At 39.1% G+C, this 70482-nt stretch overlaps 4 protein-coding genes across 8 annotated transcripts in view; 3 read left to right on the top strand and 1 right to left on the bottom strand.

Annotated features, from left to right (window-relative positions):
- The first annotated feature begins 11333 nt into the window (after positions 1-11333).
- PLK4 (polo like kinase 4) lies at positions 11334-26523 on the top strand. The gene is made up of 16 exons (XM_082759351.1): positions 11334-11470; positions 11821-11916; positions 12704-12799; positions 12892-13006; positions 14943-15975; positions 17101-17201; positions 18820-19193; positions 20121-20225; positions 20598-20700; positions 21523-21672; positions 22557-22687; positions 23413-23504; positions 23885-24023; positions 25081-25221; positions 25983-26089; positions 26403-26523. The coding sequence occupies exons 1-16, from the start codon at positions 11441-11443 to the stop codon at positions 26500-26502; spliced, it is 2913 nt and encodes a 970-aa protein (XP_082615477.1). The 5' UTR covers positions 11334-11440; the 3' UTR covers positions 26503-26523.
- Positions 15427-37073, bottom strand: MFSD8 (major facilitator superfamily domain containing 8). 3 transcript variants are annotated; one of them, XM_082759354.1, is made up of 15 exons: positions 36882-37073; positions 36348-36433; positions 35301-35344; positions 34214-34454; positions 33814-33927; positions 33181-33325; positions 32509-32567; positions 31846-31954; positions 30738-30872; positions 30247-30350; positions 29895-30151; positions 29667-29729; positions 26395-26498; positions 24174-24318; positions 15427-15519 (listed from the first exon to the last, which is right to left on the bottom strand). In XM_082759354.1, exons 1-13 carry the CDS (start codon positions 36971-36973, stop codon positions 26496-26498), a joined length of 1452 nt encoding a protein of 483 aa, XP_082615480.1. In that variant the 5' UTR covers positions 36974-37073; the 3' UTR covers positions 15427-15519; positions 24174-24318; positions 26395-26495. The 3 variants fall into 3 exon arrangements, with proteins under 3 accessions (XP_082615480.1, XP_082615479.1, XP_082615478.1); XM_082759353.1 differs by having other exon boundaries at positions 15428-15519; positions 29093-29729; XM_082759352.1 differs by lacking the exons at positions 15427-15519; positions 24174-24318; positions 26395-26498 and having other exon boundaries at positions 28337-29729.
- Positions 37074-37185: 112 nt separating this feature from the next.
- ABHD18 (abhydrolase domain containing 18) lies at positions 37186-60921 on the top strand. Of its 2 annotated transcripts, none has more exons than XM_082758881.1 (14): positions 37186-37220; positions 40693-40820; positions 41543-41650; positions 44829-44913; positions 45493-45593; positions 47509-47587; positions 47677-47763; positions 48554-48579; positions 50422-50560; positions 52556-52645; positions 53280-53381; positions 54723-55101; positions 56935-57097; positions 58098-60921. In XM_082758881.1, the coding sequence occupies exons 3-14, from the start codon at positions 41559-41561 to the stop codon at positions 58147-58149; spliced, it is 1395 nt and encodes a 464-aa protein (XP_082615007.1). In that variant the 5' UTR covers positions 37186-37220; positions 40693-40820; positions 41543-41558; the 3' UTR covers positions 58150-60921. The 2 variants fall into 2 exon arrangements, with proteins under 2 accessions (XP_082615007.1, XP_082615006.1); XM_082758880.1 differs by lacking the exon at positions 37186-37220 and adding an exon at positions 37277-38293.
- Positions 60922-63889: 2968 nt separating this feature from the next.
- Positions 63890-70482, top strand: part of LARP1B (La ribonucleoprotein 1B) — a 33629-nt gene continuing 27036 nt past the window's right edge. Inside the window, exon 1 of one of the 2 annotated variants that reach the window (XM_082759704.1) lies at positions 63890-64366. In XM_082759704.1, the coding sequence (XP_082615830.1) occupies positions 64096-64366 (271 nt within the window). In that variant the 5' untranslated portion in view covers positions 63890-64095. The remainder of the gene's footprint in view (positions 64367-70482) is intronic. The other variant, XM_082759703.1, reaches the window with a different exon arrangement.

Here is a 70482-nt window from a genome sequence, read left to right as displayed (position 1 = left end):
TGGACCTGCATCTCCAGCATACCAAGGCACTCAGCTGTCAAGAGAAAAGAGAAAGAAATGCAAGAGGAAAAGGTTTACAGAGCTGAAGACAAAGAGCTGAAGTTCCACCTGCATCTCGGCTGCAGGCTAGTGTCACTTTTGGTCATTGGGATGCTCAAGAACCCAAGACAAAGAAATTGGGAGACCGAAGCCTTTCCAAGAATAAAATGCATTTGTAACAAAATGACGCTGCAGTGTTCCTCCCCGGGCATTTTGGCACGCTGAATTAAGCACAGAGAAATCTGAGGTGGAATGAGGTGATGACCATACCCTTGTATAAGCCAAAAATTAAAAGGTTGGGTTTTTGTTTTCTTTGTGTGGTGTTTTGGTTGCTTTTGTTTTCCAGATTATCTTCTGAGTCATAGGAAAACACTTCAGATTTTCTGGACAGTTTATAATTTAGAAAACAAAACAAATTTATGGACACTGAAGGCATGGATAATAACCATAAGGTCATACGCTCTGAATCACACATAGAAAACAAAAATTTCAATGAGATTTGCTCCAGCATAATGGAGATACAGAGGTTTTGTTCTCACAAGTTTTGGCCTGGTGCCTTCTAAGATAAATCACGACAAAAAAACAATACTTTCTTATGCTGATCCGTGAGATGTTGCTATTGCAGCTCTTACATTAACGTGTTTAACACAAGAAGCACAATGTGAAGACTGCAGACCACTGTGCACAGCCAACGTCCAGCAAGTATGTTCCATAATTAATGATCACACTGTTGAAATGCAAGACTCAAACAACCACGCATTAATGAAATGTTACTGACAGAAATTTTGCTTTTCACCGCTCAAGTTTTCATCAGACAGACGATTCTCAGCAAGAGAAGGGTTTCTCATCTCTGAAAGCAAAGCTCAGTTCTCTTATTGAAAGGTTAACTCTGAAAGCATTTGTGTGGGTGGGCAGTGAAACAGAAGAAAATTTGCATTTGATAAAATTTGATATGTTTTGGGGTAACTCATAACTCTCTTCAGTGAAACAGAGAGGAGCATCCAAATCTCCATGATCACATATTTTTCCCCAAATAAAATAAATGAATAAAAATGCACAACAAAAAGCATTACAATCCTAAATCGGATTTGATTCACTTCTAATTTTCTGGTAAACCAGTCCTTTCCTTCCAGCATTATCATCTAGAGGGGAGGATATGGGAGAACAACTGCCTGTGTGGTGTCACTGAGGCAGCAACTGGACTCTTGTTTCATAGGGCAGTCATGCTAAATACGAAAACAAAATATGCCTTCCAGTGCTATTATACTGCTAAATACCCCACTATGGTTCTGTGTCCATACAACTACAAGCTTCAGATTTTAAGAATAAGTCCCTCTTCTTGACACTTGTGACTTGGTTCCTAGTGAAGAAGTCTCGCAGAACTGCATTGCCTTTATCACGCTGCTAATGCTCGCAGGCAGACTTGTAGGACAGGCCCCGGTGCCTGCATCGCCTCGCTTGCCCTTCTTGGCTTCAGCAGCTCGCAGAGCAACGTGCTCCTGCACAAGCATGCTGCCCATGAGCTCACTCGCTGGCAGCTCACCGCAATCTCTTGTGCATATGCCTGTGAAGCTGAGGCATAATTCACTCTGACATTCAGAATATAAAGTTAACACTTCAAAGCAGGATGTGACAGGGATCCTTTCAACATTTTCCTGTGCCACACCTTAAATTGTCTTAAGAGAGCAAATGATGCATTATGTGGTTTGTTTCCTTTCCTTTTTCCCTTCACCTGAGAACATGTTATTTCTAGCATTCTTGCATACTAAAGCAGTCATAAATGAGAGAAGTTATGCAAACTTTAAAAAATTAAATCTGAAGTTAACGAAGAACTCATCAAACTTTGCCATGTGGTCTAAACAAGCTTTCTTCAAAAGCACAGACACCTGCCCCAATCTTCAAGGTGTGAGGGAAGGTGCCCCTGAGTCATCCTCCAAACGATTTGAGCCTTCTTGGGTGAGAGAATAATAGCTAGGAAAATACTGTTAATAGACAGTAAACATCGCCGAAATACAAAGGGTCAGCTTGACCATCTCTATATTACACCAGAAGAATAAAGCTTTTTAGAGTAATCTTCGTCTATAGCACCACTAACTAAACACAAGAGTACCAGAAAGGAACAGCTTCAAAAGAGAACAACTCACCAATGTAGAGTGCAAAGTTTCTATGAACAAACAGATCTTCTGCAGTTTCTAATCATTTTACTGATGTGTCTTTCTTAGTTGGACAAGAAAGAGCATGAAACACAACTGACCTGTACAGATTTATTTAAACATGGACAGGTTTTAGGCTAACCCTAGTCACAACCCAGACTGAAAAGAATTACAAATGGCAGGCAGTGTATTTGTTTCAGTGTGGAAATATCTGTCCATTGTTACTAAAACTAAGCATCTCTTTTGGCTCCAGACTTAAAGCAGAGAAAAACAAAGAACAAAGACTGGCACTTCTCTGAGGCAATAAAACGGAGAGGGAAAAAAATCAGAGGTTACTCTCTAAATGACTCCACCTCTCTGTTTTGTTTTGTTTTTGTTATTTTTTTTTTTCAAATAGAGATTATTGAAGCAGTTATCTAAGCTGCTGAAACTTGAGGAAGCCTCAAAAAAACTACTAAAAAATAATATTGCAATGCTATTTTTAAAGAGTTAATGGGATGACCTGAGATACGGATGGATTAATACGATGTCAGCGCAGACCAAAATAGAAGACATGAAAGAGACAAAGGGTACTGGCACAACCAACTGCAGCCGCACAGGGTCACACAAACGGCACCAGACGCACCAGGCGTGCTTGGGCAGAAGTTCCAAAATGCAAACCAAACACAACACCACATCCTTACACTTCTGAAAGGCAGAGGACCTAGCACCACCTGGCATTTTTGTTAAAACACAATGGTAGTGAGTTTTGTTTTAGCAGAAGTGAAACACAGAACAAAATGGCTTGAAGCCAAAATTAGGTATGCTCACTCCAGCACAAATGCACACATTTAAAGTGGGGGTAATTAACTACTGAGACAACTTAGCTAAAGGCAAGGCAGAGTCATTGTCACTTGACGTGTTTGACATGGAAATGGGATCCCTGGAGATGGAACTGCAGAGCTGTGGGCCTCTCAGTCAAACACACCACCGGTACTCTTCCTTCTCTGCTGTGTAGAAAATGATGTAGTTTGAGTACTTCTCGTGGCAGCTGCAGCAGAGCAGCAGGGAGAGGTTTCTCTCTTAAACAAATTGGCTCGAACATATTTTACAGTACCATATGTCCAGCAAAAGGCTGGTATAATCTTTGAATCCCAAAGGACAGCTATCATGTAATCATTAATCCAGAAACCCTAACCCAATTAATTTTGTTTTCAAGTCTACAAAGCATGATGATGACCACATCAATCAGAAGTGCCATGGATAAAACAAGGTCACACAATAAGTCTGAGGGGAACTCCAAACTGGGATTCAGATGTGCCACTGGGGTAGGGAAAAAGTCCCCAAGAGACAGAATTGGATTTAGAAACAATTAGTGTTCTTCTGTGACCAGAAGGAGAAATTTTGCAGTGTAGTGTCAGCACAAAAAAAATCAGCAGAGGAAAGGAAACTGCAGATGAATCAAAGCCTCTGCCATTCATAAACAGAGCCCGAGAGTGCTCAGAAGACAAACCTTTGGAGATGCAGCCTGCACACAGCTGAGTCTCTCTGGGCACCGGTCTCTCACACCACATCTTTTAGAGCACCCATGACCACGTGAAAGATGCCATTAGGCGTTCAGGTCGTGCAGGAGAAGCATGCAGGTGAGCTCGCACCAAAGGCTGAGGGATGGATACTTCTCCAATCTGGGCCCAAGCCAGGTAATTGGTACCCAGGCCACCACCGCCCTGACAGGGCAGTGAGAGGCAGAGCGCATTTACGCAGAGGATGCAGGCTGTGACACACCATTCAGACGAGGACCTGAGAGAGGTCTGGGACCCTTTCAATTTTCTAGCATACACACATCCAGCAGGCACAGAGAAGAGATAAAGAAGCCACAGTATGCCTGGGCAAGAACAAGTATGCTTAAGATGACTACGTATATATATACATAGATAGAGAAGGATATTTAAACCTTTCAGAACGGTAAGTTCTGAAGGAGCCTTTCCAACAACTGCAAGATCTTGTATTTTTAAGACAAAGCACGGACAGTTTCTGAAATATGCCAGAATGGCCTGCAACAGTAAATTGTATGATACTGGAGTCTCATTGCAGCCCAATGCATAAACATAATTAATAAAAAACAATGAATAGGAGGAGTTGTTTTCGTTTAACAATTTCCATGGTGCTCAAATTACAAAGACACATGCAAAGCAGCCTTAAAATTAATTTGCTTGGCTAAAGAAATCAAGTCTTGGCAGCAGCATTGCAAGGGTGGTGACGGCAAGGAGAAAGAATACATGTGAAGCCATTGGCTCCCTCATTCAAACTTCACCTCTTGGAGCAAGAAAGAAGCCTTTGAAACATCACTATTTTTTTTTTTTTTTTTAATTTCTCCAACTACCCTTCACTTTTGGTTCCTGTCACAAAAATTAACCCATTGCGTTTAAGGTACAGTGGGATATGATTTGCTGGAGCTATGTTCTGTAGAAAACAATGAGCCAAATTCAACTTGGAAATAACACTTGAAAGGCAAAAGTATAAAACAAGTGGTTGTTTGTGTGTGTTTTTGTTTGTTTTAGTCCTGGCTGGAAAATACAAGCCGCAGTGGATGGATCATTACATGCTTACAGTTCATCATTTACCCAGGGTATACAAGGAATGCTGCTGAACAGAGAGCCGACTATTATTAGGTACCACACTAGCAGATGCATCTGACAACCCTTCCCTGCATCTGTCAAAAGCAGCAAAGAAATAAATATGGACATGTCTCAGATTTGTGAAACTACCAGTGTCATGGAGCCTGCTGCCAAGGCGCAAGCAAAGCTGCAGGACAGCTAAGGATGACAGATTGTCACTTGTCAACTCTATGCCCTGTGGTCAAGCACTCCAAGAGTGCTCCCAGTGTTGCTGTATAAACATGTTTATTTTGCAAACACACACTGTGACCTGTATGAACCCCATGACTGTATCCATATATCTTTTAACACTGCTTTACAAATCTACTGACTGCTTCCAGGCTTAGAAGTAACTCTTTCCTATTTAAATGGCTTGTTAAAATTAAGAGCTACAACCAAAAACCAAAGGCTGTTTTTTTTTTTTTAATCAAGAAAACTGCAGTGAAAAAGGTCTTCTAAAATAAAACGTTTGCTCTTGTTCTGATCCAGAAAAGTCTTGTGTATTCTTCATGTCAGAAATAAATAAGAAAACAGGCTCAATTTGACCATCCTCACTTCTGACTTTCCCCACAGGAAAGGTCTAATTGCTAGCTGCTTACAGCCTCCACCAGCAGGCAGAAATACAACTGCACAACGCACACACTATTGGTTATGGACGAGTACTGGAACCAGCGGCCAGCCCAACATAAAAAGTGACCTTGGATCATGCAGTTTGCATGACATATGAAGCCTTTTGCATAGACCTGATTACACATCAGTGGAAAACAAAGCAGGCCTGAGCCACTGAGCCCTTTTTGTCTTCTTTGTCCTGTCTTTGTTTCATGGCAAGGAGATGGCACAAAGAAACCCATCTAGAGACTTCACATAAGAGCAAGACAAGGACTACTGAGAATACTGTTCTCCCGTCAGCCTGCAGAACACTCGCCAGCCACATGGAGACTTGTGTAACCTACTGACACTGCACCTCTGCCATTTTGCTCAAGGACGAAGTTGATTTGCATCATTTGTGATTCACCCAGATGAATTTCAATAGCAAAGGCAATTATCTGTGCTCGTAAAATTAGCCCACGTAGCCAAAAGACCTCAGGTTGAAAATACCCATTTTCCCTGCCTGGTGCCGTACACAGGGGACAGTGCCCCAAGCCCCACGCAGTGCTCCAAACACGGGCTAAACCATCATCAGGGCTGCAGCTGCGGGAGCGCTCATGACAGTTCTTGTTTGCCTTCCACCCAAAATCTCTTGGTGCTCCCTTACCTACCCTCCTGGGGAAGGCTGGGAGAGCTCCAGTGGCTTTGGAAGGTTACAGGGACACCTGCATGAAGCTGAATGCCTAGAAAGGAGAAATACTTCCCTTCTTTCTGCAACTTTCTGTGTTCTGAGTACTCTGGTTGTGCTTTTGATCATCCTTCTTGCTCAGTTCCTCTTCTCACTCTTGTTGCTGAACAGAGCTCTCCCCTGACAGAGAGCCCTCAAACTCTTTCCTTTCTGTTCATGCAGCAATGTTGAAAGAAGGCCTGCATGCCCCATTTAAAGGGAGTTCTATTACTGTGCTAACGCTATTTTAAAGAGACCTTATGTTAGCATTCTTTTCAACACTTGAGGATGGAGAACAAGATTAGATATGCATTTGTTCCCTGATAAAAAGAGTTAGCGAGGCATTTGTTACATCACTAGCATTTCCTGCAAGCTCAGCTTACAGCAGATGCTGACCCCTGTGGTCCAAAATTCAACTCACCAGCAGAATAGCAATTCAAGTTCTTTCTTAGTCAGGCAGAGCAAAGTATCATTTCACTGGCTTGGTGCCGGCTCGACAATTACTGGCGGAGCAGTTACCCACTCGCTGGAAGTCCAAAGACTCTCTGGCTCCCCTTTTAATGGGGACTACATGACATGAAAGAGAAAGAAGCCAAACCAAACAATGACTTTGTCCTCCCGATCTTATGCAAGAAACACGATAACCTTCAGAAGACTTCCTACTTACAACCTCCTAACTACCAGGCAACCCCAGCTACACACTGTGCAGCAGAACTTCACAGAAACCAGAGCCTGTGCCCTACAGCACGTACACTTTTCCAGCCACAGTGGCTAACATTACAAGTTACTACCTCTACCTACAAATTTTGTCTTCTGTATCGTCATGCAGCATATCTCGAACGCTGCTCATTAGCTGTGTAGTTTGCCCCGACATCAGTGTGTATCAGTCATATTTTTGACACATGAATTCTCTCTCACAACTTTTCTCATCACTGTTCAGATTAAAAATCTAGCAATGAAATTAAACTGAAAGTCTTATTTTTGCTGATCTTCCAGCCTAATTACTCAAACCACTGATGACTGCTAATGTTGCACAGCTCCACAAACCAGACCTATTTAATCAGTCACACGGCTTCCTTTTTTACATTTAAGGATTCTCAACAATTGACACAGGCACTTATCTGTAATTATCAGGGACCCATTTTACATCCATTAAGAAGTGGATGACTCCCTGCAACTTCCAGAGCGGCCTCCTTTTCTGAACTGGAAAGTGCAGCTTGATTATAAGCCACCTCCGTATTTTATTCCATCAAGGAAAGCTGGCAGGCAGTGGGGGAACTGTTAAGGTTTACAGCCAACAAGCTTACAAACACTGGCGAAGGTGAAGTGCCAAACCAGTGCATTTGCTTGCAGCTCGGATGCTGGCCTGCCCTAGCCAGAGTAAATCTCTGGGAGTGCTCACTGTGCACCCAGTGAAGTCATTCAAGGGGTGGAGTCATTCAGAGGGCAGGCTAATCCACAACAACAAAAAAAAAGCTTTTTTCCAGCCAAAACCCATTCCTAGCTCTGCTTCACTGGGCAGCCACATGCACAGTCCTGCCACTGAACTGATGAAGAAACAGAGGCTGGAAACAAATTGTCACGTCTGCTTCAGCCCGCTTAAGCAGTGCTGCATCTGAGTGTCAGCAACTGAAGTACCATTTGGAAAATAAGAAACAGAGGAGCAAAGAGCTTCTCCAAAACTGGGGAAAACTTATTCCGTGCAAGGCACCTGCACCAGATCACAACACTGCTTAAGTCTGAATATTGTCTGAAGGCACGCTTTCCCAAAGATGAATTTAATTTTAATAGAGTAGCTAGGAATAGAAAAAGGAATAGAAATAATGAGGATGTAAACCAACTGCTCAGGTAATAGGGCCTGAAGATGCTTCCTCACATTTTAAGTTCATCTTAAAGAAAGAAAATTCATCAGTCATACCTGCAACAGGTAAAAGCAACTAGTCCGCAAACACAAATTTATTGTAAGAAGCTTGTTCTGTTTTATGTTAGACATTGAAGTGCTGTTGACCAGATCTGATTGCCACTTTGACATAATAAACAAAAGCTAAATGCAGGAGCCAAAGGACACAGGCAATATGAGAATCTTTCTATCTGCATAGCTAGAGGATTTTACCTTATATCCTACATAAAGCACAACAGAGCAAGGGCAGTCAGTAGTTTTCAATTCCCATGTGAAAACAGCACTTACCAGCCAACTCTCCAGCACAAACAAAAGGAAAGAGCACAGGGGCTCTTCTCCCAGTTTATCCTCATCTCACCCCCTTCTCACAGAGGGTGCAATTCCACAGCAACATCTGCACATCCCAGACAGCTGCTGCTGTCCCACCTTCCCTCTTGCTCCCATTTTGCACTCCTGCCCCCTCCAAGGCGCTGGCACTACTGCTTGCACAAACACACTGAACAAATTCAGAAAAACCTAACCCTGCTGAACGAGAACCATTTTTTTGCTGCTTCAGCTTCTTGGAACAGCTTGACAGCCAGCTAAAAAAACATCATAGCCAGCAGAGGAGAGAAGATGGGAGACAATGGCAGCCCTGAATAAACTCAAGCCAAGCTAACATGAACCAGCAGCCTTAGAAAGGATGAGTTTGTCATTAAGATGTAGGTTTGGAGGTCTGCCAACAGCTGTGACACTTGGGGCTCTGCCCAATAATGCATTCTTGCCTCAGGTTAAAAAAAGATTTATGTCAAGAAAGAAGAGCTTGCTAAGCACAGGTGATGGAATGAGATTCACATCCTATTTTCTTGACCCTTTTTTTTTTTTTTTAAGCTCCAATCAAACTCACCTTTCTGAAGTTATTTTGGCAGAAATGCAGTTGGAAATAGTATTTTTGGAAAATAAGCCAATGTAGCTAGGAATTAAACCCACAAATGGATTAACCCAGCTGCTCTGTCTTTGCCTCTCAGTTCTGCCTGTACTCAACACTCATCACTTTCTTCCCTCACCTCTTCTTGTTTTGGTAGAAGACAACTCAAACAAAAGCTGTGATATATTCTAGTAAGAATTAGAAGAAAAACAAACAAACAAACAAACAAAACACCACGGTAAGGTTGGCATAATTCCTATCAGAGGAACAGACTAACAGAAGCAGGATTTACAATACTTTTGAATAAGGTTAAAACAAGAGGAATTTGGTTGTAAAAGTCTGGCTTGAAGCTGCAGGCAGCACTGAGAGATTAGAAATAAACTGAGAACAAAGATGCTGGCAGAATAGTTATGGAATCAGTGAGCAGTCCCAGATCTACCTTAAGCACTTTCATCCTAAGTAAAAGAAACCAAAATATGAAGAGAAATCTGACAGCAAGTAAAACAACTGAAACTAAATAATGAAACAAGACTGCTCTCCCTTCTGTGCCATTCCCTTTCTGAATGAATGTTTCCAAAAATGTTGACTACCCATCCGTAGCTTAGATTCTACAGCATTAAAGGTAATTTAAAATCTCTCTGGCTCTACTTTCAAAACCCTGTGACCCCGACAATTTTATAACCAAGCTGTAACCCAGCAAGAATTTAAAATTTGATTATGTAAACAAAGATGTGTAATGATCAGAGAGCAATATTTTGTCACACTAAGTGTGACAAGTGTGACAAAAAGAAACAAACATATTGCTATTCCAGTTACGTATCTCATAAATCAAAGGCTAGAAAAACAGTAAGGTCTTTGGAAGAAAGAAGCTACAGACAATTAAAGGAAAGAGGTATGTCTCTTAAAGGACATCATAACAAAGTGACAAAACCTGCTGTTTTAAGGGAAGCAGTCACTTATTAAAGAATTACGATCAGTTCAAATGTGAGAATGCTGACCTGGTCCCTTGGTAGAAAAGATTGTCTCAGAGAGTTCTTACTGCTAAACGTTTCACTACACAAGATGATTGCGCATCCAAGCACCCTACTTCCACTCCCAGACCGTGAGAAAAGCACTTTTCATTGACTCCTGCTAAGAGCAAAGCAAGAAGCCCTCCTCTCCCTCGCTGGGAAGTTTACTTCCGTGCAGTCCCTTCTTCTCTGCCTGGTGCGTTGACAGCTCCCCCTCCTGTTCTGATCTACTTTTACTATCTTTCAAAGTATGTGCACGCTTCCCATCAGTCAGAAACTGCTGTCTCTGTTGAGAAAGGCCAATCTATATTGTAAGCCTTCGTATACGCAGGTCAAAATGCCATATACACATTCTATAAGAGAAATACAACCTGCTGATGGACAGTGGTGTTTCAATATAAAAGTACCTCCTCTTTGCCTTTATTAATGTCCATATTTAAGTTTGCTTTCAATAATGTCTATATTCTATATGATGCAGGATAGAAACCACCCAAGGGGCAGATTTTAGTCAGAGGGAATCACCACTGTCAGCTCAGTGCTGCATGCTGCCTTGGTTACAAACTAGTTACCATCTTACAGTGTGTTTATGTCGAAGCTATGCCACCATCCCAGTAGGTTATTTTGGCACTACAGCCCCTAGATCGGGGGATCATACATGGGGTTTTACAAACACAAAACAAAACTCAGCGCAGACCTTTTAACTGCTCAGCATGCGCTCCGACAGCTCGCTGCCTGCAGTGCTACCGGCACGCCTGGCAGCCTGCAGAACCTCAGCGGCCCGAGGTTTTCCAGCTATTTCGAGCACGGGGACAGGCTGCCCAGGCTGCTCCAACTGATGGCGTTGGAGCAGCGCTAGGACACCGCTCTCAGCCATGGGGGCCGATTTTAGGGCGGTCCTGTGTGGAGCCAGGAGTTGGACTCTGATCCTTGTGGGTCCCTTCCAACTCAGGATATTCGGTGGCTCTGCAAAAAAAAACAAAACAAAAAAACAAAACAAACAAAAAAAACCGAGCAGGGCAGCTCGGTGTGAGGGGCGAGCAGGAGCCGAGGGCTCCCCGCAGGGCCGCTCAAAGCCGCTCAGGCAGCGCCTCCCCGCCCGCTCCCTCAGGGCGCTCCTGAGGTAACTCCAACGGCCGCCCCCACAGCGCGCACGCGCGCGCCCATCGCCGCCTAACGGCCGCCGCAGGCTGCGCGAGCCTCCGCGCATGCGCGGCTCCGCTCCCCCCTGAGCCGCGGCGCTGCTGGCGGCCCGCGTGACGTCACGGCGCCGGGCGGGGCGGGGCGGGGCGGGAGGGCCGGGGCGCGATTTTTCAAAATGGAGGCGGCGGGGGGGGGGAGCGGCCGCCGGGCCCGCGAGGCAGCGGGGCTGGGCCGAGGCGGGCGGCGGCGGGCGGCGTGAGGGCGATGGGGAGCCGCGGCCGGCGCCCCGGGGACAGCTCCTAGCGGCAGCCGGGCGGCGAGAGAGCGGCCGGACGGCGCCATGGCGACCTGCATCGGCGAGAGCATCGAGGTGGGCGGCCGCCATTTGCTGGGGGCGAGCCCCGGCTGCGAGGGGCGGCGGTGGCCAAACGGGGCCCCGGGGTAGCCGCGGGGGGGGTGTGGGGTGCGTGTGAGGCGCTGCGTGGCGCTGCCATAGCAGCGGGAGCCGGGGGCGGGCGGCGGGAGGGGCGGCGGGAGGCGGCCGCCCCGCGGGCAGGATGGTGCCGAGCGGGGCCGGGGGCGCCCTCCAGGTAGCGCCGCGGCAGGGCGGGGGCAGCGGGGCCGGGGGGCTGCCCCGGGGGGCTGCGGGGTGGGAGAGGGGTGTGAAGGGGAGCGGGGGGGGAGTGACAGCCGTGCCGTGCCGTGCCGCTTGCCTTGCAGGACTTCAAGGTGGGGAACCTCCTGGGAAAGGGCTCGTTCGCCGGGGTCTACAGAGCGGTGTCCCTGAAAACGGGCCTGGAAGTGGCTATCAAAATGGTAAGGCAGCCGGCACGGGGATCTCAACCCGCTCAGAGTTCTCGAGGGCAGGCTGCAGCAGGCTCTGTGTTATGGCGTTGGGCATTTGTGCCTGGTCACTCGTTTCTAGGTAACTGACGGTTAGAGGAGAGTTTCCTCCTGGAAGAGACAGCACCAGCAGAAAGACTCTATTGATAGTTAATACATTCCTATTAAAAGAGCTTGAGCTGAAAGACTCACTTCTGGCTGGACATTCAGCCCTGTAATTCTTATACTGAAACCTACAGCCACAAAACCTTAATTTAGATTTCACCTGGCTGGAGAGGTCCTGGACACACGTAAGAGCCTGCAGCCCTTTAACTTGTAAGAGTCTTGAAAAATTTCCCTGACTGCCAGCACAAACTGTTATGAAAGAAACTCATGTTTCACAGGTGTTTTGCTACATCTAATTACAGTTTATAATGCTTCTATTTGGCCACCTTTTTAATATAAACTATACTTAGCTTATCTGCCTGGCAAAATACGCAATAGATTTCTCTGCATAACTATTTCAGAAAGCTTTGCTATTAGTTTTAGTATTTAAAATATTCACACTTGTCTACTTCTGGACACTCGTATGTTCCAGTTTCTCTAAGGCACCTGCTCATGAAAAGCACCTAGTAGGCAATACTATGTGAAACCTTGCTTGTATTTCAGCATTTTCAGGCAAATGTGTTATGCATTGAATATTTAGAATTTCAAGTTCACCTGAAACTGATTTGTGTGGTCAGTCTTGCAGTACTTGAAAAGCATTGTGTTCTACTTCCAGATAGATAAAAAAGCCATGCACAAAGTTGGAATGGTACAGAGGGTTCAAAATGAGGTGAAAATACATTGTCAGCTAAAGCATCCATCTATACTCGAGGTAAGAATCATGTTTTTTGTAGCAATAACGGTATATGTGACTTGCTGTGTAGTCTACAAAATGTATTTTAATATTTTCATTTTCTTTTCTAGCTTTATAACTATTTTGAAGATAGCAACTATGTGTACTTGATACTTGAGATGTGTCACAATGGTGAAATGAGCAGATACATAAAGAACAGAAAGAAACCCTTTTCAGAAGAAGAAGGTGAGATTTTTTTTCTTTATACGTCACGTTGGCTTATTCAATAAATTTAATTGTACTGAAAGAATATTTACAATTGCCATCTTTATGAAACAATCAGCATAGCTTGAAATTTCATGAAAAGTAATCCAGGGATGAATTAGGACTATACGCATATTCACTCGAATGTCTGTACGCTTTTGTTTGGTTTATGCCATTTTACGCTAGCTTGTACTACCTGTTTTTGTCTTTAAAAAAAAAAAAAAAAAGCCATCAATATCTACCAAAAGGTAGTACTTCATACACCAAATTACTTTGAAATAGAGTTTAAAACTGGGAAATTCAGTAAAGGAAAACAGGCAACTGCATGTAAACAGCTATGTTTGCTTTGCATTGTGCCTCTTCACCTCAGTATTACTGCCTCATGTCACCAGTTGGAAAGCCTTCCAGATTCCAGTTCATCTTACACATTATTGTTGGAAACATTTGTTTCAAGACGTGTGTAAACGAAGAAAATGCAGTTAATTGTTTAAAAGTTGTTTGAAGGCTGAGTTAACAAGAAGTCCTGTATGAGAAGCAAGTATCCAGTTTGAGAATTATAGAATTCTTGAAGGACTGCAGCTGAGGAGAAATCCTGCTGTTTTTATCTGTTTCTTATGGAAGTCAGTGAACTAAAATAAAAAATCATATCTTACACTGAGAGCTCACTGTCAGTGTAATTTAAAAACTTTAAATTGGCTTTATTATTCTTCTGAGTAGTGTCTCACAGTCCTGTCCTGAAAAAAAAAAAAAAAAAGAATTGCATTTATGAGCTTACTCGTGTTCTATTTTCTTATAGCTGTCAGTGAGAAGATTCCCATTAGGACATGGATCACTGAAAGGCTAAGTGGGACAGTGCAGTTCCAAAACTTAAGGGACATGGAAGCATGCTGCTATGTGCAGTGTTTTAGGGTGCAGACAGACTTATTGTTCTGTCCTCATCTGATCTGGGTTCAGTGGTTAATACCTATGCCAGTTCCCAGAATTACCATGCTGATCTTTTTGTCTGGTTCTTCCAGTTTAGAAACTGATGGAGAAACAAGGAAACAAGTAATCTTATTCTGTGAAATTCCTAGATCACAGGACAGGACTAAAGAGGTGCTGTTACAGAGGCATCTGTTGAATTCAAGTCCACTCCAGCAAAAATAGTTCATCTGATGGTAACACAGGTCTGAAAGCTGAAAACCACTGGCTCAGGTTTAAAGAAGCCTCTTCGTTTGAGAAGAGCTTTCTAGTAATGTTTGTTGTCCTGCAGTGTCTGCCCCCTGCTAAGAGGAAGGATTGTAAATTCTTTGCTCTAGAAAGTGTGATTTTTACAATTACTGTAATTGCAACATCATTATAAATGATGCTGTTTCAGCCTGGGTGAGGTTTTATTTCTAATGTAATAGAGCAGAAAGATTATCCCAACATCATGAACATAGAAGACTGAGAAACTGAAATATTGGTAGCCTTGAAGGTTTGGGAATAAACCATCCAAGTTGTGTGCAGTATTTTATCTGCATGTAGTAATGATGCTTGATTTCTTGTATTTGTTTCTGCAAGTGGGAGTGCAACTTGAATTTTTAGCTTCTCAGAAACCTAATTTTAAGAAGCTTAGGCGAAATGAAAATATTTCCAGTCCTTCCTTACATCTTACATGTTTCTGTTATCAAAGCATCACATGGATTAATGCATTACAGAACATCCTTTTATGGACTGTCCTAGAACATAGTCATACTGAATTGCTCCAAGCAAAAGAGCAGAAAGTTGTTCCAATCTCATTAGTGTGATGCTTACAACCCTTATAACATCCTCACTTTAAAAAAAAAAAAAAAAAAAAAAAAAGGCAAGACCAATAGCAGACTTGAAAAGGTTATTTTCAAGACTTTGATTTCAATTATACTACTGAAGCATGTGTGTTTTCTTGTATTCTTGACAGCCCGCCACTTCTTGCATCAAATTATCACGGGTATGCTGTATCTTCATTCTCATGGAATACTGCATCGGGACCTCACCCTTTCTAATCTCTTACTCACCAATAATATGAACGTCAAGATTGCTGATTTTGGACTAGCAACTCAGCTGAAAATGCCTCACGAAAAGCATTATACCATGTGTGGAACTCCTAACTACATTGCTCCAGAGATAGCCACAAGGAGTCCGCATGGACTTGAATCTGATGTATGGTCTTTGGGCTGCATGTTTTACACTCTTCTTATTGGAAAGCCACCTTTTGACACGGACACGGTCAAGAACACACTGAATAAAGTAGTGTTAGCAGATTATGAAATGCCAGCCTTTTTATCAAGAGAGGCGCAAGACCTCATACACAAATTACTTCGCAAAAATCCAGCAGATCGTTTGAGTCTTTCCTCTGTGTTGGATCATCCTTTTATGTCCAGGTGCAGGTCTACGCGGAGCAAAGATTCAGGAACTTCAGAAGATTCCATGGACAGCGGAAACGCTACCATCTCTACAACCTTTACGGGCTCTTCCAGCATCAGTACCAGTGGTTGCTTGAAGGAAAAGAAGAAGCTGTTAGTGGGGCAGCCGCTGCCGAATAAAATTACTTTTTTTCCCAAAAACAAGAATTCCAGTAACATTTCATCTGTAGATGGAAGCGGTTCTTTTCATCAGTGGGGAATTCAGGGAAAAGAAATTGGCGTAACTGGCAGGGGAAGAACCATGCAACCTTCTGAAGAGAGACCACATTCGCGCTACCTCCGAAGAGCCCACTCTTCAGATAGGTCTGGTGCATCCCATAGCCAGACTCAAGGAATATCAAATATTGTTGAGAGATGTCACTCAATGGAACTGCTTTCCAAGCCTAGAGCAGGAACAAGGGAAAACACAGAATGCTTTTCACCTTCAAGCAGCTATACTGATGTGGGAGAAATATTTAAGGAAAAGACTTCTGGTAGTTCTGGTCCTTTTGAAGGGCAAATGTCTCCACCTGTGAAAGATCAACCACAGTAAGAATCATTTTTTATTAAGATGAAATGTAGAGCTGTCCTGTGTAAAGTGAATGTTTTTTTTTCCCCAGGTACTAGACTGCAGTAAGTGCCAAAAGTGTCTCTGCTTATAGCTTGAATACAAATATAAAGAGGGTGATAATTGATGCTGTTGCTAATGTAGAGGTTCACCTTCCCACTAGTCCATCTTAAAGTTCATAGATGCTACATGCCTACCAGCTGGATTGTAGCTTTCATTTATCCTGGTAATACTCCATTATTTACTTATTCCCATGTGCAGCAAGGTGAACACTTCATTCCCCACAGCAATTGTGGTAGGGCACCCTTTCTAATTGCTCGTTTTAGAAATACAGATTAGAGTAGAAGTCATTCAGAGTATGACTGCTAATGCATATACTTGCTGCTCTGGGGTTTTTCAGTTACTATGCCTTATACCTAGACAAGTTAAAAAAAAAAAAAAAAAGTTTAAGTACAAGTTAAGGGTTATAAAATGAGCAATGCTTTCTGCACTTGGGGTAAATACAAACAAAAAACACCTTCAAAGTTACTTGAAACTTAGTTATGTCCTTAGAAGTTCTGGATGAAAATCCTGGCTTCTTTCTTCATATCTGACAGGCTTTCCTAGCTCATGCAAACTAGCCCAGGTGTAAAATCTGCAAGGGATGCTAGGATGTTTGTGCGTGTTGGAGGCCTGAGCTTTGCTTCCTGTGCACTGCTGTGCAACTAAAATCCTCTGTTATGATAATGTTTTCCCGTCAGCGGAATGATGAAGAACATTTCCCTGTGTTTAATGTAAGAACTATTGCATATCCTAGTTCCTGCTTTCCCCTCAGTGTGAAGAAGTGGCAACTTTGTGTGTGGTCTCATTTGTTTTTCTTTTTGTAAAGTGTTTCAGACTTGATTCATACTAAAAATTAGAACAAACTTTCTATTACACTTGGAAATGGGTTTTTATGGATGTTCCCTGTGAAAGGAGAAGCAAGTTCTATGCTGTCTGCAGCTGCAAAATGCTGCCTGAATTAAACATTTTAAAGGTTGTGGTTTCTGCAGCTGCAACATCATAACTTTTGTTGTGCAAGTGTCTTTGATGTAATTTTGATTACATGCGTAACTTTTATTTTGCAGCTCAGATTATCTGTGCCCAATGAAGCCCCACCTTGGTTTGTTAGAGCAGAAGTCCCAGGCTGAAACAATGCAGCAGTGGCTTGGAAGCATGCAAACAAACGGTGCGTTACTAAGCGATTGTGTATTTTTGCACTCCAGTTATAGTTGTGTCCTGTAACTGTTTCTGTTGTTTTTCCAAATTTAGTTTCATTAAACTCATGATAGAAGCAATTGGCCAAGTAACTGTGATATTGGAGTAAAATGCTGGCATCCTAAATATAAGTGGTTGGATTTTAACAGAAGCCACTGCAGACACAAGACTTCCTTTGTGAAGGAAAAGCATGGGAGACCCTAAACTGACTTGTCACTGCCAAAAATTGACAGAGCTATTGAAAGAGGCAAAATGATTTCCAGCATCACTCATCTGTGAAATCACTCTAAAGCAAGAGCCATGCCATTGATAATATTTTGTTTTCTCTTTTGGACTAAGCTGTAATATTTTAATTTCCTGAGGTAGGAAATTCAGGAGGCTTTGTAGTTAGTTCTCCCCAAGCTGTTGAGTTGGTACAATGAGCTACATATAACTGCCTTCAGAACAGTGAAGAAATTCTATGTTGTATTTGAATGCTTAGCTTCCTAAAATAAGGTCATCTTTTTTTTTCAGTATTTCAGCAAAAAGTAAATAAGGCCACAAAGAGGGAAATGCAATTTTAGAACCTGCCCAAATTATTCAGTTTTGACCTGAATCACTTATATATATGCGACAGAAGATTGGCAGGTGACTCAAACTCTGTTAATTCAGTTGTGCAAATATGCCTTCAGAGAAAATGTGACCTCAGTGAATGAGAGAAGGATAATTAGGCTGCAGAAGGAGGGGTGGAGGAAAGGACAAAAGACACAGAAGGGAAGGAGGTGTTCTTCGTTACGCATCATATTACAACATTTTTTAGTAATGTAATTCAATCATAGAGCAATCATAAATCCATTCTGTTCTCTTTTGTTCTGATATTACTGGACTCCTTTCCTTTGTCTGTATAGGGAATTGGAATCATGACACATGGTCATGATGGAGTAATCCTACTTAATTTTTGGTCCCTCCTCAGCTGTTCTGCAACATGACAGGAGGAGTGCATTACTTGTTTGGGTGAGGCCCCTTTTGATATTTGGGCCCTTGTCCAAGGGCTTAAATATCAAAACTAGAGAAGTGGTTATAAGAAGTTTAAATATAAAAATAGTTGTTTTTTTTTGTTTTTTTTAAACAAGTGACTGGGGATAAAACACAGGTTTTGGAGTGGGAAGTTAACATTTGGAGCAATGAAACCTGGTTGATGTTAAAACACTCTGGTTAGCTAAGCTGAAACCTCAGTGAAACTTGGTGATTATCTGAATGGCAATGAAACTGGCTTTCAACAGATCAGTTATTGGGGAAGTATATATTTGAATTAGTGTTTTGTTTAGCGATGCTTTTGTGAGGTGATTTGGTGCATGTTAAGACCAAAGGCTGTCATAACTGAGATATAGTAACAGTTTAAAAATAAACACTGCAATTTTATAAGGGCTGATATTGATTGGTACCTACATGTAAGTCATAGCCTAACAATTTGGACTGATTACAGAAATCATTCTCTGCTTAAATAAGCCTTCTAACATGTTACTTTTAAAATCTTTTTTTAAAAAGTGACTTTTTCCTCCTTAGTAAGGCTCTTCAAATTTCCAATGTACTTCTTACAATGCTTTCAGGTCAGCTGAGACCATCTGCAGACCTAACTGGCAGCAGTAATGCACATGGAGGTTTCCAGTATCATGTGGATGTGCAGCAAGATGCATCAAGAAATGCATGGAACACCTTGAAAGATATCAGGAATCATGATGCATCCCTTGACATCCCACCACATTCTTTAAACCAGAGAAACCCAAAGAAATACACCTCTGAAGTTCTCTGCCAGTCTGAGAAAGTTCAGTCATCTTCGTGTGGCCTTTGGTCAACTACAGAACAAAACCAAGCATGGGGCAAGGAACCACCAGCATATCAGAAGCCTACACTGCGAAGTATAGTATTGCCTCTCAACGCTCACAGGCTAAAACCGATCAGGCAAAAAACAAAAAATGCAGTGGTACGTGTCAGTTCTTAGAACTAAAAGGATTTAATTTTTAAATAGTGTGAATCTCTTTAAAAATCAGTTAGAAAACCAGAAGCATTTCTTCTTCTAAAGATCTGTAATTACTTAAGATTATATGAATCTATATTACTAGTGATTAAATTCAAAATTATATCAATAAGATGCTAGTTCTTCTGGATATGGAATACTGCAACCTGGTGGCTACTTGTTGCAAATGTTGATGTTGCATTGCTTCTAGCTTACAAGCAAAGAAACTATAGGTAGACATAAGAAATATTAAGTGCATATATACTTCCTATAGTTCTAAACATCTGCACTGCTTATCTGTATAAGATACAAATTTAGACTTAAAATATTAAGATTTTAACTATGTCTGATACACTGAACATTTTTTAAGAACCGGGTAGATAACTGGATTAGAAATTAAAATAGTTTTGCTCTCCAATACTTGGATGTTTTTCTATAGTGCTGTTTCATCCCTAACTTGTGGGTGAAGAAGAAAGCAAAAGAAATTCTGTTAATCCTTACGGCTCACGTGATTTTTCTAGTTGGTCTGTTTCTGGTTCCTTCTGCTTTTTGTTCAGCTTTTTACAGTCCTGCTCACCTGTTCTCCCTTCTCCATTTCTTTTTCTAAAGAACATAATAGGACCAACTGGTGTTAGTTTGATTTGTCAGCTAACAAGCCACACCCTTGCTGACCAGGTTTATAACCTTGAGTCATGAAGAAGCACAGTTCTAATAGCCCTAGCAGTAAAAGTTATTGTAAGAGGTATTTATCAGTTTGCACTATATTCTAGAAATATTCTAGTCCTTATATTTTTAGAAAGCTGTGTTCATAAACTATTTGTAGAAAAAATGTTAGCTTAGATTGCCAGAGAGTAAGGCTTTTTGGTCTAACTTGTATTTCTTATTCTATTTTAGGTGAGCATTCTAGATACTGGGGAAGTGTGTATGGAGTTTCTAAAAGAACACCATTCACAAGAATTTGTGAAAGAAGTTCTCAGAATATCTTGTGATGGAAATGTGGTGAGACTTCTCAGATTCTTTATTGTAATATTAATTTCTTTCAGTTTTCTGTTGTTTAAATCTTTATTAACTTTCATTTTAGCAATTATTTGCTATGATTTACTGTTATAAATTATTTGTTTAGAATTGCAAATAGCCTCCTCCCCTGCACCCCCACCCCTGCTGTGGTACAGCCATACAGATGTAGGTAGCAAGCAATTATTTCCCAGCAAGATTGGACTTGACTTAGAGAACAGTGGAGTATTGCTGAAAACTGCAGCTGTTAAATAATCACTTAGTGGAATAGAACAGTTCATGGTGTTATTATGGTAATTAAACTGACGTATTTCCATATGAGTTGCAAATGTAAACACAATTCTTCCCTTTTTGTAGATTGCAGTTTATCATCCAAATGAAGGAAGAGGCTTCCTTCTTGATGACAGACCTCCTGCTCTTCCTGAAGACATCTGTATGTATAATTTTGACAACTTGCCAGGTAATGTGACATTTATTTTAAAACTATTACAAGTAATCTGATGCTTAAGTGGATCTTGTTTTGAGACTTACTAGCTTTTACCTGCTACTCAAATAATCAGGAGGATAAAACGCTTTTCAGAATAAGCTGAAAACTACAGTTTAAATGAATACTTTCCGCAAACTTCTGAAACTTGATGAGACTGAAGTCACAGGTTTTAAGTCATTTTATATTGAAATTATAAGGAGTCACTTGCCTTCTTTAAAGTGTAGTTTAAATGGACGCTTTCATATTCTGGTCATTCACATTGGAAGCTGTTTTAATCAAATTTTAAAAAACAACTTCAATTTGCATTTCGTAGTACTTATTGCATGGGGTGAGAAGGGGAAAAATACATATTTGAAAGCATTGACAGTGTTTAATCTAGAGAAAAGAAGAACAAACAAGCTAACTACAAATTCTTGAAAGATGAGCAGACTGCTCTACTAACTGGAGGTCAAAGACAAGTTTTATGAAAAGTTTTATGGAGGTCAAAGACAAGTTTTGAAGTCAGGAAACCAGCTGGACCATGTTATCTTCGTAAATGATGCATGCAGTGCTTTCCTCTATGTTGTTGAGGTTATGAACTATGGTAATAGAAGATACAGCTACTGAAGATGTAAACTTTTCTTAAAAAAAAAAAAGTTAGTGGAAATTGAATTCAGTTTCTTTAAGCATATTTCTGTGAATTATTTAAATGTTATTTATAGCCTTCATCTGTAAAATACGTATTTTTAAATTGTTTTCAAGCTGATATACAGTGTTTAATCTGACTGATAAATGTTTTAAAATTTTTTTTTTTAGAAAAGTACTGGAAAAAATACCAGTATGCAGCCAAGTTTGTGCAGTTAGTAAGAACAAAAACCCCCAAAGTTACCTTCTACACAAGATATGCCAAGTGCATGTTAATGGAAAATTCACCCACTGCAGATGTTGAAGTTTGTTTTTATGATGGTATGTATTCACTTTTGCAAGTGGTTATGTTATTAAAGCTGTACTAAAAACATTGCCAAACAAAGCTTCAGGTTGAAGAAAATACTAGAAACAAGACTTTACCACTTAGCACTTTGCCACATTCTAGCACTCACAGATGAATTTATTCATTAGTTTCTTTCTGCCTATCTTCTTCCTTTCAAAGGGAGTACATGACAGAAGTATTGCTAACCTACACCTTGTTACCTTTCATGAATTTGTTTCATTTCTTTGGATCTACTTTTGATAGTTAACCTACTTAATGAAAGGTGTGTCCATACATCAAGCGTTCCATTGTTAACTTGAGAAAGCGACTGTCTTCTCCAACTTTCTCTCCCTTGTTAATCCAGACAGCACTGACTATTGTTTTCTCACTATAGACCACTGTGAAATAGTTTGATTTGCCACATAAGTAGACATATGCACAGAATTTATGATTTTAAGAACAATTCAGTAACAGTTCTGTGATTGTGTAGAACGCTCTTGAAAGAATGTGTATCTTTAAAACCATATTAAATACTAATAGATCATATTGAACTGATTCTTGGCAGTGCTATTAGAGATGGCAATTTTGTCTCAGATTAACGCTTAAAAAGGCATTTGTTAATAGGTAGTGAATGCATCATTCAGCCTACGTAAGTAGTGATATTTGGTGAAAGAAAATGTTCCACTAACATCACAGTCCCAATTTAAGTGGCATTTGTTTCTGCTAGATGCACAGAGCTTAACCAGGAGCAGTTCTATTGTTGTAGTAATTCTTCTGTCAGTGAGTCACATTTTAGTAGAGTACAATGTAACGGTGGGGATTTCTATTTCATAGATACTAGCATTTTATACAAATCAGACTAGAAAATCCTTTTTTACAGGAGCAAAGATACACAAGACAGCTGGTATAACTCGTGTGATTGAAAAATCAGGGAAATCCTTCACTTTGAAAGGAGAAAGTGAAACAGGTTTGAAGAAGGAAATACAAGTATATATGGATCATGCAAATGAGGTAAATGGTTTTATATAGCCCTTTCAAATGCTAAGCAACCTTCTGAAGATTCGTTCTTTCAGAAATCTGCCTCAAATGTTGCTTTTCATGTTTTTCCTTTATGGTGATAAGAAGAATGGTTGAAGTGCTTTTGGTAGTGGTGTGTTTTAGGCTGTTTCTTTTTATGAAAGAGCAAATATCAGTGTAGTGGTAACACTAACACTGCCTCAAAGGCTGTTATAGGAAATTCTTTACTAGAGTGTAAAGCAGGTTTGCCTGCTTAGTGGAAGGTTTAAACAGGGCAAAGCTGTTTTAAGTGATTTTTTTTTATTATTTTTTTAAAGAGGTGACAACTGCCAGGTGCTTAACTGGTCTACTTGCTATGCCTTCTCATGTTTCATGTCACCCAGTTAGCAGTCACAAGAGTCTTGAACTTGGGAAATAGTAAAAATTTCCAATTCTGCCTTTCTTTTGTTCTGTTTGCTGGAATGGAATTCAGGAGTCTGTTGTTCCCCTGTCTATTCCTGCTAAAAGAGGAGGAGCTGTGGTTATTACAAGTAAGCCCAGATACGCTGAAGCTACTGGGGGTAACAGTAATATAGCTTTTTTTTCTAGTTGCCTTTGCGTTCATGGTACATACAATACAGCTATTACCAATATTCAGTACCATTGGAAAAAGTATTTCTATGTGTAGGCAGTCAAACCCTTCTCAGTTAAAAACTTTAACAAGCTCTTTCTAATTCCAGGGACATCGTATATGCCTTGCACTGGAATCTGCTATTTTGGAAGAAGAAAAAAGGAGTGAAAGCGTTCCGTTTTTTCCAATAATTGTTGGAAGGTAGTGTTTTTGCTAGTACATATTTACACACTTGCATATTCCTCCTAAGCAGCCTGTTGCGGCTAATGTTAGCAGAAGCCAGGGTTGTTTAGCAGAGGCTCGTAGTCATTAGCAAGATAATCATCAACTTCATAGCATGTATAAAAGATACTGTTTTGGACCTGCATACCCTTCTTTTGATACTAAGATAAAATATACTTGTGGGTTTAGACTAAACCAGGCTAACAAATACCATGTGTAAAAACAAGTCTGCAGATGACTAGTGTTCTCAAGTGCTTTTCATTCAGTTAACCACAGACTGTACAAAGCAAGGTCTCCTCACTTGTTACTTTAGACCCTTTTGGTAAGACCTCTTCACATTTGTTTCATTGTTTTTCCAGAAAACCTGGCAATACTGAATCGCCAAAGGCTCTAGTGCCTTCATTGTTGGACAATGCAAACTGTTCAAAAGAAGTTATGGCACTGGATAGGAATATAGCTGCCAGTTCTACTCCAGTTCAGACTCCAAACTGTACTCCTGTAAGTATACAAGAACAAATGGAGACTGCTGTCCAGCAGGAAATGAAACATTGCTATTTTATTTTCATATAATTATATTTGTATAGATGTATGCCTTTATTAACTGTTTGAGCATGCTGGCTAGAAGTGTTTGTTTTGACTTTAACTAACCTGAGATATCTGGAATTAAGATCATCTGAAAAGTCCATGTCCTCCAAAACTTTGTCAACGCCGTCTCCTGGGAACATTGCTTGACAATTGCATACTTGTGTTACGCAGAACTGTCTTGAATTTGGAGGGCTCTGTGTCCTCAGGCCTGTATATCAAATGGTAGTCACAAAAGATATGAGCACTTGAGGCTATCGATCTGAAATCAAGTGTTAATTTAAAAAAGGCCAAATGTAAACATATGAATATACATATAGCCAATAAGGCTTTTTGTGCAGTTTGATCAATTTGTTTGGAAGACCTGCCAAGCTTCAATTGCTGCATCACAGTCCCAATAAAGCATTCCTAGCTGAATGAATTCTATTAGTCTTAGCACACTGAGTTTGTATGAGCTTTGCTTCCTTGAATTGATGTGCACCCCTGTTCTTTGATTGTTTAATGCACATGCTTTATACAGAATCTGCCAGTTTTCACTTGGCTGAAACGAAGCTAGTAACAAAAATTCCTTCAGGCTTCAGCACTAGTATTGATTTTTACGCTGAGTTAATATTAAGCTTCACCAGATTTCTAACTTATCTTCAGGAAAATTGAATGCTGAAACTGCACAGGGTTTTCTGCTAATCAAACACAGAAAAATAGATTTTTAAATAGGAAGTCTGCTTAGGGAAAGCCTTTCCTCTGTGAATACAGGGAATCAGTGGAAAAACTGTTGTAATACAGTATGGAGGAAGTCATGAAATCCTGCAGGCTTTTTACAATATAATGGTGTTAAATGAAGCTTATAGACTAAATCTTTCTGTGTATAGGAAAAGATTAAGGAAAAAAAGATAGCAATTAACCACTATAGTTAGTACATAATCTGTTGGCTTTAATACTAAGGCTGCTAATACCGTGTGTTTCTGGGTTTTAGGTGGTGTCATATGAAAAGTCCACATTTATGACTAATGCTGCTGAAGCTACGTGCTCTTCCATTCATCAGACAGAATGCAGCCCAAATTCAGCCCAACTTTTAAAATCTGTCTTTGTGAAAAATGTTGGTTGGGCTTCGCAGGTAAGGAATTAATACCAAAATTCCAAATAAGTATGTTAGGTAAATGCTATGGTGAACTACTTAAGTATAAGAAACCCAAGTAATAGTTCAGTACTTCTGTTTTATGTGTCATAAATTTCCTATGATGACTACTGCCTATTTGAGTGCCTTCTGTCATGTTAATTTCCCTCAAGAAAAAAGCTGAAGCTGTTACAATTTTAGCTGTTCAGTACGTAGCAGTAAAGGTGCTATGGTGAAGTGGTTTTTAATGGAAATGTACGGGTCCTGTGCAAGGTGACTGAATCTGCCAATGCAGCAGGAAAAGCTGTTTTCTGATACACAACTGTTTCCTCTCTCCTTTTCTGTGGTACCAGATTTAGATTTAAAAAATGTTCTCTGCAATCCAGATACAGAAATCATGCTATCCTAACAAAGGAACAGTTTAATTTATATTTAAACTTTAAAATGTATATAAGTGTGAACTCGAACAAAATGGTCCTTCTGTTTTATGTTCAGTAATTCTCTGGTTAATTAGAGTGGTTAATTAAAGATAATTCTTTAACTCAATGAAAAGGACATTAGATCTGAACATCTGAAACTTGAGGAATGCTGGTTCTTGAAACTGTAAGACTACTATTTACTAAGAAGTAGTATACATATAATCACTGAAAGAGTGGCCTAGATACCGAAGTGACTTCAACTCAGAACAAGTTTCAGCTTTAATAGGATAATTCTAGGTGTGCAATCATGTCCACAAATGACACTGCAACTTGTCTCGTTAGCTGACCAGTGGAGCAGTATGGGTTCAGTTTAATGATGGATCCCAACTGGTAGCCCAAGCAGGTGTTTCTTCTATCACTTACACGTCTCCGGATGGCCAAACAACTAGGTGAGTCTTGTTACTGCCATAAAAATAACTCAGTCTGCTGTCAGTTTAAGACTCTTTAACCTAAGGTAAACTTCATAGTTGCTGTTCTTTTTTAATTATTATTAAAAGTAAGAATGCACATTTCCCAAATTGTTTTAATAAATATATGATCAAACAACTGTTTTCCATGTTTAACATACCTATAAATAATAACTTTAAAATAATTTATAATGTAGTAATTTAAAACAGATAAGTTTTTAAATACTTACACTGTCCTTAAGTAAAATAATTTATTGCAAGCATCTAAACTTTGTATTCTTATTTACCTTTGTAGGTATGGGGAAAACGATAAGTTGCCAGAATACATCAAAGAGAAGCTGCACTGTCTGTCTTCTATTCTTGTGATGTTTACCAATCCAGGTGGTCCTCACTGATAAAAGCAAAGCACATGTTGGGGCACAAAGCTTAATAAAATCACTCACTGATATTAAAGTGACTGATTTTATTCAGCTTATCCAGAAATTCTTCCAAAAATTGGTTAAAAAATAGGAAAGGAAGGGTTGCTGTGTTTATGTAGCAAATTGCTTGTAAAGTATCTTACAAAGTATTTTTCCGCAAAATGATGGATAAATTTGCTCAAGCAAGACCTTGAGCAACTCAGTTCTAAATGACCTCAACATCTTGGAAATAATCTGAATCTATTGTATTTTTTCTTTCCCCACTGCTTACTCAAATGCTAAAGATTAAGGAAAATGCATCTGTGCTGTTGAAGTGTTTGTATTTGTAAATAACTTGTATTTTTATGTCTTACAAGTAATATATGTAAATATGTACATGTTTTATAACTCCGTTTTTATTTTTGTAGCAGCAGCTTTTAATTTCCCTGCACAAGCATTTTATACCAAAAAAAAAAAAAAATAAATGCAGTGGTAATTGTCTAGATCTATTTGTTTGGTATTCAGTGTCACTGAGAGCCTTTTCCTGTAAGTAGTAAGTTCAACTCTACCAGAAACTGATGTAATACTTTAAGAGCATCATTGGTTGGGATTTTAGGGATGTGTGAAGCTTGGGGCAAGAAAGTATAAAACTGTTGCACAAAGTATCTTCTAACAGGTAGAACTTGTTAAAATTTGCACAGTGATTTAATGTTTTACCTCTGCAGTAGAGATCACTGAAATATGTTCATAGGAAAGCAAATTGCACATGCTGTAGTTACCACTCAATTTGTTACTTTATAGGAATTTTAACTTCAGATACTTTTATCTTATGCATTAAGGACCACACTATTAGAGATATATAACAAACTGAGGAGCATTAAGAGAAACTGAAAGTATTTAACTTCACCTGTGCTGACATTTCTGCTTGTATCAACATACTTTTGTAGAATGACAGTATGGTGAGAGTTTAACTCTTAGAAGTCTTTGATAAATGTGTACACATGCATGTAAACACATCCTTTTCAGATTACATATTAAATATTTTAAGTGTAAAACCCTTGACTTCAAGTACCAAGTTATTCTTGATGAGATAGGGACTGGCACTGAATATTAACAACTTACAATATCAATTATCTGCAGTCTAGGCATAATATATAGTTTTCATGTGCCAACTAAGTTGATTAAGTCATCAATACTAGAATGTGAGGTGACACAAAGGGTTAAGAAAGGGATCAGCTACTTTGTGAAGTATGACTGTTACATGCAGTTAGATTAGTGTTAACCAGATATCAAAACCCCTCAGGCCCTCTTAACAATACAAATCTTTTGTAAGACTTTGAGGCTGATAATTTATAACAGCCATACACCAAATTAAACAACAGACTGGGGAAAACACAATTGTGTCCTTGCTTTCTTGGTTGAGCACTGTATGAATATACCACTGTTTAGAGATACTACGTTCCCCAAGTATTCACCAAGTCCAGTTTTATCATTAACCCTTTATAAAACATTTATTATGCCTTAACCATTAGTACAAATGGAGTTGGAGAACATGAAATGCTAATCCATGCTAGCTCTTTTGAAAACTCCTGCTAGACTCTGGTTTCACATGTCCACAGTAATTTCTGCTTGCTGTAAGTGCTTCCTCTTAGAGCTTGTTTCCACCACTATAATACAGTGGTTGTGGTACTATTTGTTATGAACTAGATTATTAAAAAATGCTCACTTTCTTGAAAGAGAGTTAAAGAACCAAAGTCTTCTACCAGCCTGGAATTGTAGAGCAATAAAGTAGGGGGGAAAAAAAAAACAACTTGCCTTCAGTCAGTACTGAAAAAATAATCTTTTAATTCAGTAGTCTTAGTGTTTTAACAGTTAGTTACATAGGAATAATAAATAACATTTAATTCAGTAAGCATCAAATACTAGATATGTTAAATAGCAGCTTTTATTGTTACTGGAGGTTTTTAGATCTTCCAGTAGTATTGAAACAGATCAGCTCATACAGATAGAGTTAGGCAACATTATGAAGAATTTTTTAAAATAAAAATATTGAATGATCCAAATGTAAATTATTTCTTACACGATATTATCAGGAAAACTCTATAGCTAGTAGTTAACATGCAAGGAGACATTAGCTTCCTCCTTTTTACTTAATTAGCATGAGCAGTGGTTGCTCATATAGGAAATGAATGCACTGTTCTCAGATGACAACAGAAGCATAAACTACCATGCTTAGTATTTCCTTTTATAGTAAGGTTAAGAAAAGCTGTGCATAATTTACTTTGTGCACGTTAGCCTTCTTGCTATAAAAAGGCATTTAACAAAACAGTAGACAGTAGGAAAAAATTGCACAATTTACTGTAATTCAAGTAACAGTCATGGAGGCTGTGATTTTCAATGGCTCTTAACCAACTGAAGTACCCAAATCCCACATAAACTACTTCTATGAAGTAGGCACCTACCTTCCTCTATAGTTCTATCACACTTCACTTGAAATCCTCACACTGATACAAGGTTCCAAAGAAAGACATTTTGTATGAACCAGTGCTTTCACGCTAGTAAACAAAGCATCAGAAGGTTCACTTACGTAGTGATGTCTCCATAAAAAGTGCATGCTGCTCTACTCATCTTGTAGTTACAAATGAATTATTAATCCTGATTCACAGAATCAAGACAATGTTTCACTTCTTTCTGAAAAGGATGCACTTAACCTGTCACCTTCACAGCTGCACTCAGTACACAGGTGCATGTAAACACTTCAAACGTGCCATTGTACTGGTTCAACTTCTTCATATCCTTCCTCTGCTGCTGGAAAAGCAGAATACAAAAGCTCTGTTGCAGCGAGTATAACCATGGATTAGGATATGGCCAAACTACGTGCTCTGTCACTGTGTAAGTACAGGTTCTTATCTCACAGCCAACAAGGTCAGTGGTTAGGCACTCCTCATTAAAAACTAGTAATAAGCTATAATTTCTGGGTTGGTTTTACTCCGTCGTTCCTTATTTATTTAACAATTCTCTTCTTGCATCCTTCCATACCTAACAGAAAAGGCAATAAGCCTCTTGTATACTATCTCCAAGACTAAGAGAGAAATTATGACTACTCCACAGATTAAGCTAAATGCCCAACGTGGCCCCAGGTGAGTGTATATTTGGCTCACAAAAACAGGTCCAAGTATGCGTGCTCCACTTCCAGAGGCAGTTAACCATCCCATGTAGACACCCTTTAAAAGAGCAAAAGTTTATGTTACACAGGAATTTGACTAGCCAAGAATTCCCACCAATCACCCTAAACAAACATTACTCCCACCAATTATCCTAGAAACGTGTTTGTCAATCACTTGTCTTTCTGAAACAAACAAAACAAACTGTTTAGGCATCATGCTTACCTGAGGTTTTGGGCCTAGAAGTTTTGAGTATAAAGTGTAGGACATGACATTACAAACTGGATAGCCCAATCCTATTAGTATGTCAGAGCTGATATACTGGGCCAGGTAGATCATGGGAGTATTCAGGCACCAGGACTGTGTGACAGGGCAGCCTACAGGCTCTGAGTGGTTGGATGGAAGCTGCATTGCTTGCAAACTCCAGAAAGGTATCACCATTTCACTGGAAATTGTTTGAGGAATAGAATTGTTCTTTATTTCTGTAAAAACAAGTAATACATGCCACTAAGAAAACAATAAAATTAAAAGCGTTCAATAAAGCATTATGACTAGCCTAGCACAGCTTGAATTTTACCTTGCCATTGGATATTTGGTAGTTTTTTCCCCCAAGGCAGTAAGATAAAGAATCCAATTAAGACGATCAGTAAGCCTCCATGGAGTATGGCACGCTCACCAGTCCTATAAAAAAAAAATTAAATTCCAATAAATATACCATTTAGTAAAAGTTTAATTTTTAGAGGTGTTAATGACACAGCCAATTAGTTCATTGAAAAGATGCCTAACCAAAATACCTGCAACAAGGACGGCAAAATCACAGTGACTTCAAACAAAAGTTTTTCTTGTGACCCCAGAATGAGACACAGAGAAGGAAGGGGCTCATGTTACCAGAACAAAGAGTAACAACAGCATCATGCCTCTGTCAAAATCAGGATACTTCACTGTCATAGTATACCCAAACTCATTAACAAGTAAGAGATTTAGGTAATGCAGATTTGGACTTGCTAGAAAACTTTTCAGACTTAGCTAATATAAGTACCAAAATTTCAATAAAGTCCAAAAACTTACCTTTTAGATAGCATTTTAACCACCATGAAAACAGTAACTGATTCAACGCCAATCACACTGAGGATTATTCCATTATAAAAAACAGCTTTTTCCCTTGTCCAGGAATACATATCCATCGTCAGTGGAGTAGCTATGCTAAATCGACAAAATTAAAGTAAAAAAAAATATTGTCATACATCATTTATTAAAAATAAATCCACTAGACCAGATTCAGAACTGCATTACAACAGCCATATTCTGAAGCATCATTAATATATTTCAGATAGTTCACAAAATGATGATGGAATTGAAGCGAAGCAAGAGTTATGCTTTGACAGAAAGACAGGGAGAAAAAATTGGGCCCTGTGAATGTAAAAATAATGTATATTTATATTAACCTATCAGTCACTAGGAACTCAATTTTCTAAAAAATTAAAGCAATTAAGACAGATGTACTGTTAAAATAAATGTTAGTTAGAACTCAAAAATTTGTAAAATAAATCCCATATCCTCTAAGTATTTCATAATTTCCAAAAATTAAATATTCTTTGGTCTAAGTTTTTTTCCCCACTTATTTTCTTAAAGAAAATGAGTGAATAACTCACCTCTACACATAAAAGTTACGTACAATAGCGTATTTAAGAACATAAATGCATTAACTGTATCAAAACAATTGTTTTAATTATCACTGACATAAGAGCTTTGCTGGAGCTTTTGGAGCATATGAGAATCATACTAAGAAACTACACAACGTTAAAATAGGAAGTATAGAACCAAGTACTCAAATGAAGACACAATTTTCTCTGAAGGTATTAGGTAGTCCAAGTTAGGCAACTGGTTTTTAACAGTTAAGAAGTTGAGGATGTGTGTTTGTGTCCATTCAAAAGCTTTTACATTAACGTTCCACATACCACACTGTGCCACGTATTTTTGGTTATTACTGTGCTTTAACTCATTACGGTGTTTCAGTATACAGCAATTTAATTGCTTATGGTTTTGGACTTATAAACACTTCTATTTATGAAGAGTATGATGAAGTAAATGAGTTTAACAGAAGAGCCTTTACATGAACACACTGTCCAATCACATTATATGTCAAAGTATTTTAAGCAAAAATAGACAAACTTACGTTTCAAAGACAGCAAACACAAACAAGATGACAAAGAAAAGAAAATTCATTGCTACCACAGCAATATGGTCAACATTTCCTTCTGCATCCTGATCCGGAACACCACTTTCTGCAACAAAACAAAAAAATAACTTTGTAAACTAATCTTTTTTTACACTATCACCTATTACAGACATTAATCACTTCCTTACTCTATTAAGTATTTAACATGCAGTTTGGTGGGCAGTTAGGCAGATGTGTTTTGACAATGTTTTTCAAATCCAAATTGGAATTGTTGAAACTCCCATTTTTTTGACTATGAGAGAAAATTATTTCCGAATTGGTTATACCGTCTGCTGGTCCACTGTAATACTAGGACCGACAAGTCCTTAGTAGTGGTAAAATAAGCAACCTGTTCTCAAGATATTTACAACGGAAACCAAACCACTTGCAATTCTTCTTGCTAGGTCAAAAGTACACAGCAGTGTAAATACCCACATGACAATGGAGGCTTTGTTCCTCTAACCTGGGTGTAGCATTTTCATAAATAAAATCATAGAATTATTTAGGTTGGAAAAGTCCTCTATGATCATTTGGTTCAACCTTTAAGTTAGCACTGATACTTAGCTTTAAGAAAGTATTTAGAAAGTGTCATTTGGTAAGCTTGAAATAAAACATAGATACCTTCTCCTTCAAAATTGATACTACTGCATTGCCGTCCCATGTCATCCACTCGATGCTCTCTAGAAATTTACAACTGTTATCATTAATACACATATTTATTTGCTCTATTACTAAGTATACTTCTAAATGGCATAATTTTATATTCTAATTATTCCCAGCATCTTTAAGTATCACCTGTGTAGTCTACATTTGGCTGATGTGACCACCACCATCTTTAAAAAAGGAAATACTACGTTGGGAGAATACTACATATCTCTGTGCCTCTGTCCCATCCCCTCCCTCCCTGCCACCAGTGGAGCAAAGCACAAAAATTCCCTCAAGATTTCTAAAAGGAAGACAATGACAGTGAGAACCCTGTAAGCAACCTAACCTTAGTTCTCTTTAAAGAAAAAACGTGCAGAAACTATCATCACTAAAAATCAAGGTTAATAATCTAATAGCTTTCTTTTCCATGAATTTATACTCTAGCCATAGCTTCACTATGATTCACTTACCAACATAATGAAAAAGATCTGTATTACAGAAGGCAAAAACTCTGAAGTGATAAGAAATAAAGATTTATAGTTTTAGCACTCCAGATTTCAGGCTTAGTACTCCTTCTAAGCAATGCAATATTCATTACCTGCCAACACTTAAATCAAGGTAGAATTGCTCTATTTCTATCTTGATTACCTGAACACGGCAAAGATGAGAATAATGTTAATAATTCCTAAAAGAGCTCCAAATAAAACTGGTGCTGTATACATGTTCAGCTGAAGATCAATTAATTTCCATGTTACTCCTTCTTCTCCAATAAGTGTAAAACATGTCTGAAAAACTTAAAAACAGACATATTAAGAAAATCGTGAGAATCACTAAGAAAATACAACACAGAAAAAACATGTAAGACTAGATAATCAAAGTTCTAATTGACAACTAAAGTATTTTACCTACCTTCTGATATCTTGAGAAATCTGTTCTAAATAAACTCTCAGATGCCAGTGGGATCTCAACTAACCAAAATACTTCTTGGTTACATATAAATATACTGTACACGTAATAACATGACCCATAAAGAACTGAAATTCAATTCTGAGTGTACAATTGATTTTCTTGACCATGCACAGACAGTTGGTTTACATTTTTTTATTCTTCCTTCTAAATGGAAAGCGTTGGTTCTGGAACAAGAGTATTGCTCCTGCAGTGGCAAGCTACAGGGACCATTTAACATATGGTCACTGAGAATTCCTACTTCTGATGCCCAATTTTAAAGAATATTAGAGGAAAGCCCACTTTAGAGAGGTGAAGTAGTAAGAAATGCTCTACCTGGTCCTAATATGAAGCCTATTGCTTGGCAGGCACTGGTATTGGCCATGGCACTTGTTCTTTCTGTAAGGGAAGTAGCACCCGCAATATATGACCGAACTACAGCCACATTTCCTTAAAAAGAAAAAACAAAAGTGTTCCTGTAAATACTAAGTTATATTGTTAAATTCGACAGTTACATTTATTTTTTCTTATTTTGCAAGAACATAAAACCCAGCACTCCCTCCCATATTCATATACACTGAAAAATTACACAGCTTTATAATAAACTAGTATTGACAAACTCTTTCCTTTGCTTATTCACATAATGATAAATGAGGTACAAAAACACCATGTTAACTATCTTATATGAGATGCAAAACTTAGTAATTTTCGGAAACGTCAATTCTGCCGTGGTTACCTGCTCCAAAACCCACAAGAGCACGTGCAGTCAGCATATAGTATTTGTTGTGTGAAGGAGGTACATGGACATAGGCATAAAGACAATTAGCAGCTACTGAAATTGCCGTTGAAACAACAAGAGGTTCTCTCCTTGGCCTGTAATTGGACCATACGCCGAACAGGGGAGAGGCAATCATTTGGCCAATGCTGTACGAAGCTATAATCCATCCCAAGAAACTTCCATCTGCTGTTGGATCAATCTGCAAAAACAAATGAAGCAACTGTATGGGTAAAATATTACAGATTTTTATAGTATCAGCAAAACCAATTTAGAATCAGTGCCTGAAATACCTAAGACTCTGCACTGTATTTCTGAGAGTATATGGCAGTGTCAAACATAAGCTGAACAAGTTAGCATATCTTTGTGGCATTGTGCAGCACTATGTAAATATGTTCTTCTGGGTCTCAGAAGCTTTCACGTAGTATTTTGTCTGGGGCAACAGACCCTGGCTAATTGTCTACAAACTGTACAATTTCAGCAGTAAAATCCTAGGATAGATTAAAATACAGTTTTAGGGATTTTTTTTTATGTCACTTCTGACAAGAAAGCAACAAAGAAAAAAATAAAACCACTACCCAGGTACACATTTTAATAAAACCACTACCCAGGTTCCCTATTTACAACTATCAAGAAGGCCTGTGTACAACAATCCTGCACGTACAGAGCAACTTCTAGCTTCAGCTTCCTTTTTTTCAAAAGGCAAACAAGCCTTATGTATTGTGTTTTCACACTACACATGCATGCACATAGAGATTTCTATTGATTTTTGATTTTATTGATTATTGATCAATGAACAGTGAAATAATATTGGAAAACCAAACGTTTCTGAGTTACGTTGTACTTTTATGAATTCAGTAAGTAACTGACAGATTTTACACAACAGTAAAAGCTGTCTTAGCAGACGGCAAAATAAAGACCTCAGTATAACCACATAGTTCCCCATATTATACCTGTTCCTCAATAAAATACCAAGTTTTATACCACATAATTTCTGAGCAAGAGTTTTGTCTTCTAATTAATTTAAAAAATGGTAACATTTACAAACCTTTTGTAGATACGGCCACACAGACATAATTACAATTGAGAAACCTGCAATACAGTAAAAACATAATCAAAGTTACTTTGTTTGCCATGTGTATGAGTAATACCATTTACTGAAGCAGCTACTACAGACACATTCTTCTGCTACTAGGTATATGATAGACAATGTATGAGTCTGCCACCTCAAAAAAATACATATTATGTGCTCGCGTGAAGAGTAATCATTCTTCCTGATAGGAGCCACTATTTTTTAATAGGACATTGTATAGATGCATACATGCTAAACAAAAAACTCTTATGAAAGGAATACTGATGCACCAAGCAAACTGCAAAGAATTTTTCCTCCCAATTGAAAGACTACAAGGTCCCCAGAGTAAAAAGAATTTCTTCACACACAAATATAATTGTACTAAATAATTTTTAATACATAAAATGAAACAACAACAACAAAAAATCACTGAAATATCCTATGATTCATATGATCATTTCTAGGTGCACATAAAATCACTAGAAGGCAAAAATCAACAGAACTCTTACTTCAAGGGGCAGCTATTTAGGACTAAAACAGTAATTTGCTCTGCAGTGGAAGTACAAAATTCCTTAAGCGAAAACACATCCTGACATGTATTTTGAAATAGATAACATGCATTCCCACAGAGATCTTAGCACTTCAGAGCTAAGCATTACTTCTATTTTAATTCCCTAGAAGTTTTTCTTTGGGTGATAAAGCATGACCTTTTTTTTGTTGGTTCTGAGTCATAACCTTACTCTGCCACTACTTTCTACCCCCAACGATTACAAAGCCAATAAAACAGAGTTAGGTAACGTCATTCATTCTCAAAACACAGTATTACTTATTTTATCAAACGTAACTTTGTTTGATTTACTAAAATTATCTTCTCTTTAAAAAAATAAATCACAACATACACATTTTTATGAGTATAAAGAACAGTAGCATTAAAGGAGCTAGTTGAAAACCAGACAACCCTATAATTTTCAAATCAGACCATATTAATTAAACAAACAACAAAATTCTTCCACGTTTACTCACCTACACTACTGAGAAACATAGTAAGATACATGATCCAGATGGACCTCCACCTGCTTTTATAATGCTCCTGTGTTTCCACAACATCCCTGTTTTTTGAGGGCAAGAGAGAAAGAATCATTATCAAGTTCTCTCAGGACACTGCAATCATGTTTCACAGACATCGCAGTACAACTGCATAAACTGCTTTTCAGTCTCATACAGGAACGGACTCCTACACTGAAAAAAACATGATTTTAGAAGCAAACACATTTTTCTCTGACAAACACTACACTGACAGAACGTAAAGCCAAACAGAACTGCTGTCAGGCACCGCTGTGCTTGAAAGCGCTACCCGAAGAGAACTTTACCTAGAGAGAACTTGAGCGCTCCAACCTGTGCACTGGCACACAGGAGCACTACAGACCCCGCGTGAAGCCTTTACCAACTGCGCATTAAACCGCAACACCCAGATGTCCTCTCACAGAACCGTGACTTCAAGCCAGAAGAAAACAACAACAACGCAGCCGAGCTAGGACGGCAGGAAAGAGCCCGTACCTGCTCTCCTGACCCTCGTCCTCCTCCTCCTCCTCCTCCTCCTCTCCGGCTCTCAGCAGGGGCTCCTGCCCCTCTGCCGCCGCCGCCGCCATGCCCGCCCGGTGCCGCCGGGACCCGCCTCCCCCCTCAGCCACCGCCGCCTGGCCGCGGGTGGGCGCTGCCGGCCGGGCGCGAGGCCCCCAACGGCCGCCAACGGCGCCGGGCGCGAGCCGCGACGGTCACGTGCCCGGCCGGGCGCAGCTCAGCGTGCGCCTGCGCGCGCCCGCCCGCCCGCGCGCGCGGGGCTGGCCCCGCCCCCTCCCCCCTTTGCGTTCCCCTCCCACCGCGGTGCCCCGGCGGGTGAGTCACCTTCGCGGGGAGCGGCCGTTGGGCGCCGGTGGCGGTTGGGGGGTCGCGCGCTTTGAGGCGTTAACGGCTGAGGGGCGGCTCGCGCCGCTGCGCTCCCTCAGGGGGGCCCGAGGTGCCGGCTGCAGGAGCCCGCCCGGGGGCTGCGCCGCCAGGGGAGGGGGCCCCGCTGCTTATTCTTGGGCTCCTCCGCCGGGGGAGGTTCTTACCTGGCCTGTTGGCGGCTCCTCGGTGTAATGGATGCGTTTTTTGTTTTTTTAAAAAAAAAAAACTTTTTTTTTTTTTTTAACTGGAGAAAAAATAAAGCATGACCTCAGTTGGCAGATATATATAAAGTAACGTGTGACAGGAAAAAGGCTTTTAAAATAGGCACACCTTGCTTCCATCAAGTAACTTCCCGATGGCAGCTGCTTGGTGTTCACTGGTGGAAGCAGCGGGCTGAGGAAGCTCGGTGTGAGTGAGGCGGCTGTGTAAAAAGCGGTAGCTGACCTTTTATGTGCTGGGTTTGGGATGAATTATTGTGCCTGTTCCTATGAAGTAAGCGCACACCAACAGCCTATAGCATGTATGCGGTATGAGGGTTGTGAGAGCAAGGAAAAACATTTGTCCAGGAGGACGGACTTTAGTCTGTGGTTTATCACTAGGCTTTCTTGCTGCCTTATCTGGAAGATACTTCCTTAAAATGAAAGGGGCTTTTAGCAGATCATTTATTAATGTGCCTGTGTACCTCATACTATTTCTATTCACAACATTACGTAAAGCTTATTGTATAAACAATGTACGCATTGGATACTCAACACAGGTGTTGTTTCTTGGCCTATGCAACTATGAAGCATCTTCCTTAGGTCATTATTTCCAGCTGGCCTGGTGTACAGAAGGATCCTGATGTGCAACACCAAGTGGGGGAAGCCCACTTGCATTTGGAAACCAGCTCTGATGATTCTTTCCTCAAGTTCAAGCTCCGCAGTAATAAATCTGCAGCCTCCAACAACTACATTTGCCGTTTCTGACAGTATCTGTAATTCTCTTTCCATGTAGTGACTGAAACACGCCCTACACTTTTGTTAGTAAGTCAAGCAAATAGGGGGGTGGTTGTCCTTTTTTGTTTCAGTAATATTTCTGAGAAGTTCCCTGCAACATACTTTACACCGTTGGCATCCTTCTTCTAGTGTTTTCTGTAGTCTTTCCAGTAGTGGTTTAATCTCGAGGCATTCTTATTGAAATATCCTGAATTACTTAAGTGTCTTCATTTAATCAATGAAGTAGAATAAAGAATGAGACAGCCCTTTCATTTCAGTCAATGTTGCTGTTATATGTAATGTATTTGTTTAGGAACTCAACTTGGCATTCCTTTGGAGTAGTGGATAGAGCTCATCATGCCAGCCTCCAAACTCATGGCAAAGCGCTCATCCTCTTTCCTCTCTTATTTGCCTTTTATTTTGGAGAAAATTAAAAAAAAAAAAAAAAAAAAAAAGGGGGGGGGGGGAAGTAAATAAATAAATAAAGATCTGCAAGGCTGCTTTGTTAGGCTGCAAAGTGTTCATTATTTCTTTCCCAGCCTGTAAAAAGCCCTCTCTGTGTTGCTGCTCCTCTCTCCACCTGCTGCTCTCTTCTAGCACCAGGAAGGTACCAAGCTGTCCCCCTGCTCCGAGCAGCACAGGGGCCTTGATGAGCCTGGCGAATGCCTTCTGCCAGACGCCCCAATGGCACTGGGAGGTCAATGGATATCTCCAGAGTCAGCAAGGGAAGACTGTATTAAGGTAGTGGGAGAACAGGCAGCCAGGAAGGATGGGAGAGCAATTTCTGCTATCCCATCGTGGGGACAGTTTTTGCCTGTTCCTTCACCTGTACTGAGAGGTGAGGTTGTTGGCTTATTTTCTGCTCAGGTCGGGGTAATGACTGCCATTGTACCTGCTCTTTGTTCTGACCATTGGGCTGCAAGCGGAACTGCAATTTTTTGGTTTTGATATGGCAGTAGTTTGAAGACTTGAGTGCTGTCCCTACATCCGGCAGTAACTGTGGGAAGTTTAGGAGTAAATAGTTGCTAATGGCATGTGGCTGCCAGACTGACTAATAAAAATGTTGTTTTATTCTGTTTACCTTTGCCTTGTGCTTGGGTCTCTGTTGAGGTGGCCTTCACTGGAATGGGTGTAACCATTCCTGCCTCAAGTTGGTTACAGGGTGCACATCCTCACGGTGAAGTACCAAATGAATCACCGCAGTTTATTGCTGGCCATGTTGAAAGTACACTGTATTGCATTCTGTTTTCCACAGTACTTGTGATTGTAGTTTTGCTGTGCTTCAATAGATTCAGGGAGAAGCAATACAGTGGTCTTCAGCATTTTGGGGAGAGCAGGCAGTTAATGTAGCCTTTCCCAGAAAAGTTTGAACTGAAGACGTTGTGTAGGAAGTTTTTCAGATAGAGTACACTATGTTATGGGGTACTGGTGGCTTCATTTAGTCTTCTGATAGTAGAAAATATTTATGAAGTGAAAAGGAGCGTTCATACGAAGATCAGACAAGGTCTTTATTACTTGGTTACACTTAAAAGGTAGCTTGAATTGCAGGAAGCAAATTTTCATTTTTTTTTTTTTTTTCCAGGTAAGGAGAAAATACATATATACACACATACCTCTTTATAAAAAAAACTTGGTTTTGGTAGTCTGTCCGTGGCAAAAGTTTCTTCCCTATCTTTCCGCTCCTACATTCTGATGCCAAAAGCTTGTGTCACTCAGGATTGATAGATATTATAGCTATCAACACTTGTTTGGTTGTGTTTATGTTGGTGCATAGCTTACGTTGCATAACATCATATTGTTTGGATATTTCATTGCATGCATATTTCAATACCAAAGTAATTTATTCTACTAGCCCAAGCAGATATGGATCAGCATAATAAGATTCCAGTGTCAGCTATTTGAGACTGACTGGTGGAGTAAGCTCTACCACTTTTTACAGTGTTAAAAAAAAAAATATCCCCCTCTTAGGCTTTCTGATGGTTTTGGGTATCTATTTCTGTCCTGTAATGACTGAATGTGGTTTTCTAGAATGCTTCTTCTAGCACTCAAGTACCTTAATTTGTCTGTAGTTTCTATTTTGATAGTAACTTATGTTAAACATTAAACCTTTTATGGTATCTTGAGTTTTAATACTTCTTAATGATATACTTAAATATTGTTTGTTTGTTTGTTGTTTTTTTTTTTTTTTTAGAAGTCCAAAGAGTGTACTATTCTAACAACAGTTTTAACTTGTTATATTTTGATCAGATCATTTTAAGAATGACCATATTAAAATATGGTAGAAGAAATTAACTTGGAATTAACATGAAAAAACATGAGTTACACTGTTTTGGAGTGTTATGAAGTTATTGAGGCCTTTTGGTATAGAGACATCTAGAAAAAATAGAAAATAATTGAAGGTAACTTCCTAACCAAGTCTTTGCTTATTATATCTTCTGTTCTCTTAGGCATAGGACAGATCGTGGACCTTACTTTCATTGAATAACCTGTATCCTGTTGATTAGGAAATCAGATTTGATTTTTTTTTTTTACTTCCTCATTAGAAAAGCACAGTAGTGGCTCCCTGTTCATTTCAGTAAGTATTGCTTTGAAAATAAGACTGTGTTGGCCTAAGATCTTGTTGGCTTTAGCTTATATTTGGGCTAGTGTATTTGCTGAGAGTGATGATGCTGGTGTAAGGATTTTGATGGTGTGATTTGTTTTCTCAAAAGGGAATGGGATTTTTTTTTTTTTTCCAAAACCGTAAGAAGTGAATTGGGGGAAACTGGAAAGGAAGGGATAGAGTAAGAGTTAGAATATATGCTTAAGATGCCGATGAAGGCAAGTTCATAAAAATAAGTTTTCTATGTATTGGTAAAAAAGTATTTTTTGTCTATATAGCTATATGTTTGCTGTCTGCATAGCTGTATGGACAGTACAGAGACAGTGCTGCTCCTACTGGTCAGAGTAAAATACACTCAGGACTGGTTGAAGATGTAGTTCTGTGACCTCATGTGCCTCTTTAGCAATCTTGACCTAAATTATGTGTTAACTTTCTGGCTATATTAGACATACAAATTGCTTCTCCTTCATTTCACTTTTTTCTTTTTAAATTTAAAAAAGGTAGAATTGGTATTAACTGCCTTTATGCTATACTCTGTTTTGAATTGACCTGAATGTCTAGGTTAACTTGGAATAAAATGGTATGGCTTTTCATTGTTACAGATACCAGAATAAGAACGCGCTTAGAGTCACAAGCAATGAACTTGTTATGTTAACCACTTTAACTGCCTTGTTTTTACCTGTTCTTTTTTCTAGATGTGAGCTTCTGCTCATGGGTGTAAGTAAATTAGATGTCCTATACAGAAAACTTCTCCTCACTAAACTCTTCATCAGAGGATGGGGAAAACCAGAGGATCTGAAAAGGTGATTTTTTTATTTTTTATTTTTTTTTTTAAAAAGGCATGAGTAGTACTTTATATTAAAAGTGAAAAAAAAACAGCCCTGAAATACTACCAGTTGTAGGTATTGTCCTGTTCATTTTTGAGTTCAAGTTTGCGGTTTTCTTTAGGAAGTCATGTATTTCCGTACAGATTGAGGAACTTGATCTGAAAGTCTTAAAGGGGTTTGTGATTTTCTACTTAAAAAAGGTATTTTTGAGAGAACGTGTATATATCCAACTACATTTTTGATTTGTCTATATAAAACAATGCAGTAAACAACAGCATATAAAAGTAGTGTGTCTGGAAAGTATTGTCTAAGAAAAAAATTGCTAGATTGTTACAGAGGAATTGTTCTGTGTAACATAAAGAGGATCTTCAGTTAGTTTTCTGTTATTGCTTAGTAATGATCAGTTTTAAAAGTATAAGATATACTTAGAAATTTCTCTCTCTCATTGAGTGGTAAACTCATTCTTCTAAGCTGTCTTTAAAACAAAAAGAAAGAAGTAGGGTTACCACTTAATTTTTAAACATTTGCAAATTTTTCAAATTACTGTTAACACCTGGAAATTAAATGTGTGTATCTTAAGAGTTCACAAGTTCAGTGACTGAATAAATTCCACATCGTGTATTATTTAAATAGGAAATGATAAATTTCCATTTAATAAGCTAATTTTCTGTATTTGAGAATTAATAAAGAAAACTTCAAACAAAAAAAAAAGGATTTTGTTCACTATGGATAGTAGTGGAATTATGTGGGCTGTTTTTCTTGTTTCAAAATTTCTTTCCTTGGTTGTTCTGAAGTAGCAGTTTCTTGCAGATAGAAAATGTTGGATTTTTAAAACATTAATTTTCTTCTGGAGTAAGCAAAAATGTGTCTTTTACTTTATAACTGCAGTATTTTGCTATTGATTGTTGTATGTGCTTGACCACTTTGAAGGACTTGATTAAGTTTCATTCTGCTATCATCCCCTCTTATTATACTGGGGAATGTCTGATGTGAATTTCTGTGGTGATTTCTAAGGGTAATCACACTACTGTCAAAGAGCATTGAAGAAACATTGCTGCTAGTGATAATCAAAACAGCTGCAGCTCTTCCTTTTTCATGGTGGGGATACATGAAATCAAAAGCTGTGGAGAATGCATGAGACAGGCTTGCTGGCCTGTTGGTCTGAAAAGAGGAAGGATTTTTCTGTGTGTTGCCCCTGGACGGAGAGATGAGCTGTCCCCCAGGCAGCTTGGCTTCACCAGGATGAAGAAGGAAGAACAGTAGCTCCTTCTGACCGCTCACATCAGCTAGTGGGAGGAGGGAGTACCATTCCCTAGTATACAGATCAGACTGGAAACAGCGTTAGCATTTGTTTTAATTGATAGAATAAATTGTTTCTTATACTTCAAGCGTTAACTGAGTTTGACTGACACCACTGACTGCCTTGCCTAGATGTAATCTGAAGGTTTGCTGAGCACACCCTTGATGTGGTGACTTGATATCCTAATCCTTTATCCTTAACTCATCAACAAGAGTTGGAATGCCTTAACACATCTGTTAAGATTTAACCCTCAGTATCCTCATAACTACAGAGGAAATAAGTACATGTAATTTTTTTTTTTAAGAACTGGTGTCAAGCAAAACATCTTCGCATTCAGCTCACCCTCCATACTCATGTCTTATACCTTTACCCTTGCTCTCTCAGAAATACTCAGTGTACTGTTCTGCATAAGAAAAACAAAGGCTGTACAGTAGGGCTATTTTTGTGGTGATGATGGTAAACTGCCTTTTCTTTGCTTTGTATAGTTGCTTTTTTTTGGTGTTTGGAAGGTTGAACAGGTCACTCCTGTTATACCCCTCTTCTGTACTGTCCATCCAAATCTGCTGTTTCAGTTGGTCAGGTAATGTGTTTGTGTGTATTTAGAACCATAAGGACAAAGAAGTTACTCTTAGCATAGAGCATTTAAGGTTGTATGGTGCTGCTTGAGGACATCTAGTTCCAAAACCTATTCAGAACAAAACTAACTTTATAGTTGTTTCAAGTCGCTCTGCACCTCATCCTGTTAACTTTGAAAGTCCCTCAAGGGACAGTTTCCTGGGGCACTGTTTTCCAGTGCTTAACCGCTACTGCTGTGAAAAAAATCATGTTTCACTAGGACTTTCTTATGTTGCAACTCACAACCATTGCCTCTTGTCCTCCCTCTGTATACCTCCAAGTCTTGATTCATCTTCTGCAACACTGCAGCCCAATGAAATAGCAGAAGGAAGTGGCTGGATTTGCCCTTTAGCTTTCTGTTCCCCAGGCAGTGCATACCTGGTTCCATCAGTCTTGTTGTAAGTCGTGTGTTCCATTTATACAGTGTCTGTCTGCTGGTCTCTGCATTATGCCAGCATCTCTTTAAGGACAGAGGTCCCCAAACTGGACTCTGTATTCCAGATGTGGTTTCATGAGGGCTGAGTAGGGGAGGACAGTTTCTTCCCCTCACCTGCTGTCAGCTGCCTTGCTGAGTGCAGAGGGTGTGCTGCAAACTCCCACTCAGTTTGCTGTCTGCCAGAAGCCCCATGCCCTTTCCTGCAGAGTGCTACCTAGCCAGGCAGTTCCCAGCTTGTATTGTGTGGGGCTAGGTGTAAGATTTTGCAATTATATCAGTGAGCTTCACAGTGTTTGTTGACTTGTTCTTCCAGCTTATCCAGGTGGCTTTGAATGGTATCCCTACTTTCCAGCTATCAACCTCACCCTCCAGTTTGAGTCACTCTGGAACTTCCCCAAACATGGCTGGTGACTTGTGGCAGTTGGACTTTGCACCATTGGCAGCTACTTTGATGTTGGCAGTCTAGCCTATCTTTTATCCATTCAGTCCATATCTATCTGGTTTGTCTGTGTAGGAGGTTCTTATGTCTTAATTTAGCCCCTGAAAAATGACATTAGTTTCAAAGTATTGGATGTAAAATACTATTTGGAAGCTGTGTAAGCTCTAGCAAGATACTTGAGCCTTATATTTTCTTACCTTATAAATGTTCTTGCAGCCATGGTACCCGACTAATTTGCAAGTGCAAAGTTGGCTTCATAACTTTTATTTTCTTTTTGGCTTACTTCAGCTTCTGATGTTTTTTTATGTATGTTTATATATTTAGATTAAAATTTGAATCTTTTTTCCTTGTTTCTGTTCAACAGAATATTTGAATTCAGAAAGATTATTGGAAACAGGGAAAAATGCCAGACGCTGGTTTCAAAAGATTACCCAGTTTTTATTGACAAGGTATGTAAAAGTAAGGGGTGCGGTTTACCTACTTTTATTTGCCTGATGGTATAAAAAGGTGAAATAAACTTAGTGTTTTCCAGGCTGCTTTTATAAGCATTGAATTTTGATGTCATATGAATCTGCGTTTTTCTGATGTCTCACTTTGTCACAGGATGCTTTACTGCTGGGATTGGCACCTGCAGGGCTTAGGGACTGCATAGTCACAGGGCGATGAATGCACCCCTGACAATATTCAGTTGGTGAACCAGTAACTTCAGTTGTTCAAGCTCACAAAATGATCAAAACTTAGTATATGTTATTGGAATACATGTTACTAAAATGGGACACTTTAAGCTTATTACCTGTTTTTTTTTAATAGGTCATTAGGGAAAAAAGAAGTGAAACACATTTGACTGTGCTGATAGACTTGTATCAGTATATTTGAAATAGATTCCAGCTTTTTTGTTGTTGTTGTTTTTAAACTACATTTTTATCCTATAAGAAATAATTCTCATTGGAGAGCTAATACTGATGTTTGGCTTTCAGAGCAAGTTATACACTGACATGAAATATACTGCTATCCCATTCTCTCTGTAGGTCGAGGAGCAATCAGACTGTAAAATCCTTGAGGGACACTTTATTTCCCCTTTGGCTCATTATGTCCCAGGTATCCTGCCAGTTGAATCTCTTGTAGCAAGGTAGGAGAAGCCAATTGGTGTTTCCTTTCTGCAGCTAGCACTGGAGAGAAATAAAAATGATACATATGTAGTTTGCTGTGAAGTCAATTTATTGTTACACCAATTATCTGCAAAATAAATCAAACTCTGTGGGTTGTTTTTGTTAGCTAACGTGTTGAAATAGATTTTGACCTCAGAGTGAAAAATAAATCTTACTCCTGTGATAATTTAATTTGTGTGTAGATAACGTAGTTTGCTAGGGGACTTTATTCCAAAGTGGCGATGATATATGTGTGTTGTGCAACAAGGTTTGATAAAGGTTGATTGATTATGCTCTGAAGCCAGGAAAAAAGTGAGCATTTCAAGAGATTGAACTGTTAGGGTAATGATGTGCGTATTTAACTATGACTGGAAGAGAGCTTCTATAATTAGTAGTGATAATGTGGAAAACCTCAAATGTAATACTATCTGAAAGAGGATGGCATAACACTTTATGAAAAAGCTTAAGCTATGGTAATAAAAGTTAGGATTACCTGGCTGTTAGTCACAGTCATTTCAGGTAACGCTTTGGCTGAAACTGAATTTTATTTTATTTTTTTGGTTGGTTGATTTTTGAGCATAGAAGTCATGCACAAAACTATGTAATATATTTGTCTTCCAAATGAATGAGATGCTGGAAATAAAGGTTACAACAGACGTTTGTTTTATATGTAGGAGAAGCTGCTTATATAGTAGAAACATTTTATATTGTATTTAGAAGAATCATTCAAACCTTCCATTTATATTCAGTACAAAAATACTACCTGTGTACTGAAATAGTTTGTTTAATTGCAACAAGAGAAGCTGGTACCTTTTTTTTTTTTTCTGGTAAGCCACAAGGACATAATTTTGTTTGCTTTTAGTTCTGAGCTAAATTTTCATGATGGATTTTTTGTTTTTCCAGTCTTAGTTTGCTATTTTTGAACACACAAGTTTGGCAATGGAAGCTAATACTGGCATCATTGATTTTATCAATATTGACAGGTATTTTTATATAAACTTAAACATGAACTACACTAAAGAATGTAGTTCACAAAAAGTTCAATAGCCAGAATATCAGTTCTCTTCCACCTCCCTTTGGTTAGAGAAACTCTCTCTTAATAGTACTGGGCTAAGTAATACTATAGTTGAAAATACAGTGCACTAATTGCTTGTTTGTGGGTGCTTTCTTACAGTTTGACATTACATTATGCTACCTGTTACGATGGGCACTACTGTTACAGCTTTTAAATGCTCTATAAATTTCCCTTAAGATCATTGTGCACTGTGTGAATTTTTTTTTTTTGCCTTCATGAATGTCATGCTGCTATAGGTAACAGTGCTCCATCTTGTGGGGACAGTATTGGTGGCTTTGAAGTGATTTTTTTTTCCCCAAGTAGTTAGACTGTAAATAATTTTTGAGTAGACATTAAATGTTGGGTGTATAAAGTAGTTTCATGTTTGGTTGCTTTTTTTTTATTATTATTATTTAAATGTATTGCTCATCTTATTCTTCAATTTCATCTGTTGTGCCCTTAGGAGAAAAGTAGCAGTGCTGCCTAGGAGAGCTAGTCATACTTGTTCAGGCAGCTCTTCATCTGAAATTCCATTTTTCCACTCTGCAAAATTTGAATTGTGATGATGAGGTAGTGGTCTCTTTTAGGAACATGATCTGTCAGCTTGGCTCCTTTTCTTGTTTGGCATTTATTCTGTCTTACTTTTGAATTCCTTTCTTTGTTGGATGTGTTTATGAAAAGTGATACTGCTATATCTATGACAGTTTGCCTGAGTGTATGACTGAAATACTTAATTCTATTTGTTTGTTTTGTGTATTTTTTTTTCTTGTGGATTAATTTCTGTGAAGCAACTTGTAAATATAAATACTTTCTTTTCTGTAACAAGTATTTGTTTCTCATAGGTTTCAGTTCATAATACCCAGAAGATGGAATAGCAAGTACAGACCTGTATGCATTCATTTAGCAGGCACTGGAGATCATGTAAGTATATAAAATGTAAAATTGATTATTATTGACAAATTAAGTATTCAGATTTTATCTTAACATGTTATCCTACATCTTATCTTCAGTACTTCTGGAGGAGACGCACACTGATGGCACGTCCAATGATAAAAGAAGCCTGTATGGCTTCTCTATTACTTGAAAATCCTTATTATATCCTTTTGTGGAAAGCCAGATACTTGTCCTGTTCTCAGTTTCTCCAGGGAGTAGAAAACTTATCATACTGGTACAGTATCTAATTTGTAGATCAGTTTCAAGTAGAGTTTCAGTGGATAGAAGCAAAGAGCAAAGTATGACCATTGAATGAGATACAACGTGGAACACATTCTGATGCTACTACACCAACTAATACTCTTCTGATTTTTCTTTTGAAAATCTCTCCTGCAGCTTCTTACCATAGTCATCAGAGTAAAAGTTCTGACATGAATCTATTTTCATCAAGGTATTGATGTGATCCCTTTAGTTGAGGCCGAGTGAAAACTATGCACTTATTCTGAATCACACTGTGTGACTTCTGGATGTATTAATGATGGAAAAGAATATTTTGTCTCCTGTCTTCCCTTTTCAAATGCAAACCTCAGGTGCTTTTGAAAAACCTACTCTTGCTATTTAGGACTTGATTTAAAAACGAACAAACAAACAACAAAATTGAGTCATCAACTCATCAGTAACTTCTGTAACAATGTTACCTCATTTTATTAAGTAGAATATCAGGTTATGCTTTTCTCATACTTATATACCTGACAAAATTAAAATCTAATGTTATAAATTACATCAGCAAGCATTTAACGTGATTTAGTTCCAGTTAAACATTTGGAATGTAAGTTCCAAATTTGAATTAATCAATGTGCTACTTATGTGTGTGATTTTGTTTTTTAATTTTTATTTTACTTGCCGTTTTTTACATAGACAATTTTTATTTTCTTTAACTTGAGTCTTCTACATGGCTGTAGAAAACCTAAGGATCAATTGTAAGTATTACTGGCGCATTCATGGATACAGTCTTTTCAAAATAGCACTTCCCCATCCCTGAAAGTAGTGTGAACTCTGATAGCTTATTAAGAAAGTGAAATTTCAAACATGCTGTTAATGTGAAATTGTTAACCCTTTGCTGGGCTACTTCGTTACTGTTTTTGTTAAGAGATCACAGTGATCGGGAAAGTCTGCACAAGATGGAATTGCAGTATAAGAATGAGATGAGTGAGTGCAAGCAAGAACCAGTTTATTTTCTTGATTGGCAACTGTGTGTGTATAAACGCTGCAATTGTTTCAGTCAACTATGAATTATCTTTGTCCATATGGTGTATTTCCCTATTTTAGTAGTGAAGTTTTTCCTTTTCCAGGATACTTCAAAAGGACCACAGTCAGATGTAAATTTGATGTTGCTTATTTGTTAGTCTGTGGAAACAATGCAGTATTCAGTATTGAGAAAATTTTATAAGCAAAAATAGTTTCTAAGCTTATTTTCAAAGCAGATGTAAAATTGTATTTATTTTGATATAACCATTAAAAAAAAAAGTGATAAAAAATTGCCAGCTGATTGTTGTAAAAATGCTTTTTAAATAGGAAGACCATTTATGGATATGCTTTGATTATCGTGTTTAGAACTATAAGATTATAGGAAAGTGAAAGGAGAGGCTGTATACTGGAATAGGTTGGATTTTTTTTTCTCTGTTACTGAGTAACTGATACGGAAAAATAAATAATTTGGTGAGGATATTTCTAACTCCTTTTTCTGTTGTCTAGCTTGACAGCTTAGTATATGAATGATGTAGACAAGGATTCTCTGAAAGGCAAGTGCTCAGTCTAATATCCCAAGCAGTAATTGTCAATCTTCGATACAAGGTTACATACCAGGAGCAGTTTTTTAGTTAATACAGTAGTAACAGTGCTTAATAAACATAGCAGCTATTATATAGCTATATATATGTATATATATGGCTGAGGAATCTCTCATAGTAAAGCTGTAGAAAGAATTACGTTAGCTTATAATGGCGGTCTGCAGCATCTCATTTTTTTTCTCCCTTGACTAGCACAGCAAGCATTGTCCTTTTGCTTCAAAGTATCTTAAATGTGATTGTATGCTGGCCAAAGAGGCCAATAGCCTTTTATAACCTGTATCATACTGAAAATACACAGTCCCCCTTCCCAAATTAAGGTGTGTTAATTGCTCTGTAAAGTACAATTATTTTTCACTTTTTGAGAGTCCCTCTGATGGTTCAGCTGAACAGCTTTCTCCTTTTTTGTTTCCTCTGTTTCAATGCTTTAGAGTACACTACATGAATATCTCAGTACCGTGACACTTCCCACTTTACAGTTTCAGTCTTAAGTGACACTGATGAGTTCTTCCAAAGCTGGCATACTGATTGCTCTTCAAATGTTGTGTGCAATTTTTCAGTGATATGAAACAGGTAAATAAGAGAAAAGAAAAAGGATTGTTTTCTGCAAGTAAGATAGCGTATGTCTAGGATTGTATCACCAATTCTGTTTTAAAAAGAGCCATTATAACTTTACAGTGCAGATCACTACAACTAATGTTGGTAATAGCTGTTTCTAGAAGACTAGGTGGTCAGTAATATTAATATTACATTAGAATCTTAGAAGGGGTCTTCCTAGTCCTCATTTAGATCTGCATTAGGAAAAAGTGCCAGAGAATCTAGACTTACTTCTCCTGTTGAATCAAGAGGAGTAAAGCTCCAAAATTCTCTGGGAGTATGATCAGGCTTTGTATACAAGTATGCATAGAATGATTGAGAACTGTAAAAATCTAATCTTAGAATAAATCCTGTATTTTCCTTTTCTGGGGAGAAAAGACGGTCATGTTTAAAAAATGTCTCGGACCTGTTTGTGATGGGAGGAGCTCTTGTTCTAGAATCTGCAGCTCTTTTGCACTGGCTAGAGAGAGAAGGCTATGGACCGCTAGGGATGACTGGAATATCCATGGGAGGACATGTAAGCTTTTATATTTCCTGTTTAGTATTTTTTTTTTTTTAATTTCTCATCTGATCATTTAGCATACACAAATAATTTTTTTTTGTAGTGTTCCTCTCTGAAATACTTTAAACATTTGGAGTCACAAGGAAAAATTGTTGGCAATTCTCATGTTCTGTAGTAATGAATTACTATAATCCTTAATAAGTGCTGACAACTCATAGAGCCTTTTGTCAGCCATCTCCTCATAGACTTAATATCAATATAAGCTTCTCACATAATTATATTTATTTCCCCAATGGGAAGAAATGTTTTATGAAAGAAGATCTGTACTGATCAATTGCTAGTTCTCCTTCCTTTCCTCCATTCTTGCCTAAAGTTCTGTGTTTGAATGCACTGAGTGAAATGCATTCTCTCTGTAGGCATATCATAATTGAGGTGACTTTCTCTCACCTCTGTCAGTTCTGTTGTTCTCAACTCATCCTTTTTCCTGGTCATTGGTATTGATTACAGAAGATATGTGGAGTGCGGTAGATAACATTTTGTGTGTGATTGTGCATATTAAAACTAAAACAGCAGTGTATTGTTAGAAAGATGCTTGAAATCCTAATATGCAGTCAAAATATTAGTGCTTGTGTCTCTACAGATAATTGTTGATCTGTTATAAATGTATAAAAAAGCTATTCAAACAACATACCTGTTTTGCTGATCCTTTTTAGTTTGTTTGTTTCTTGTTAGGAGCTAAGTAGATAACACTGGTAATGGCTGTGTCTCCTGAAAGAAAAATGTTTTCCCTCAAAAGCACAATTTTATGATTATAAATAGCATAAGTGTATAAAGCACCTTACATTCACATAGGTATTGCCCTGATGAGACAACTTTTGTGTTAAACATGTCTTCTCTGTCTTATAAATAAGTTGAATAATCTCTCTTAAACTGGTCTGTGCACCACTAACTGCAGGCCACTTTTAATGCTGCGTGAACTCTGTGGGAATAACAGGGTGCTATATCCCATACCAATATGTACAGCGTGGGTATAGAAAGAGGCAAGATCAGAGAAAGTGCATTTGGAAATTCCTTTGGAATATTTTTTTTAGTCCAGAAAGATACATTTTTGGCTAGTCCTGATTTAAATATAAAACCATGGAAATAAATAGTTTTTGATGTCGCAAATATTTAGAATGTGATTTAGAACAGGAAGGAGGTAGCGTTAATTCAGTTCTAAGGATGGAGAGAGCTGGAACTAAGAACAAAGAAGTCTGCCTTTCTGACTATTAGAATATAGATATGTGGTGCTTTTGTCACTTTTTATTAATAAAAAATAATCAATTATATTTCACTTATGTAAGTCTATTAAGAGTGTCTAGGACAGACATAGGGTGTTTTGTACTAGGGATTTTACACTGTTCTGTTTAGGCAATAAAATACAATCTGGCATGCTGTATAAGGAAGTATTTGCTTGCCATTGCTGTATGTTGAGCTTCTTTGCTCGAATATTTCTGGTATAAATAGAATATTTACCAGAATATGTCTTGAGAACTGATGTAAAAACAGTAATTTAGATGTTAAAGGACAGAAAAACAGTCCACTTAATATCCTGAATTACTTCTCTTCCACATTTTGTTTCCACTGTACAGATTCAGAAGTGTAGAAGTGTAAATAGTTCTCATAGATTATGTTCATTTTGCCTTGAAATAAGCTTGCAAGAGCCTGGTGAAAGAGCTATATGGAAGTTTTTCATGGTTTGAAATAACTAAAGGGTCAGAACAAATATTCTGTTCAGCTGTGAAATTAATTCTATCCAGAACAATATTTATTGTTAGGGAAATCATTGAAGAGCAGACGCTATCTTTCTTCTGAATTTTAAAGAGGTGAAAGTATATCCAATTACTACAGTCTTTAACAGCTTTGGCACTGTGTATTTAATACTGTATAAACAAATAAAGGCGAGAATTCTTAGAATTCCTTTATTGTGAATTCAATATTAAAATACTTAATAACTGCATTTGATTATAGATGGCTTCACTGGCCGTGACGAACTGGCCTAAACCACTGCCATTGATTCCATGTCTTTCCTGGTCAACAGCTTCTGCAGTCTTTACTACGGTAATTATCCTATATTTTTACTAATATACTAGAATGTAATCAGAAATGTAAGGTTTGGGTTGGATATGTTCACCTTTTCAGGTAGGCATTTCATTACCCTTTGGCCCTTATTTAGTGGCAAAATCTGCCCTTCCTGTTCAGGATGCAGAGTATGTGATAGGGAAGGTAGCTTTGAGCTGCTTCAGTCGGTCATGTATGAAATTGGAGGCAGGGGCTGGTTTGTGACACAGTGTTTGGAGTCCTGCTCTGAAGGTGTTTGAAGGTGGGAAGGTTAGAAAGGAAACCATGAAAATTGAGTTTTTCTTGTCAAAGCCTGGCTTAAATAGTGGGGTGATAGTGCTGCAACTACCATTAGCAGTACCTGTTTTAACTACTGCTGGGTTAGGTGAATGAATCTTTGACACTCATCATTGGCTTAGTCCAGTCCAGATGTGCATTAAAAAAAAAAAAAAATTAAAGGGAAGTGGGTTTCAATGTTATATGTTATAATATGTGGCTTAATCAATTCCAGTAATTCTAAGGGTACAACTGGAAAAAACGAATACAGACAGGAACAAATCAATCTTCTCTGCATTATTTTAGAATGGTCTCTGGCTTTTACTTGTGTAACAGATACTTGTGTTTCTCATTTCAGGGTGTGTTGAGCAAGGCAGTGAACTGGAGAGAGCTGGAGAAACAGTATTTTACGCAAACTGTATATGAAGAAGAAATCATTCAAATGCTTGAATACTGTGGAGTAAGTACAGTTTATTTTTGCTATCTACTAATGTTTACATTTTTAAATATAACAAATAACTTTTATTTATTATCTATTTAAAGTAAAGGTAGCCAATTGTTAGGTAAAAACATGTCTGCCTGTTGTTTCCGTATGCTTTTGATAGGTTTAGTCTTTGAAAGAAATCCTTCTGCAAAAAAGAGAAATTAACATTTTGGTTGAAGAATATGTGTTAAGTATAGCCCTTGCTGCAAATTTTTGTTTGTGATCACAGTTCATGTATTCTGCAACATAAAATGGATTCAGTCAAAACATGGGAATCATAGTTAATTCTTCCCAGTTAATGGCTTTGTAGTCTAGAAAACTTGTAGCTGGAAGTGTAAATATCTAAAACTTCCAAGCAATTGCTTTCAAATATTCAATATTGTATAATATATTTTTTTAAATGTAGCAACATTAAGTTACTTTTCTACTTTGTTTAAAGTGCTAGGTCTCATTATTTCTGTTTCCAGCTGTGATGTTTTGCTTTCTTGACATTTTTGACTAGGGTTGAAAAAAACTTCTCAAAAGGAATTTCTAATGTAGAAGAGAACTGGGACAGTGAGAGAGAACTTTTTGAGAATATTTTTGTTTCAACAGTTCTCTAACAAATTCTTATAAATAACCTTTTTCTAAGATTCTTTGTTGGGTGTCAGTTCTTTTTCAAGTATATTAACACAGGAGAAGGGGGGCTAGGGAGGCAACAGCTATTTAGGCACTTGCCATTTTTACATTATACATGTTCTGGGAGTACTGATGGAGCAGACAGGATGAAAAGAAGAAACATTTCAAGATGTTCAGCTTTTGTCATCCTATTTCTTGGAGGGAGTAGATTTTTTTTCAGTCCTAAACCAAACATTAGACCTGGTCGAATTATTTTTCTTCCGACCAGTGAAATGTTTTAAAGAATGTTTGAAGAAATTTTTGAACACTTTTTCAAAAAGGCACTACTGCTGTTTTGAGAGGAACGAGTCTGAGAAATGCATAGTTTTTGATTTATTTGCCCAGAAATTTAAGCTGACTAAATTGCAGTCACGAATTCAGAGTTTAATACAGAACTAAAAATAGACAAACATTTGCATCATACGCTATCGTGGATAAGTACTTACTGCAATTCTTAAGCTGACAGAAGTATAGAATTAAAATATCAAAACGTTATGGTGATTGGGATTTAATATACTGAGTGACATGTGCAAACTGAAAATAACAAGTACTGCGAGCAGTCTTTGTCTTCTTTTTATTGGATGTGGAGTTGATCTGAAGTGTAAGATTAACCAGCTGATATAAAGGACCCTTAATAAAAGACTTGTTGTCTTTGTTTAGACAGATTCTTTCAAGATGGGACAAGACTTTGTTAAAAACTTCCCTGACAGTGTGGACAGACTGGAAGACATAGATGTGACTTCCAGAATATTCAACCTTGATTCCTCGAACAAGTCTGTATCTAAAGAAGCTGTCCACAGCTTTACCACAAATAAAAGTACTCTAAGTGCCTCATCAGAAAGACTCTTAATACAAGATGCTCCTAAAATGCAATGCATGAATCAAACGTTTTCAACCAGTAGCAACAGCAATAAAAACTTAAACAGCCAACATGGACAGAGGATAAATAATAGAAGAAGGAGTGAGACTTTACAGAGAGAATCCTTAAGGTTCATGAAAGGAGTAATGGATGAATGTACCCATGTAGCTAACTTTTCAGGTATGTATTTGTTTATTTTAATGCGGAGTTTGGAAAATTGAAATAGAATACTATGGAAGGAAAGGTATTCTTTTCATTGTTCCGTTGTGTAAACCTGCTGGGACCTTAGGTGAAATATGAAAATGCCCTGAGTATTGTTCAGCAGCATCTATTTACCACTCCACTTCCTAATTGGTTTTGTTTATTTCTTAGTGGTCAACCGATGTTAGAATTAATTGAAAATTTGCCTTTCTATATCTTTGCTCATTTTTTCTGTGCCTTGCCATGGCTATTTTTAGATACGAGTTAGTGCACATTCATATTATTTAAAAGAACAAAATGTCTTTGATATAATGAATATCTAGCTCTAATTAATCTGTTTTGTCCTGCTAATAAGGTTTTTCAAGCATATTCAAGTAAATCTAATTGGTTAGAAATCTATTACTGACTTCACATAGAAAGTAGGCTACATAGTTTAGAATGAAGATCGAACGATACTTTAAGACAAATGTAACCAGTAAAGATAGATACACTGATGTCCTGGGATGGTACAGTCTGGCGAGTGTAATGCTTCCCAAGACAAGCACAGCATATAGAGGGAGCTGTAGCCCAGCAAGCCTTAAATCTGATGAAGCTGGGTTTGTTGGCATCTAGAACATCTTGGCACCCCTTTTTCATTGCTTGCAAGCAGACAGTTAGAACAAGTGATTTGGACTTGATGATCCTTAAGGGTCCCTTCCAACTCAGGATATTCTATGATTCTATGATTTCTTCCTAGAGCTGATTGAAGTACTTTTGCTGAGGTGAGGGTTTGGAATTGCTTTTGAAAAATGTCTATTCATAAAATGGTTCAACTCTGCACATATCCACTAAGGACTCTTTAACGTGTCCCAGAACATACTTTGACTTCATACAGGTTTCTGACAGACCTAACTTGATATTGAGACCCTATGCCACCTCATTTTTGAATTCTGGCATTCAGTACTCCACTGGTAAATGATAAAAAAATAAAACAAATATCCAAAGCTTTCTACAGATTTCTTGACATGGAAAATGTCCCAGATCACTGCTACCCAGCAATATTTTGTGACACATACTAGTGAAGTGCTTTCCCTAAAGCTTCAAATATTATTTCTGTAGACAGAAAAAAAGAATGTGAACTTCATTCTAATTACAGACATATTTATACCTAGACACTTATCCAGGTATCACTCAGCTAAAGCATTGGCCTTTCTTGAAGTTTAAGAAGATACTTGATCTCAGTGCACTTGTCAAAGTGATGTAGTCCTTTGTACCAGTTGTCTCTTGGGTCACTTGATGCTCTGGGATACACTGCATCCCTTGCCACGATATGCTTGAAGTGTTATCTGGAGAGAGCTCCGGGAAATCCACCTACCATTCAGATTTCATGGAAAATTGAATGGAAAGCTAGAATCTATCTTAGCGTTTTGTATACTTTACACATGAGTATATACAGAAGGAAAAGGTCTACATTTTTTGTGACCTTCCATCTGCAAACGGCTTAGTTTGTCACTATCTACTGTACCACATATATTCTTTGTGAAGAAACACCTGTTCTGTGTTCTACCTCATTTTGGTGTTATTTTTCTAGTCAACGTTTTGGTATTATTCCTTTTAGTAATCAGATTGGTGAAACTCTGCCTCTAATTAGCAAGTACTGTAGCATCAAAAATTGGATAAATACTGCTGGAGACATTAGAAAATATCATTTGACTACAGTTTAAAATATCTTTTTAAGCAATTGAGAGCATCTTTCCAACAGAAATTTCAGCTGAATTATTTCAATCTTCTTATTATCTCAGATTAATTTCATTTTGATTTTTTTTTCTATAGTTCCAGTCGACCCAAGTTTAATCATAGTTGTACAAGCGAAGGAGGATGCATATATTCCCCGAACTGGGGTGCGTAGTCTTCAGGAAATCTGGCCTGGATGTGAAATCAGGTATCTGGATGGAGGTCATGTCAGTGCCTACCTCTTCAAACAAGGACTCTTTAGGTAAGGTAGACAGGAGATTTTAAAAATAGTTGAGAGCTTAAAATCGTAATTTGAAGATATATCATTTTGCTTCTAAAAAGCAAGTCTATAATTACTTTAAAACAACAAATAGCAAACACTGCTAAACACTGATTTGGAGAACAAATTATTGCATCTCAGAGAATGTTTCCATTCTATTTTATGAGCAAAGATGAGGTATAGCATACCTCAGATCCTTCTGAGCTTATGCTTATGTCAAGAGAATGATTGTTATCACTCTTGCTTTCCTTGAGTTAGTTTGTTCACTGGACGCCCGGAAGTATGTTTTTTAAGGAGTAACCACTTAAGTTGTATTGCACAGCTGTTGTCTTTTTGCAAATGTGATTTTTTGAGAACAAACAATTGAAGACAAGAAATAGAGCATAAGCTTAATTGCACATGAGTGTTACTTGTGTGAACGCTTGCTTTAATAATACTAGGTGGCAACTTGCTGAAGTCCGTTGTCTAATGCAGTTATATAGCTGCAGTTCCTTACTTCTGAAGAGTTAAATACTTGTGGTATTGATTTTAAAACGTAAGGAATTAGCAAGAGTGTAAATCCCATTTAGGAAGTCTGAGCAACAACAGAAATGGACATAGCAGGTCAATGTATGTTAACCATTAGCTTACGCCTATTTAAAACTTCAGCCTTGGTTTACATTATGACAATTGTTTGAAAAGTCTGACATACTTCCTGACACGTTTGACTAGAAAATTCCTAGTTCATTAACACTTGCATTCATATGAAAGGTGGAAAGTAGTCCCATTCCTTCTTGAAATAGACATATATTACTGGATTGAAATGAGAAATCCCAGAAATAAGTGAAGGAGAAAAGAATACTTAATACCACTTTTTTACTTAATGGTGTTTTCAAATTGTAATGATACATATATTTTAAAAATAAAAGGAAACAGGCCATTTGCATCTACCCTTTCCCAAATTATAAAGGTGATCTATAATTGTTATTTCTTCTTGTTCTAGGCAAGCAATTTATGATGCGTTTGACCGCTTTCTTCAGAAGTATGCTGTTTAACAATCTTCAGAATGTATTCAAAAGGATCTCGTTTGTATTTCCCCTTACTGGAGCTCATATTTGGAAAACAAGCCTCTTACAATGTTGAGTAGATGGTCACTTACTTTGAATGTTGTAGGTAACAATTATAAAAAAAAACAAAACAAAAAAAAACACACGTAAAGTACCAGTATTACTTTCATGTCAACGAAGTGCCATTCAGACATGTTCCAGCTTTACCTGTGAAAAAGCAATGGCAGAATTTGTTAGTGCATGAATGGTTCGTGTACTTCATATTTAATTGCATTATGTATTACTTTAATTCTGTATTTGTTAAAAATAGACCAATTTAAGTATTGATAAAATGTAAAATTTGATGCAGGGCTAAAATGTTGTCTTGCATTTAGTGTATTTATAGTTTGTTCCAGCTGTTTTGTTCTCCTCTTGCTTCCTTGGCACCTTGGTATTCCTATTGCATTTTACTATGGCTTTGCCAACACTGCCTCTTGTGTTTGTCACTATTTTCTCTTTTATGAATTGGAAATGAGTTGTAGTGGAAGGGGCAGAATCAAATCTTGCAAGAAGAGCTTGTAAAAATGGAATACAGGGTGAGAGAAAGACATTTTCATTCAATGCATCCATTAGATTTTTCTGCCACTGAATTAAAGCATGCCATTCTGGAAGAGTCATGTAGCTATTCATTGGTTGGTTTCACAGAACTGAAATAATTGTAAATGGAGCATCCAGTAATTCATTTTTTACATACGTTCAGTTGGATGATAACGTTTTTCTAGTATTTTTTTTTAAATCGCTAAAGGGAATAAAAATGTAATAATTTTTCTTCAGAAACAGTGGCAGAAATAGTCTGATTCTAAACAGTTAAATCAACAGCAGATTATATGGTGCTATAAACACCTGCTTGAAACATTTCAGCAGGGGTCCTTTTTAAAATGCACTCAGTACTGATATGCAAAATACAGCATAATATTGTATAATTTTTTAAATGTATGCGAGACTAAGGGTTATCAAAACAGTTACATTGGCTCCTTACTTTTCAGCAGTGTATTTTTAATGGATGTAAAAAAAAAAAAAAAAAAAAAAAGAAAAGTTAGGTTTAAGAAAATCTTAAACTTGTTTAAGAAAATCCAAAATATGTTGTTTCCTCTTTTGGGATGAAAAATGCCAAGAAACTACGGTAAAATCAAAGGTCATCATGCATCAGCTGTATCTGGTAGCTGTCTGCATCTTATATTGTGGTTATGTCCTGTATTGTTCTTTTGAAGCAAGTTTGCAGAGAAGTTGAAGGCCAAAACACTTCAGTTACTAATTTAAGTACAGTAATGACAGGAGATACACAGAAATAAATGGTAAAATCCAGATAGTTCTGGAGATATGTGACTTTTGTACCTTTCAAATTAAGCACTTTGTTGATATTCATGGGTACCATAATGGTTTTTAATAGTGTGAAGCAATCAAAACTGAGTTTGTTTAAATATATTGTCTTGAATTTCAGTCTAGCAGACATGACAAATAACTGGGAATGAATCATGGTTCACTTGAAAATCAGTAAGTTCAGGTAAAACTGAAATGCAGCAATTTGTAATAATCAAAGTCAATTAGCATCCAAATTTCCTGAAAATGCAAAAAAAAATTATATAATGGAGGTTATGTTGCTTGTTTCAAGTGCTTTTTTCATCATTTCTTTAGGAACTGTTGGTTTTATGTATATTGGGAGCAAGTATGAAGTGACTAGAGTGTTTAAATAATTGAAAATATTGACTGTTGGAAGGTTTGAAATCAATTATTTGCAAGCTCAAAATTCTAAAATTAAATGCTTGAATACTAAACTCAAAGTTTTACGGGTTTTAACTTGATGCAAGCTCAGTCGTCAGCCTTAGCTCAGTTGTCAGCTAAGGGTGTTTTACACTGTCTGCTGTTCGCCAAATTGTTTTTGTCTCTGGATGGTTGCGTTTGAATGTATCTGTGTGCTTTATGTCCTGTTTCTGTTGCAGCTATGAAAGAAAGGGAGATAACTGGTGGCAAGGGAAAGGGCTTGAATAAATGGTAGAGAGAAAAGAGATTTTATAAGGCCAGGAGTAAGCCTAAAGAATCAACTTCTCTACGCTGTGAAGTATACATGCCAATGTAAATATTTTCAAAGAGCACAATACAAGGAATTACACAACTCATGAAAACTTGACATTCTGAGGTTAGTGTTCTGATGATACTACTACTGAGGCTTAACTTTCCTTAAGGGCATGCCATTCAATGAAGCAGATTTATATTGATGTAACTCCTGTTCCTGAGAAAGTCTTTTGAAAGTAGTGAAGGACTGGTCTCTAACAAGTGAGAAATCACACTTTGCTACGTAACTAAAGTAGCGTTGCCAAATATAAGAGTCCAGTAAAAGCGTTTAAGAAATTTCTGATAATAACAATAAGAAAGGAATAATTGCATATGTGGTTTACATCTGCCAGTTATCAGACACAGGAAGCTATTAGCTGATCTGTAAAGGGAAGAGTCTTGCAGTGTAAATGTTTTAACTTTTGGAAAATGGGCTTTTTAAACCAGATTTTATGAATAAGTCCTAAGAGTATTATTAGTAATCCATTTTTGATGTTAAACGAGAATGTGATTTTAATTCAGTAAGTGCATGAGAAAAACATTGGAATAAGGTTCCTGCACTAAATCCACACAGCAGGTAGCCATTCTGTGTGTCTTAAACTTACTGTAAAACTGACCTTGCTCATTTTTCGGTTGTAATGATTTTTCAATAAAAATCCTACAAAGCAACTGTGTGGTGTTTTTTTTCCCTTGTCAACATGAGTTCAAAATGCTTCTCATTGTCATCCTCTAATCCTTTATATTCCTACTAGCACTGTAGCACAAGAAGAGTAGTTAATCTACAGTACAAGATAAAGGCTTCACATAATAAACAATGATACTGCTTTCATGTTATTCTACATTAAGCTTGTATCAGCTAATTAAGATACCGTTGTGATTCTAATATTAGACTTCCCAGTGGCTTCACTGAGCTAGAATTTCCCAGGCTTACTTATACTTACTTATACCTCTACTTCAGAGGGTAAAAAAATCAGTCTAACGTTTTCCTGCTTGCTGCTGTATTTCAGAGTAGGGTGTGTTGTCTTACAACAAGCTCAGAGCATATTGTAGAATAGTCCAGCAGGAATTGTTGATGGCTATTCTATCTGTGTGGGAGGAAGGCCATGTTAGGCTTTTGGAGTGTTGCTGTAGGGAGAAAAGGAGTTTATTTCATCATCTGTAGCAGTCTGCCATACAGATGGGAATATCTCACATGAATTGAAAGGCTGCTTTGAACAGATAGCTGTAAATGTTACTGGCATGTGCATCTTTGAGTCTTGGTGTTGTTTATATACAAAGAAAAAAAAAGCCTCAGAAAATTGTTGTGGCTCGCTCTCTGGAACTGGAGCAGCCAATGTAACAGAAGCCTGCCGGTTGTACCCAGCAACCAAGATGCAATCAATTTTATTGCAGTTATTTCTGTCTGAAAAGCAAAGGCTCTGGTAACCCTTCTGCATACTAAGATTGACAACACATGAGTAGGAAAAATGCAGTGGGCTTTGCCTCTGAAAGGTTCTGGGCAGAGTGAAAGTTAGGTCTGGTGTGTTATCAACGAGTGACACAGTTATTTTTTTTTTTTTTTTTTTTAAGTGTCTGCACATTTCTTTCCTGGCACCTCTGCTGATCATGGTCTTGAGTGGACTGTGTCTAACGATTGTCAGGTGGAGCTTTTTGTAATGTTTTTCCCATGTCCAAAAATACCCCCCTGAATTGTGACCACTCAGCTTTTCTTTTAGTGAGGATAGATCATTTGTGTCGTGTTAATCTTAAGTCAACTACATCTTCACATTGCAAAAAGGCACAATTGCATGAAGTAATGGTCTTGCTGCTTTCCTTACTGGCACGTCATATAAATGCATATAGATACTCTTTAGATAGTTTTATTATAAAGTGATGATCTTTGAACTGATATTTTTACTTAGTAGCTGCTAACACTTTGAGGCAGTAAATATTTTTCATGTATATTTTTAATTGTTTCTGTCGTGTGTCACTTTTTTTTTTTTTAATGTTGATCGTAATTACAGTTGGTTGGGCAGGGAAGTTTCTTTATCTTAAAGTGTCAGGTTCTGTGTCAGCTTGGCTGTAATGATAAGTTATACAGTATTGAAAGAAGGTTTGTACAGTCCGTGGGCATGTAATTCCTCATGCACAAGTGTTACATGAGTAAAATGCTGTTATATTATGCTATAATGTTATGCAACTCTGTAATTTGCAGTGTTTGCTGAAGTGCTCGGATGCTTCTATGTGACAGAAAGCATAGCCTTTAAAGCATGAAATTGGTATTCTTGGTTTTGTGCAGGGTAAAGGAGCCTCTCTTACAAAGAATAAATGTTTGAAATAGTGTGCTCTTCAAGGAAAAACTGCCCCAGGTTTTGGCAAGGAAGTCTGACTTAGAGTGCTAAAAAGTAACAAGAGGGATGGTAACAACTAGACCAAGAGGTAGGGGTGAGTCTTAGGCAACTTGCAAGGTTCTTCACAGACTTTTGTATACTTACATACAATTAAGTATACAGCAAGTCCTCTTTTACCACAGAGTTAGCAAAAAAAGTACTTGCAAACTCCTGTCAAGCTGCCATGTTACTGGCCGCCTTTACTCATATAGTTGATTCTTAATCACTTTCCTGCTTTTTCCCTGGTCTTTTCAGATCCCTGTACTGCAGTGTCGGGGTGTTCCTAAAGTCCTGGCTGGCCTACAGTCCTGCTGCCTTCTCTTCTAGCCCTGGTGTGAGGAAAAGAAAACAGGATGGGTAATGCCCTTCTCGCCACTGACTAGGTAGGGCCTCTGCACGTTCACACCACTCTAACAACTCTTCATTGCCTCTGCATACCCTCTGAGTTCAGAACACCGAATAACAGATGGGGACAGTGTTTTGAGCAGATAACATGACTGAGAACACCTGTTTTCAGGAGCGTAGGTGTAGGGGGGTGTAAGCAGTGCCCTTCTTTTTTCCTGAGCAAAACTTCATTAAGCATTCTTGCCTTGCTTCAAGTACGTTGTTGTTGTGACATGCTGATGGTGTGTCCTCAACTCGTGCATTTATTGCACCTGAATCAATGCAGTTCTTAGTGGTGGAGAAGAATGCTTCTAAGAGCCCGAAAACTTGCTTTAATCTTAGTCATGCTACCTTTTTTCTTGGTGTAAATTAAAAAAGGAAGAAAGAGTAATTTGTCATCACCTGTTGTACAAGAAGTGCTTAGAAGCAGTTGTCATTTTTTTGTTCTGTTTATGGATCTCCCTTATTACCAGTATTTTAGCTTAATAGCCTTAGTTATTGTGGATTGTCTAAACTCTGTCCAGTGTCGTTAAAGCAGAGAATAGCGTGTTTTGAGAAAATCAAGCTCGCCGACACCAAACCCCGGGTATTTTTAGGGCCACTGCTTCACAACCTCCCCGCCACGTTTTACACAAGCGTCTTTAGCCACGTGCTGAGGTGACCGTGGCGCTGTGAGGGAGGTTTGTGGTGGCGGTGCCCCGGCCGCGCTCTGCCCCCTCAGCGCCTGGCGGGGCCGGGCCGGGCCGGGCCGGGCCGCGTTGTTCCGAGCTGGGGGGGGCCAACGGGCGCTGTGAGGTCACGGCGCCCCGCCCCTTCCTCCCGCGTCCCCCCCCCGCGGCGGGGCCGGCAGCGCTCCGCCCGCCCGCCCGCTGCTGCCCCGCGGGTGCCGGCGGCGGGGGGCGGTCGCCCCGTGCGCGGAGCGGAGCGGAGCGGAGCGGGGCCGAGGGCGCGGGGCGGGGATCGCAGCACGGAGGCGGAGCCGGGCGGCGGCCAGGGGCGGGCAGGGGCCGGCTCCCCCGCCTCGGCTTCCCCGCGGCTGCCCCGCAGCCTTCCCCCGCGGGCCGCCCCCCGCAGCCGGGCCGGGCAGGGCATGGCCGCCGCGCACGTCTCCGCCGCGCCCGCCCAGCGCCGCGGCTGGGGAGCACGGAGCCGGCCCGGCCCCGCGGAGAGCGAGCGCGGGGAGGCCGCGGAGCAGAGCGGCGACTGGCGGCAGCCCGAGCCCGAGCCGGAGGCGGCCGAGAGGCGGCGGGCGGCGGCGGTGGAAGCCCCGGCGCCCAAGGAGAACGCGTGGACGAGGCGCAGGGCGGCGCGGGACGGCGGGGACACGGACACGGCCGAGACCGCCGGGCTGCGGGACCCAGGTGCGGCGCCCTGCGAGCGGGGGGGCGGCCCCGGGGCCCTGCTCGCCTGCCCCGGCTGCTGCTCGCCCGGCAGGGCCGGGCCGGGCCGGGAGGGAGGGAGCGAGCGGTTGCCGCAGGCCGCGGGGCGGGCAACGGGCAGCTGCCGAGCGGCGGCCCCGTGCGGCCGGGCTGGCTCCTGGGAGCTCTGCGGGGTCCTGCGGGCTCCCTCGCCTTGCGCGCTTTGGTTCTGTGCTTCCTCTGGGTGTTTTTTCTCTACCGTGCAGCCCCTCTGTTGGGTCCGCCGCTGGGTTTCGCTTTTCACGCGGTGCGGGTTGCGGAGGCTCGGCGCGGCAGCACATGGAGGGACTTTGCCGGCGCTGAGGATTCAAAGCGCTTATGCGGAGCGAGGGTAGCCAGGGTGTAATTTTCTGGTGGCCTTTAATCACCGCCACATGTGAGGTAAAGCTGCTTGAGAGGCTCCGTACCGACTAAGTAAGCAGATTGCAGACCTGACTTGAAATTGCCGGGCTCTGTGCTTAGGCCACTGCAGCGTTCCTCGAAGTTAGCAGCTTCTTGGAGTATTGTTCTTGGCTAGAAGCAAGCCGGCAACCTCAAAACCCATACTTCAGCATGTGTTTCCCGAGAATCTCGGTCTCTGCACTTGCTCCTGAAGGCACCTGACAAACCTTCCTGTGTTCCGACAGTCGCTTTTATCCTTAAATTAACCGTGTGCTTCCTTCACAAAGACAAGTATGGCCTTTTATGGTTTCAAGTATGCAGATCATGCAAGCAGACAAAAGGGTTCTCCAGACCACAGGTTCTTTATTTAGCCGAAGATCAAACCTTTTGGCAACACGTACAGTCACCTTTATCATCTTGACTGTTTTGTTTGTGTGTACTGACGCGCTCATAAATACCGACTTACGCGTAGCTTCTACAATCCAGCTTGCCGGGCAGCAGCTTGCAGTCTTGTCCATACATGAAAGAGAGCTTGTCACTCCTTTGGGTTGCTGGGGCAGTAACAATAATAATACACCAGAAGCTTTTTTTGTTATATTAACACCTTGTGGTCCTGCTCAGGCCTCAGCTGAAGACGCTGCTTTTTCTGCAGAGTTTACTACCCAATTTAAGACAAAACACAAAAATAATTATTGAAGAAAGAAGAAGGGAGCAGCAGTGAGTTTATATGCTGTGTACACTATATGCTTATTTTCAGAGAGATTTAATTAGTTTTCAAGTGTACAAAAGTTGTGCTTGCTGTTTATGAAATTAACACCTAATTGAGCAGTTGCACTGGAATACATTTTTCAGTGGCAAGTGTATAATTTAGCAAATTTAGGAGTGGCTGTTGGTTGTAAAGGTGCTGGTAATGGCATTGGTGAAAAAGACACATGGAGCTGTACATTTTGGTTCAGCCAAATGTTCGTTCCTCAGGGGAGAATAAGCAGCCGATCTGTCCTGGCTGTTGGAGGGCAGGAATGACCACGTGCCTCCACCTCCAGCAGGAGACGTATTTTCAAGCAACTAATTGCACGTTGGCAAAGCAAAATCAGTCGCGTTAGGCCCTTATGAACGTAGTAGTATGGAAATTAGTCATGTGAAATAATAAGTAGATGAGCAGAAATACTACTGGGATGGAATGTAAAACTGTCCATAAAGGGGGTAATAAAATGGGAAAGAATCTCACATCAAAGTAGCGACCGAATCCTGTTCGACTTGTTGATCTTGGCTTAATTTGTTGAAACTTTACTGACACATGCAAGCGCAGTGTGCTTGGTGATAGCTGCGCTCCTGGGAAGGTCGCTTCCCGTCAGTCCCCTTCAGACTGCCGATACGCTGCGACAGCCACCTGTACCAGGGCAGAGCTGCCTCTTCCTTGTGACACCAGCTGCTAAAGTCACCTGAAAGCAAAAAGTATTGGTAAAAGCTTAAAGTCCTTCCTCACCGAAAGAATTCTGTCCAAGCATTGTTACTGCCACCTTTTATTTTTTGGTCTCGGCTATGTAAGTAGGTTTTGATAACGTCACAGCAAACCAAACACCTCGTGTAAACATACTTGATTTTTTTTTTTATGGTGAGTTTGTTGACACGGTTCTGTGTTTTGGGTTAAGCCCTTTATTAAACTCCTAAACAGAGTAATTTCAGAATTACACGGCTGCTTCCACCAGTCTCCATTTAATTCATGGAGAAAGTCTGGTAGCAGCATGCAATTGCTAGTGAAATTAATAGGCTTCTGTCTTATCCTGGAGACCTTGAACACAGGCAGCTAGCTTCAGCAATGGCTGTCAGATGATTAAAGGCAGCCCTTGCAGCCTGCCTTCCTTCCCCACCTTCCCCTGTATGCTGAGCTTCGTATATTTCTCTGAGTCTTCACTTCTTCAAGTTGAAACTTGACAATGAAGAGAGGAATGGTTGCGAGGAAGGAGTCCTATGTAATCTTGTAGATAATCATTTTTTTACAAGGTAACAAGATAAGTTGTGTTTTAAATGGAGCCAGGGAAATATGTCCCTACCAAAGCCCTGTAACAACCCACAATTATTCCTGTTTTCCTCGTCTTCCCTTTGAGTCTTGTTTTACCTCAGCCAGCCCTCAGAGCTGGCCTTTGGCAGAAGTCAGTTACCTTTCCTTCATGCGTGTCCGGTATGGAGTTGGTGAAATAATTTCACTCAAAAGTTCTTCCACCTCTTTGATGAAATGCCGCCCTTTCAAGGGCGCCCTTTGCAAGCAGGACCCCAAAGGACAAGTTCTTTAGCCTTCATGTGATTTGTGTAGCTGATGTTAGCCTCTAATGAGGCATTAGACAATTATTCAAAAATGGGTCGTGAAACTTATGAAAGTATTTCATGAAGCAAAATACATACCTGTGGTTTTGAGCAGTGAAAGTAGCTGTGGTTCCCAGTGTGCTCTGATGCAGCCAGTCAAAGTAGCCGCATGTTCCAGTCTCTTACATTGTGCTCAGTTTGGCCTTCCTCACTGCGCTGATTTCGGGACATCAGAGAGCACCCTTCGTCTGGATGGGATTTTGGTTCCAGAAGTTCAGTGTGGTGCTGTTGAGTAACTGGATTTGCTTCACTCTATTAATAAATGGGTTGTAAAAGCACAGTTTAGTGGAGGTGTACTGTATTATTAGGAATAACGAGTTTAAAATTTTGATTAGTAAATTGGTAAATGATTGGTAAATTGGTAAATGATCTGGTTATCAAATTTTTGGTGTATCTAATGCAGGCACATTGGTAGTTGTCAGGAATTCCCTGTGTGTTTGTTTAGTAACTTTTTTATTATTTTAAAAATTGTAAAAAGGCACAACTTTGACTGCTGTCCCAAGCCTGAAGGGATTAAAGGCGTTCTCTTTCCAAATGGGCTGTCTGTTTTTATAGACCTATAGCAGTGTACAGAACACAGAATATGGAAGTTTGTATGGAAGATTTTCTGGTTGCTGAAGTGGAAATCTGTTAGGAGAGAGAAACACATCTGGCTGCCCAGAGTCCCAGACGTGACCCTGGCTTGCTGTGCTCTAGCACGTGCTCCTTTTTGACCACAAAACCTTTTGTAGAAATTGAGCCACAGGTTGCAGCTTTCTATGAAGAAGCTACGAACAAAATAGGATTAGAAGCAAAGCACAAGAAAAATAAAGAGTGTAATGATTAATCAGTCATGTGTTGGGGACTTTTTTTTTCCTATTGATTGTTCAGTGCTTGTTCCATTGGAAAAGTTTCTTATTATAAACATGTGGAAGCCTGCTGCTGAAATAGTTCACTACCTTGGTTAGTTGTTCAAATTGTGCAAAGAAGTCAACTATTGTAGGAAAGGATGTTAGCATAGGTTACTTTTTTTTTTTTATTTCTCATAAATCCATGCTCTAGATTTAAACTGTCCTGTACTCCAAGGGATTGTGTTGTCATATTTGCAAGACTGTAATATTTGTTTGTTAAATTAACAGATTGAAGCCTAGCTACCTTGTCTATAAACCGGAATACAACTGGGTGGAAAATGTTCTACAACTTCAACAAACAAGTTCCACTCAAATTTTGAAGAGCCATTCTGCTTCTTGATTGCACCACCTCACCCGCCTCCTGAAGGTTTTCTGGTGTTTATGATAGGGTGTTCCTTTGCTGAGGAGAATGCACGTGCTAAGTAAAAGTAACACTTGAAAGTTGTCTAGAAATCACAAAACATGTTTGTATCAAAATTGGGATGTGTTGTACCTTTTATTATAGGAGGCATCACTTTCAGAAAAAGTTGGCAGTATCTTCCCTGTTCTCCCATCAGAAAAAAAAAAAATCTGACTGGTTATTTCCAGAACTTGAAAACATCCGTTTTGAAATGAAGTATTGAATGGAGTACTCTGAAGCAGTATTACTGAAAAAGTAATTTGTCTTGTGCTGGGCAGGACTTTGGTGATGCATCGTTATGTGCAAACTTTGCTTCTCCATCTCTGCACAGCATTCAGTCCCACCTTCCCGTTTCTGCTGCTTGAGGATTGCTGCCTTTTTGGTGGTTCCTAGATTCATCTTTCATTTTTAATAGCTGCATAATAACTGAAATACTGCGGTTGGCATGTTTGCATATCCATGTCTTTTTGCAGAAAATATCTTGTGTTAGGGTGTGGTGTGTTAAGAGACTTGGAAGAACCACTATGAGAAAATGGCTTTGAAAGGTGATTTCGGTTTTCGTGTGTATGGCATCTTCACTGGAGTTCAGTGATTGAAGGGTGATCACAAGCAATTAAACTTGCTCATCCTTGATTTTTTGTTTTGTTTTGTTTTCTTTTCCCCCACCCCTTCAAAGTTCAGCTAAAACCCAGCAAGTGAAGTAGTTGAAGACAGCTGAATCCTTTCATCAGCACAGCTTGCTCTTCCTGAGCTAGTTACCTTGTCTCCTATGACCGAATAAACCATTTAGATACAGTTAGGCTGCAGCTAACAGCAAGTGAAATAGTTTATTTACAGGGGCTTGTTGGATTGTGCTGTGGCAATAAGCTGAAGATCCTGTTTCTGCTATTCAGCACTGCTATGTGATGCTGAAACCGAAGGCCGGGCTAATGTTAGGCATGGAGCTTTTATTTAAGTGCACTCTAGAGTAAGGTTTGCCTGCACAGTGGCTGTAGTCTCTGTCATAACAAACTTTATCAGGGAGGAAACCTTTAAATGATGTGGTGTTTTATTCTTTTAGTCTCACCCTTCTTCCCTCTGACCCCTTATCTCCCCTTTCGTACTTCGCACTAAAATCCAACTCCCACGTGACAAGCGCCAGAAAGCCAGTCAGGAAAGGTCAGTTAATCTTGGATTTGAACATGACTCTTACGGAAGGCCAGAAACTTTGAGGAGCTGCTTGTTAGGGAAGTCTGGCGTGTGGCGGGATCAGTGCTCGGAAAGGGCACTGTCAGCCTGACGGTGTTGTTGCTTCATAGTAATTTTCTTTTCACTGAGCGTGCAAATGCATCTTGTAAGTCTTAGGTTACTACATCCTTGACTTAGATAAGAGAGATTATTGAAAAACAAGTTGGGTCTCATTCTGCTTGGTTCAGATAGCCTCTGCTGCTGTCTGGAATAATATCTCCTGACTAAGATAGCGCATTGATGTTGAGTTGTCTTTTTTAATTCCTTGCTACACCCTCGTGACACACAGAGTAGAAGTTCTGGCAGAGCAGTCCTTCAGTAGCAATTTAAGTAAAACTGCTGTGAGATGGAAAAAGAGCTTCAGGAAGGTAATCGAACAGTAGAGAGAGAAATTTCCATGATGCTCCATGACTACAGCTGTTTTGCCTTATTTTATAGTGGCACTTAGTTTACTAGTGAGTGATAAGTTAGAGTTAGGATGATACAGTCACTGTGTGTCCAGAAAACTGGAAGCTCTCCATCTAAAGTCAGTTGAGATTGGAAAACAAGCAAGAAGCATTTGGGGGAATTGTTTTGTCTCTGTTTTGAAAAGCAAATCTTTAGGGGTCCATTTGGTGTGGGGAAACTGCCAGTGACAAATGGGGCAAAACTCTCCCATTGATCAGGGTGCTGCGATACGCTGGATTCAGGTGAGTTGTACCTAGCTGTAGTAACAGAGTTGAGAGTGCCGCATGGAGCAGACGTGAACTTGTGTTTATAGGACTCACGGCATATTCCAGGAAGAGGACTGAGCGAGT

The sequence above is a fragment of the Aythya marila genome (genome assembly GCF_965140915.1).
Source record: "Aythya marila genome assembly, chromosome: 4".
NCBI classification, from domain to species: Eukaryota; Metazoa; Chordata; class Aves; order Anseriformes; family Anatidae; genus Aythya; species Aythya marila.
This window is presented reverse-complemented; position numbering and strand designations above follow the sequence as displayed.

Coding starts and splice junctions, on each gene's coding strand:
- PLK4 (XM_082759351.1), top strand. CDS start 11,441: ATGGCGACCTGCATCGGCGAGAGCATCGAG. Junction 15,976..17,100: donor CCTGTGAAAGATCAACCACA/GTAAGAATCATT, acceptor TTTATTTTGCAG/CTCAGATTATCTGTGCCCAA. Junction 20,226..20,597: donor TATCTTGTGATGGAAATGTG/GTGAGACTTCTC, acceptor CCCTTTTTGTAG/ATTGCAGTTTATCATCCAAA.
- ABHD18 (XM_082758881.1), top strand. CDS start 41,559: ATGGGTGTAAGTAAATTAGATGTCCTATACAGAAAACTTCTCCTCACT. Junction 52,646..53,279: donor CTTCTGCAGTCTTTACTACG/GTAATTATCCTA, acceptor TTCTCATTTCAG/GGTGTGTTGAGCAAGGCAGT. Junction 57,098..58,097: donor TTCAAACAAGGACTCTTTAG/GTAAGGTAGACA, acceptor TTCTTGTTCTAG/GCAAGCAATTTATGATGCGT.
- MFSD8 (XM_082759353.1), bottom strand. CDS start 36,973: ATGGCGGCGGCGGCGGCAGAGGGGCAGGAGCCCCTGCTGAGAGCCGGA. Junction 36,434..36,881: donor GACGAGGGTCAGGAGAGCAG/GTACGGGCTCTT, acceptor CTCAAAAAACAG/GGATGTTGTGGAAACACAGG. Junction 33,326..33,813: donor AGGCTTCATATTAGGACCAG/GTAGAGCATTTC, acceptor TCTGTTTTTAAG/TTTTTCAGACATGTTTTACA.